At 50.6% G+C, this 69,289-nt stretch overlaps 2 protein-coding genes and 1 long non-coding RNA gene across 3 annotated transcripts; 2 read left to right on the top strand and 1 right to left on the bottom strand.

Annotated features, from left to right (window-relative positions):
• Window positions 1-10,337: 10,337 nt before the first annotated feature.
• Window positions 10,338-38,102, bottom strand: PEDS1 (plasmanylethanolamine desaturase 1). The gene is made up of 6 exons (XM_008141174.3): window positions 37,864-38,102; window positions 30,225-30,344; window positions 18,731-18,822; window positions 17,818-17,962; window positions 16,095-16,307; window positions 10,338-13,821 (listed from the first exon to the last, which is right to left on the bottom strand). Exons 1-6 carry the CDS (start codon window positions 37,985-37,987, stop codon window positions 13,700-13,702), a joined length of 816 nt encoding a protein of 271 aa, XP_008139396.1. The 5' UTR covers window positions 37,988-38,102; the 3' UTR covers window positions 10,338-13,699.
• Window positions 38,103-38,912: 810 nt separating this feature from the next.
• Window positions 38,913-43,458, top strand: LOC114231426 (uncharacterized). Its single transcript, XR_008557820.1, has 4 exons — window positions 38,913-39,066; window positions 39,144-39,207; window positions 43,242-43,323; window positions 43,399-43,458. It is a non-coding gene; the product is annotated as an uncharacterized LOC114231426 (long non-coding RNA).
• Window positions 43,459-66,662: 23,204 nt separating this feature from the next.
• CEBPB (CCAAT enhancer binding protein beta) lies at window positions 66,663-68,743 on the top strand. The gene has a single exon (XM_008141176.3). It carries the CDS (start codon window positions 67,079-67,081, stop codon window positions 68,117-68,119), a length of 1,041 nt encoding a protein of 346 aa, XP_008139398.1. The 5' UTR covers window positions 66,663-67,078; the 3' UTR covers window positions 68,120-68,743.
• The last annotated feature ends 546 nt before the right edge of the window (window positions 68,744-69,289 follow it).

Genomic DNA, 69,289 nt, shown 5'->3' with positions numbered 1-69,289 from the left:
GGAACCCCACCCTGATCCTGGACACCCTTCAGGGCAAACCAGCTGGCCCCCACCCCTGTACCAGGCCTCTATCCTATCTAATAAAAGAGTAATATGCAGATTGATCATTACTGCAACACACAATATCGCTGCCCCCATGTGGTCAAAGATCCTGCCCCCATGTGGACACAAGATGGCCACCACAAGATGGCCAGCAGGAGAGGGCAGTAGGGAGGCACCCAGCCTGCAAGGGAGGGCAGTTGAGAGGGACCAAGCCTGCAAGGGAGGGCAGTTGGAGGTGATCAACCCTGCAGGAGAGAGCAGTTAGGGGTGACCAGGCCGGCAGAGGAGGGAAGTTGGGGGCAAACAGGCTGGCAGCAGAGTGGTTAGGGGTGATCAGGCTGACAGGCCGAAGCGGTTAGGGGCAATCAGGAAGGCAGACAGGCAAGCAGTTGGGAGCCAGCCATCCTGGATTGTGAAAGGGATGTCCGACTGCCCATTTAAATGGGCAGTCGGACATCCCTTGAGGGGTCCCATATTGGAGAGGGTACAGGCTGGGCTGAGGGACAACCCCCCTCCGTGCACGAATTTCGTGCATCGGGCCTCTAGTATATATATATATACTAATTAGAGGCCCGGTGCATGAATTCGTGCATGGGTGGGGGCCGGCCAGCCTGGCAAGGGGGAGGAGACATGGGTGGTTGGCTGGCCTGCCTGCTGGTTGAACTCCTGTCTAGGGAACAACTTGCATATTAGCCTTTTATTATATAGGACTAGAGGCCCGGTGCATGAAATTCGTGCATGGGGGGGGTGGTGTCCCTCAGCCCAGCCTGCACCCTCTTCAATCTGGGACCCCTCAAGGGATGTCCGACTGCCCGTTTAGGCCGATCCTGGTAGGATTGGGCCTAAACGGGCAGTTGGACATCCCTCTCACAATCCAGGATTGCTGGCTCACAACTGCTCGCCTGCCTGCCTTTCTGATTGCCCCTAACCGCTTCTGCCTGCCAGCCTGATCACCCCATAACCACTCCCCTGCCAACCTGATTGATGCCTAACTGCTCCCCTGCCAGCCCGATTGCCCCTAACTGCCCTCCCTTGCAGGCCTGGTCCCCCCAACTGCCCTCCCCTGCCAACCCGGTCACCCCTAACTGATCTCCCCTGCCAGCCTCATTGCCCCTAACTGCTCTCCCCTGCTGGTCTGGTCACCCCCCAACTGCCCTCCCCTGCAGGCCTGGGTTCCCCCCAACTGCCCTTCCCTGCAGGCCCAGTCGCCCCCAACTGCCCTCCCTTGCAGGCCTGGTCCCTCCCAACTGTCCTCCCCTGCTGGCCATCTTGTGGCAGCCATCTTTGACCACATGGGGGCAGCCATCTTGTGTGTTGGAGTGACAGTCAATTTGCATATTACTCTTTTATTAGATAGGATAGAGTCCTGGTGCATGAGTTGGGGCTGGCAGGTTTGCCCAGAAGGATGTCCCGGATCAGGGTGGGGGTTCCCTTGGGCATGGGGTGGCCTGGGCGAGGGGTCTGTGGTGGTTTGCAGGCTGGCCACGCCCCCTGGCCACCCAAGCATAGGCCAGGGCCGGCTGGAAGCAGGTATCTGGGATTTATTTATTTTCTATAATTAAAACTTTGTAGCCTTGAGCGGAGGCCAGGGTGGGCAGGAAGCTTGGCTTCCTCCATCACCAGGGGCAACCCAAGCCTCCTGCTTGCTCCAGCTCCATGGCCACTGCCATCTTTGTTGGGATTTATTTATCTTCTATAATTGAAACTTTGTAGCCTTGAGCAGAGGCTAGGGCAGGCCAGGGCAGGTGGGAAGCTTGGCTTCCTCCATTGCCGAGGGCAACCCAAGCCTCCTGCTTGCTCCAGGTCCGTGGCTGCCGCCATCTTGGTTGGGTTAATTTGTGTACTCCTGATTGGCTGGTGGGCGTGGCTTGTGGGCGTAGCGGAGGTATGGTCAATTTGCATGTTTCTCTTTTATTAGATAGGATATACATTGAGTGGCCAGATTATTATGTGTTCAGAGATCATAATAATCTGGCCACTCAGTGGGTAATTCTATGTATCACATGATTCAGGTTTACCTTGAGGAGAGGAGAAACTATTTGCCCTGGACTTTGGGTCACTATAAAGCAGTGATGGCGAACCTATGACACGCGTGTCAGCACTGACACACGTAGCCATTTCTGATGACACGCGGCCGCATGCCGAAGATGAAACATTTGCTGCTCCTGAGGATGAAACATTAGCGACTAGAGTCTTGGAGTTATAGTTTTTTCCTCAAAGTGACACACTACCCGAGTTATGCTCAGTTTTTTGGCAAAGTTTGACACACCAAGCTCAAAAGGTTGCCCATCACTGCTTAAAGCATCAGGTAGCAAGGGGGAAGCATTTGGGCTCCTAAGGTGGACTCAACTCTTCATTGTCATTTTCTGGGTTGGAGTCCTCCTTCACTACTTTCTTTGCTGTATGACTTCAGGCAAGAGACTTGAACCTCTCCTGGTGTTAGTTTCCCCTTCTGAAAAGGACTAACTTAACCTCATAGGGTAGCTATGGAGATAAAATGCTTTGATAAAACCCTTTGGCATAAGGGGAGGAGGAGATACTAGAAGAACTGACATTTACCAATATATATCCAGCTTTTAATCCTCACAACTGAATGCTGCAACTCCTAGGAATACAGTATCCCCATTTCAGAGATGAGGACACTGAATCTTCAAGCTATCAGATGGAGAAGCGAGGATCCAAACACCTCTTATCCACGATGCTCACAAATGTTTACTTGCATAGGTCTCTTGGTTTTTATAGGGAATTTCTGGCAAGCAAAATTGACACTAAAGCATATTCCTATGCAAAGCACCTTGCCAGGAGAAATAGGTTAAGGAGGACGGCCCTGGGGCATACTCGTTATTGAAGTCCAATGGTGACACAGAGCCTGCTGGGAGTTGTAGTCCCCTTTGCTTACACTCTCTCAGAGAGGCTTTGCCCCCTCACCAGAGGTCACAGCCAGTCCCCAGTGCACAATTCTTCTGGGGTGCCTAAGCCAGGTCTTAGCTCTGAGGCAGTAGCTTCAGCTGATGAGAATAAGATAATCCAAAGTATCAGATTGTTGGAAAGATTTAAATAGTTGATAGAACTAAAAAATTTAGAAAAGGGCTTGGTGCAGAGTGAATGTTATATGAGTACTAGAGGCCTGGTGCACGAAATTCGTGCACGAGTACGGTCCCTAGGCCTGGCCGGCGATCAGGGCCATCTTCCCTGGCTGCTGACAGCTGGCCCTGCTCCCCGCCACCACCCACCCCAGGTTCCCCTTTCGCCATCGGGTGATCAGAGCCTGCCGGCTGGGGGTAGGGACCAAGAGGTTGGCCGTTCCACCCACTCACTGGCCCCACCCCCTGCCACGGGTCACTCTCTGTGTGTGGGGTGACCAGTGGGGTGGGGGCCTTGGCCTGGTGCCACCTGCGTCTGTCGCCACTCACCCTGGTTCCCCATTCCCCATTGGGCGATCAGAGTCTGCCGGCCAGGGTAAGGGACCGAGAGGTTGGCTGGCAGCTCCTGCATTGAGTGTCTGCCCCCTGGTGGTCAGTGCGCATCATAGCTACTGGTTGTTCCACTGTTCGGTCGATTTGCATATTACCCTTTTATTATGTAGGACTAATGGCCCGGTGCACAAAATTCGTGCACATTAAAAGGGAATAATTAGAGGAAATATTTTAATATTGCTATTTGCCCTTTCTCTATAATAGAAGTATCAGAGATGAAAGAAAATTAGTAAAATGTATATGAAAATAATATATAAATTTATAGCCTGCAGGGACACAGCGTCAAGTCCCGCCGGCGCCGTGAGACTCAGAGTCAAGTCCTGAGTGTGGGTATTGGCTGCCTCCTCCCTCCTGTCAGAGTCTGGGCCGGCGCCCACGGGGATGCAGCATCAAGTCCCGCCGGCACTGCCAGACCCAGTCAAGTCCCCGCCCACCTGTATGCACCTTGCCACGCATGCAACCCCGCCCACCCACGCGCGCCTTGAAATCGTTTGAGACTCAGAGCTGCAGGCGCCCGCAGGGACGCAGCATCAAGCCCCCACTGGCGCTGTGCGAGACTCCCTCGAGTCGAGTCCCGGAGTCCCACCCTGTGAGGCCGATGCCGCGGGAGACTCCCCGGAGTCCCCGCACACCAGCATGTGCCTCACTGTGCACACAGCCCCGCCCACCCATGCGCGCCTGCTGCGCACGCAGCCTCCTGGTGATCGTTTGTTACAGCGTGAGGGCGTCATGACCACAGGCTTTTTATAATATAGGACTAGAGGCCCCGTGCACGAAATTCGTGCATGGAGGGGGGGGTGTCCCTCAGCCCAGCCTGTACCCTCTCCAATATGGGACCCCTCTCACAATCCAGGACTGCTGGCTCCCAACTGCTTGCCTGCCTGCCTTCCTGATTGCCCCTAACCACTTCTACCTGCCAGCCTGATCACCCCCTAACCACTCTGCTGCCAGCCTGATTGATGCCTAATTGCTCCCCTGCCAGCCTGTTTGCCCCCAACTTCCCTCCTCTGCCGGCCCGGTCACCCCTAACTGCCCTCCCCTGCAGGGTTGATCGCCTCCAACTTCCCTCCCTTGCAGGCCGAGTGCCTCCCAACTGCCCTCCCCTGCTGGCCATCTTGTGGTGGCCATCTTGTGTCCACATGGGAGCAGGATCTTTGACCACATGGGGGCAGACATATTGTGTGTTGGAGTGATGGTCAATCTGCATATTACTCTTTTATTAGATAGGATAGAGGCCTGGTGCAGGAGTGGGGGCCAGCTGGTTTGCCCTGAAGGGTGTCCCTGATCAGGGTGGGGGTTCCCTTGGGGCATGGGGCAGCCTGAGCGAGGGGCCTGTGGTGGTTTGCAGGCCGGCCATGCCCCCTGGTGACCCAAGCGGAGGCACTGGTATCTGGAATTTATTTTCCTTCTACAATTGAAACTTTGTAGCCTGGAGCGGAGCCAAGCCTCCTGCATGCTCCGTGGTGGCAGCCATTTCTGTTTGAGTTAATTCACCTTCTATAATTGAAACTTTGTAGCCTTAAGCAGAGGCCTGAGCCCAGCCAGGGTGTGTGGAAAGCTTTGTTACTGCCGGCAACCCTGGCCTGGTCTCTCCAGCTCCGTGGCTGCCGCCATTCTGTTTGAATTTGTTTCCCTTCTATAATTGAAACTTTGTAGCTTGAGTGGAGGCTTAGGCCTGTCAAGGGCAGGCAGAAAGCTTGTTTCCCTCTGTTGCCTGGGAAACCTTGCTCTCGGTGGTTGTAGCCATCTTGGTTTGGTTTATTTGCATACTCGCCCTGATTGGCTGGTGGGTGTGGCTTGGGTGTAGCAGAGGTATGGTCAATTTGCATATTTGTCTATTATTAGGTAGGATTAGCTGCCATTTTTATTTAACATGTTAAGCTTCTAGTCAGTCACCAGTGACTGACACTATACTTTCCGTCCGGAAGACAAAACAGGCTGGGCGCTTAATGTGTAAAACCTCGGTGATCCTTGAAAAGTAGCTGTTCTCATCTCCATTTTTCAGATGAGGAAAATGAGGCTCGGAGGAGTCAGATGGCTTTCCCAGAGTCACACAACAAGGAAGGAGTAAAGTCAGATTTGGAATCCAGTTCTCTTAATCCTGGGGCACCTGCCTCTGTGGTGGGAGAGCTGGATGGTACCTGGGAGGCTTTAAGCAAAATGTGCAGCTTGGTTGAGTTGGGTAGCAGCAAGACTGGAGGCGGGGAGTCTGCAGAGGTGTGTTGGACAGCACTGACTGTCAGTCGTCCAGTCACCATGTCCTGCCTGCTCTCAGAAGCTGGGTTTTGTTTAGGAGGCCAGAAGGTCCAGTGTCTAGGTGTGAATCAGAGCCAGTATTGGGCACTGCTATTTCCTTTTGCCATTGATTGATCCAGTGGTGTGCCTGTGACCTAGTTTTTCTGTTCAATGAGTTGGGGAGAGGGCATGTTTGGAAAGTTTTACTCACCTGATACAGCCTTTTTTACCCCCTTTCCTCCTTCCTGTAATATGAGGTTGTGATGTTTGGGGCTGTGATAATTATGATGAAACCATGAGGCACAACCCTGAGGCCAAAAAGCTGACATATCGAAGATGGCAGCACAGAAAGATGACAAGAGTTGGAACTTGGATGCTGTAGTTGAGCTGCTGAACAAACTCTGGGGCTGCCTACCTACAGAGTAGGACTGGAGATCAGCCTTCTTAGGACTGGAGATCAGTGTTTTTATTGCTTACGTTGCTCTTAAAGGTAAGTTTTGTTGTGTGTGGCCAAAGTATGCCTAATAGATACAGGAAGCTGGCACAGTGCTCCAGTCAAGAGATATATAGACATGGACTGTTCCACAGCATCCCTTCCAAAACACTGTTCTCAACAAGGTGGGAAAATGTTTGGGCAGTTTTGGAATCTCTGGGATGTGAAAGGCATGAATAGTTTTTAAAAGTATACTCAAAATGTAAAAAATGCAATATACTCTACAAAACCTACAGTATTATTTTTTAGTTCTCAAACTCTAACGTGCACACAGATCACTAGGAATCTTCTTAAAATGCAGATTCTGGTGCCATGGGGGTGGAGGTAGGGGTGTTGAGATTCTGTAGTTCTAACCAGCTCCCAGGGGATGCAGTGCTGACCCATGGAGCACACTTGGAGTAGCCAAGTTTTAGATAACATTATATGATTTTGTTTATATTTCCAATTTAAATACTTTTACATTGATTTTAGAGAGTGAGGAAAGAAGAAGGAGAGAGAGAGAGAGAGACAGAAACATTGATCCTGCACACCCCCTACCAGGATTTAGACCCGCAACCTGGGCATATACCCTGACTGGGAATCGAACCGGCAACCCTTGGGTGCAAGGAATGATACTCAATCACCTGAGCCACACCAGCCAGGGCTATATTTCCAATTTATAGTTAAGAAAAAAAATCTCAACCTCATGCTATGGCTTTTATAATACAAACTACAGAAAGTAAAGCTGATGAATTGTTGACAGGAATTGTCATGGGCACCCAGAAAGCAGAGAGTAGACTACCTGGGGAGGTGTCTGTGGGTTGATGGGGTGTGTGACACATTTGCTAGTGTCATTTTATGGCACATACATAGAGTTAGGTCCTCTTGGGGTGTGTCTGAAGTATAGCATTAATATCCTTTATTTACTGTTTGATGTAGTTGTTAAAATATACAACCAGAGCCCTAACTGGTTTGGCTCAGTGGATAGAGCGTCGGCCTGCAGACTGAAAGGCCCCAGGTTCGATTCCGGTCAAGGGCATGTACCTTGGTTGCGGGCACATCCCCAGTAGGAGGTGTGCAGGAGGCAGCTGATTGATGTTTCTAACTCTCTATCCCTCTCCCTTCCTCTCTGTAAAAAAATCAATAAAATATATAATAAAATAAAATATACAACCAGAGAGGGACTGGAGTGGATGGGAAGGGGGACATGGTACAGTTCATTCACTCCTCTAATGCTGGGCATCTGGGTTGTTTCCATTGGATTCCTCCTATACAATTTATTTCTGTAATGTCAAAAATTTTGTATCATTATCATCTGTTACTTTTGTGGTCAGGGAAAAATAAATAAAAACCAGGGATCTTGAGTGGGGGAAAAACAAAAAGGATAAAGTTCCTAAATTTATAAGCACCCTTGCAACTCATTAAGAAAAAAAGATAGCCCAAAAGAAAGATGATAATCATACAAACATTTTTGGAGCATTTACTATGTTCCAGGAACATAGTGTTTTAGTTGTATTAATTCATTTAATCTTCACAACTATCCTATGAGATAGGTACCATTATTATCCCATCTTACAGAGTAGGAAACTGAGACACAGAAAGGTTAAGTAACTTGCCCAAAGTTACAAGCTTTGAACCCCAAGCTCTTAACCACCACTACCCTGCCTCCCAAGAAAAATAGGAAAAGGACAAGCACAGAGTAAGGAAATGAGATAAGATACCCAGTCTCATTCAACATACCGTATTTCAATGATTCTAAAATGCAAATATTTACATTCAAACATCTGTGAAATCAGGATGCATCTTACAATCAATGAGATCTTAGATTCAATGAAATACAGTAAGAGAAATGCAAATTAAAACCACCTATCAGATTGGCAAAGAACAAAACACTCGATAACACACTGTGTTGGCAAGGGTGTGGGAAAACTGGCACTCTTCAAAGTTGTGAGAGTTTAAATGGGCATGGCCACAGTGGAAGGCAATGTGGCATGAGCTATCAAAATGTAACACACCAACACCCTTGGCCCAACCATTTCTTAGGATTGACCGCTCAGGTCTACTGATCCTTATGAGCAAACACTTCAGTTCTCCCATGCACATAATAATAATTTGTATTACCAAGACTGAAAACGACCCAACACCCAATGAGAAGTGACTTAGAAAACGCAGGTCCATTCTGAAGTTGGAATGCTACACAGAATAAGGAAGTGTTGATAGAACACTGTCTCCAAAATATATTGAATGGCCCTAGCCAGTTTTGCTCAGTGGATAGAGAGTCAGCCTTCAGACCAAAAGGTTCCCAGGTTCAATTCCAGTCAAGGGCACGTACTTGATTGCAGGCTCTTACCCAGCCTGGGCCCTGATCAGGGCTCTTGCAGGAGGCAACCAATTGATGTGTTTCTCTCACATTGAAGTTTCTCTCTGTCTTTCCCTCTCTCTTCCACTCTCTCTCTAAAAAAGAAAAAAGAAAAAGAAAAAAAAAAAACAATGGGAAAAATATCCTCGGGTGAGGATTAAAATAAAATAAAATAAAATAAAATTAAAATAAATATATATGTATACATACACACATATATACTGAGTGAAAAAAGGTAAGGTGCAGAACTGTGTATATTATAATCTACCTATTTTAAGGGGGCGTCAGACATGCCTCCCTGCCTACATAAAGGACTTGCAAGGGTCTTGTTGAAATGATGGCCTCTGGGGAGGGGGACTGAGGGCTTGGGGGAACGAAAGTAGGAAGCAATTTACTCTTCAGGAGTTGGTTAAGTCTTTCTGTAAAGAGCTAAATTGTAAATATTTTAGGCTTTGCAGGCCATTTGGTCTCTCAACTGCCTCTGAATTGAACAAGCAGCCATAGACAATATGCAAGTGAGTGGGTGTGGCTGTGTGTCAACACAAAGTTACGATCAATAATAAAATTTGAATTTCTTTTTTTTTTTAATTTGAATTTCATGTGTTAGGAAATATTTTCCCCACAACTTGATTTTATTGCCTTTTCCCCCCAACTTTAAAAAAATGCTCATAGGGACAAAACTGGTTTGGCTCAGTGGATAGAGCGTCGGCCTGCGGACTGAAAGGTCCCAGGTTCGATTCCGGTCAAGGGCATGTACCTTGGTTGCGGGCACATCCCCGGTAGGGGGTGTGCAGGAGGCAGCTGGTCGATGTTTCTCTCTCATCGATGTTTCTAGCTTTCTATCCCTCTCTCTTCCTCTCTGTAAAAAATCAATAAAATATATTTTAAAAAAATGCTCATAGGCCCTAGCCGGTTTGGCTTAGTGGATAGAGCGTCAGCCTGTGAACTGAAGGGTCCCAGGTTTGATTCTGGTCAAGGGCACATGCCCAGGTTGTAGGCTCGATCCCCAGTAGGGGCCGTGCAGGAGGCAGCCAATCAATGATTCTCTCTCATCATTGATGTTTCTATCTCTCCCTCTCTGAAATCAATAAAAATGTATTTTAAAAAATAAAATAAAAAAATGCTCTTGGGTTAGAACATTGCCCTGATATGCCAAGATTGTGGGTTCAATCCCTGATTAGGACACATACAAGAATCATCCAATGAATGCATAAATAAATGGAACAACAAAAACATGTTTTTCCCCTCGCCTTTCATCTCCCCCTTCCTTGGTCTCTCTAAAAATCAACAAAAGAAATTTATTTAAATGCTCACAGAGCCATAGAAAAACAGGTGGAGCCAATTTGGCCTACTGGCTGCAATCAGCTGACCTCTGCTCTAGACCCTTTTATATTGCTTGATTCTAATTCTTTACTTTTTGTATGCATTACTATTACAAAATAATGCTTAAGAGGGGAACTTGAAATTTTATGTTTATCAAAAGGAGATGGGTTAAAGTTGGGCGCAGGTACCCTGCCCAGACCCCTCTAAGAAGTGAGCACAGAGAAGGATGCACGACGTTCAGTTGAGCTGGAAATCCCTGTTTTCCTGCACTACCACCTGCCTCACTCCACCACCAGATAGCAGCACAAATCCACCGAACACCCGGCCATCCCCACACCAGCTGGCAAGTCGGGGCCAGAAGTCAACTCACACATATCTGTTTCATTTTGCTCAAGGTTTGTTTAAAAAATGGAACCAGCATTTAAAAAGCCTGGGTTTGCAGCTCCTCTTTATTTAACTTTAAAAATATTTTTACTTGAATTCATTGGGGGTAACATTGGTTAATAAAATTATATAGGTCTCAGGTATACATTTCTACAGTACATCATCTGTATATCGTATTGTGTATTTGTTTACCACCCAAGCCCAGTTCCTTCTGAGTAGCAGCTGCCCTTTGGGGCCGGATGTCTCCAGGCTATGCAGGTCCTCAGTGTCAGCTGCTGTTTCTCATCCTGCCCTGTTGCTGTTTTCTCATAGGGGACACATGTGTCACTGGACACCTACCTCCTCCCCTCCCTCTCTCCACTTGGGCCGAAGGCAGGTGTTAGAGCACAATGGCTCTGGGTCAGATCAGGGCTGATTCGAGCCCTACCATCTACCAGTTTTGGGTATGTTACATGACCTCGTTGCCTCAGTTTCCCCATTTGCAAATGGGGCTGGGTGTATTCCCCTTTCAGAGCTGCAGGGACTGCCTGATGGGACCCAATGCAGAGAGCTCTCCACAGTCTGGCACATGCTAAGTACTCAGTAGGTGCTACCATTTCCCCCTGCCCTGCTCTCTTAGGCACTTGTTTGCAACACCAGGAATCGAACGGTGACCTCCTGCTTCATAGGTCGACGCTCTACCACTGAGCCATGCCTGCCGGGCCTCCTTCTGGTTTTGAACACATTTTTGAATTCAAGAGCATGGAACCGGTCTGAGCGTGAGGCCTGGCTCTGCCTTACTAGCTGTGGGCAAGTCACTTCACCTCTCTGGACTCAGGCTGTTTTTTTGCTGGCTCAGGAGAACTAACACAGGTTGGTAGGGCCTGGAAAATCTCTCCAGCAGGGCTGGGAGTGGGAAACCAACACCTGCAGTCCCAAGACTGCTTTTCTGGTCCCTCCCAAGGGTTTGGCTGTCGGCCCATTCCACTGTGGATTTCTTTGATAACACCTTTTCTTTTGGGAGCCATCCCTCTCCTCACATCCGGTGGCTTGGAAAGTGTTGATCCTGACTCTGCAATTCCAGGGGAACATGTTTCAGCCCTGGCCAATCAGAACACCTCTCCACCAGTCCATGCCCTCCCTCCCCCAAGGTGATTGGTTCAGAAATAGACACATGACCCAATCCAGGCCAATGAGAACCTGCCCTGGGGCTTTTGCTGCAACTACTGGGAAAGGAGACTTCCCGCTGAGATTGCTGAGCTGGTCCAATGTCAACTCAGAGAAAAACAAGAACTAGTCAGAGACCAAGTTCTGAGGAGTCATGTGAGCCCGAGTCCTGCCAAACTGTAAGTCAAAACCACTTGTGAACTTTCCAGTTATATGAACTTATAAAATTATTTTTGCTTACATTTTCTGTAACTTATGAGTTGATGAATTTTCAAACCCTTTCCTTTTATGGTCCTTTCAGACAGTCACAAATCAAAAATCGAGTGAGAGACAAACTTCAAGGAAATTAAAGTTATGGGTCACAATTTTTAAAAAGTGCTTTATCTGTGACTGCTCTAAAAGTCTTTTGTCATTTCTCTGTCCTCAACAGGCTTTTTCTTCTAATATTGTAGAAATTATCTAGCCCAGACTAGATATTGATTGTAATGCGTGTAGTATTCACTACTGAACCCCAGTGCCTAGCACATAGGAAATGTCTTATAATTATTCGTTCAATGAATGAACAAGATACTCATTTGTCTGAAATGTCCAGTGTCTCCCCACTTGTCTCAGCCTAAGAGGTTCTGTGTAATGTCTTTTCTAACCTCATCTTCCATCTTCCCCTTGCTCACTTCAGTCCAATCACACTGTCTCTTAAAAACTCCAAGTTGTTCCTGCCTCAGGACCTTTGCACTTGCTGTCCAGTCAAGAGGCCTCTTTCCCCAATTCTTTCCTCAGCTGGCTCCATATCCTCCTCTAGATCTCAGCTCAAATGTCACCTCCTCAGACAGGCCCTCCCAGACCACACTGCCAAACAGCCCCACTCTGCTTTCTCTATGCTGTTTGATTTTCTTTACAAATCAACATCTGAATGCCCATGTGCATTTATTTATGTTTATTGTCCCTCTGCCCAGGAGGTCACCTCCACTAGGGGAAGTCCTTTTCTGTTTATGTTCACTGCTGTGCCCCAGGGTCCAGGTCAGAGCCTGGCACACGCTAGATGCCAATAAACATTTGCTGAAGGAATTCACTAATGGGGATCAGCCTTAATACTCTATCATCATGATCTCCTGCAAGAGGAACATTCCTTACCAAATCATGGGTCCCCTCCAAGTGTTTGAAGTGGATATCCACATTAATTCACTGTCTCAGGTGACAAAGCCCCCACCCTGAGCCCGGAGTTGGGGGGGAGGAGTTGGGGGAGTGGAGGGGAGGAGAGCTAGGAATAGGCTAGGGGTGGGGCCTTACCCTCCGACTTCGTGGACTTCTTGCATCCCTCCCCCAGTCAACCAGGAAACAGGAGGCAGCCCAGGTTAAGTAGACTCTTGCTGCTTTGTTATAAATATATTATGTACATCCAAAACATGACATTAAAATATCACTCCGTGTTACAGAAAAGATATTAAGGCTTTCTATTTACATTAAACAAGCAAGCACCTTTAAAAAAAAAAAAAAGCCCACTCTTCCTTCTCTGACATACCCCTGGCCAGAGGGGATCCTGTGTCCCCTTCCAAATGACCAAGACCCAGTGTAGGGGCTGTGCCCTGGGAAGTCATCCTTCTTTCGTGTGGAAACATCAGCTCTGGCTGGAATCACGTGGGCAGATGGAGGAGGGGAAGGGAGGACGGTCCAGACTTGGGCAGGGGATTCTGGCTGCTTCTGGCCACTGCCCTCAGACCCTTGCTGTACTTTGCTATCCTCAAACAGACAGGCTGGGCTGGGGCTGTCCACCAAGGCCTTTAGGGTCAGTCTGCAGGGCTATGGCAGGGCAATGCTCCAGGGACACGTAGGTGTGCCTAGGGGCTCCTAGACTGCTGGGAGAAGACAAGGAGGGACAGATAAGAGGATTAGTGGCCCTAACGCCAGCCACACGGAAGTGCTGCCCAGTGGGGCTGAGGGAGGTCAGAGTATGGAGAGTGAGTGAACTTCCCCTCTCCCCAAGGGGCTCCTTTTTCCGCAGTCAGGCTTGGCAGACAGAGCAGCTCAGGTAGTTAAGGAGGGGGGCCAAGGAAAGGAAACGGGGAAAAAAAAAAAGGAAATGAAAAATCAGTGGCTCAAGTATTCTGTGTCACCAAGGGTGGGCTGGGGGTGCCCAGGCCCAGCTCAGGAGCCTGGCGTCCTCTCCACACGGAGGGGCCAGCACGAGGAAGGCTGAAATTTGGCAGATGGCTTCGGCTTGGGGAGGCCAAGGAAGGTTGGCAATGAGATGGCAGGCTGGAGGAGTTACTTGATCTTCTGGGCCCATTTCATGTCATCTGCCCGAGGCTTCTCGCCTGTCAGGCCCTGGATAAGGTCCTCCAGGCGTCTCCAGAAGCCCATCTTCTCCAGAGGGTAGTTGAGCCAACCTGCAGTGGAACAGGGCACCAAGGGGTTGAATGGGGGAGGAGCGGTTGAGGGAATATAGAGGGAGCTGGTCCTACCTGAGGCAGGAGCAATAGAGAGTGGGATGGCAGAAGGGAGGGGACAAGGCCTGATCAAGGAATCTAGGAACAGGGGCCTCCCACCAATGGGCTCAGGGGTGCTCAGACATGCCCTCATACCCTCATTCATTCACTTTCTTAGTGAGCACTTACTATATGCTACGCACAGTGGCAGCATTCCTTATCACTTGGCTCAAATGCCACCTCTCCCAGGAAGCTTTCCCTGACCACCACTTAAACCACACTCCAGCCGAAACCGGTTTGGCTCAGTGGATAGAGCGTCGCCCTGCAGACTCAAGGGTCCCAGGTTCAATTCCGGTCAAGGGCATGTACCTTGGTTGCGGGCACATCCCCAGTGGTGGGTGTGCAAGAGGCAGCTGATCGATGTTTCTCTCTCATCGATGTTTCTAACTCTCTATCCCTCTCTCTTCCTCTCTGTAAAAAATCAATAAAATATATTTAAATAAATAAATAAATAAATAAAATAAAAAACCACACTCCAGGCCTGTGGTGCCCCTCTTTTATTTCTTTACAGCCTTTCTGATAATGTAACTAATCTCATTAATTCAGCACTTCCATGTGTGTTTTTTTTTGTTGGGTTTTCTCCCCAACCCTCAACTAGAATGTTAGCTCTGAACAGCAGAACCTCATGTTTTCTTCATCTTCACACCCAGTGCCAAGAATGGTATCTACCACATAATAGGTGCTCAATTCAGATTTCTCACAATTTTATTTCATATCTGCATTACAATCTCCCAACCAAACAAGGGAGACACTATTATCAGTCCCTTTTCCCACATGAGAAAATGGGAGACTTCGAGGGGAGTTTTCCAATCAGTAGCAGGCCAAACCAAGATTGATCCCAGGCCTGGCTAAGCGGTTAACTGAACTCCTGAACAGCCTAAATTCTGTCCCCTCCACCTTCTCTCAAAGAGTATGACGTGCAAAAAAATATTTTTTTGTGGCTCTCAGTTCTGCCTCCAGAAAAACAAAACAGTCCCTCTCCCAAGACCCAGTAGCTTATCGAGTACCTACTAAGTGCCAAGCACTTTGCATCTGCCATTTTGCCATGCCTTGAAAAGGTGGTACGTGAAGGAAGTGCCCGCAGACCCACTTTGTGGATGAAAAACACAACATCCGGGGAGGCTTGAGTCGTCTAAAGGCACACATGGAGGAGATGAGAGGTGAACCTAACCTGGTCTGACTGGATAGCACCTTATGGACTTAACCTTGGAAGAAATCCAACTAGCCCTAGGAAACATGCTCACCTGACCCACCTCCCCTCTCTGGTGGCACTGGCCCATTACTAATGGCATATGTGCCTCCTTACTGTTCCTCAGACACTCTAGGCATCTTCCTGCCTCAGGACATTTGCACATGCTATTCCCTTTGCTTGAATTGATCCTTCCTTATTTATCTGCAAGTATTTGCACTCCTACCATATTCCAGCTTTCTGACCTCCTTATATGAACAGCCACTCCCATCCGCCCCCACACCCCATGACTCTCTGCCCTTCACCCTGCTATGTTTTCCTCTGTAACATTTCTCAGACCTGAACTTTGTCATCTCTCCTGTCACTCTACCCCTCAAGCCCTCCACTCCAGCCACAATAGCCTCCTTGCAGCTCCTCAAACAAAAGTGCATGCTCCTGCCTCAGGGCCTTTGCACCCACTGTTCCTTCTTTCAGATCTGGATGACTTTCTCCCTCAGTTTCAAGGTCACTTTCTCAGTGAGGGCTTCCCTGACCACCCCACTGAAAGGGCGAATTTCCCCATTTCCTTCCACCTCTGCTTTATTGTCCTCCATAGCAGTTAGCACTGTCAGATGCAGGGCTTGTTTATTGTCTGGAATGTCCCCTATTAGAATGTAATTGCCTTGAAGACAGGATTTTTGCCAGTTTTGTTCAGTGCTGTGTCCTAAGCCCAGAGCAGTGCCTGGCATATAGTAGGTGCTTAATAAATATTTGTTCCATGAGGTGGGGTTGGGGAAGTTCTGTCTTGTTTATGGCTCTGTCCTTAGCACCTAGAAGAGTGCCTGGCATATAGTAGGTGCTCAATAAATGTGTTCTGAGAGAACATTCCCACAGGGCAAGGACTGCATGACCTTCCACTGTGACCTGTGCCCTCCTGACCCTGAGGATGGAGTTGTAGCTGGAGGGGGAAGGGGATGTCCTGTTCTATGCCGCCTTATAGCCGCACCTGTGGTGATGCAGAAGTAGGTCTCGTGGGGTGAGACGTGGTGGATTCGATGGTGTTTACGTGGCAGGATGACATGCCAGTCCTGCAGGAGGATGACCCAGCGTGGTAGCCCAAAGTACGTGTGCGACCACTTGTGAATCTGGTTGGTGAAGGTGCCAAAGATGATCAGGCAGAAGACGAAGCATTCCCAGGGGTACAGCTGCTCCAGGGCTTCTGCAGGGTGGGGAGAGGGTGGTTACCCATAAGGCCACATAACTGTCACATGGGGTTGGGGGCTCACTCCGGGCAGCTCCCATCACAGGGTAGCACCCAGACTGCAAGCCAGACTCGCCTTCTGCTCAGTGGGCAGATAACGAATAAGCATAAATAACAATAACGTGAGCTCTGGATTTGCAGCGCTGGGTTCAGATCGCTGCTATGACATTTCTTGCCTGTATGAACCTGGGCCAGTGACCCTGCCTCTTGAGTCTTAACTTCCTCATCAATAAAATGGGAATAAGTTGCCCAGCCGGCATGGTTCAGTGGTTGAGTGTTGACCTATGAACCAGGAGGTCATGGTTGGATTCCCGGTCAGGGCACATGCCCGGGTTTCGGTCTCAATCCCCAGTAGGGGGTGTGCAGGAGGCAGCCAATCAATGATTCTCTCTCGTCATTGATGTTTCTATCTCTCTCTCCCTCTCCCTAATCAATAAAAATATATTTTAAAAAATGGAAATAAGTCTTTGTCCAGGTTCCCTAGAAGCACAGCCTGAGAAGGATTTGGGGGCATTGCGATTTATTGGGGGATGGGGAACTGAGGGGAATCCTCTCTTCTGGAAAAACATGAGGGAATGAGGGAAGTGGGGAAGGGGAAGAGCTAAGCAAAGGGGAGTCTTGCTTCAGCCTATACGGAGGGGGAACTCTGGAGTGTTAATGGCTCCGTAGAGTCGGTCCCATTCAGAAATGAGGGGGCTGGTCTTTTGTAGGTGTTTCCTGTCACTGGCTTTAGGCTTATCCCCAGGGGAGAGGCGGGACCTGCCCTAGCAGTTCTCAGAAGGGGCAGCCCCCTCACAGCAGCAGTGAGGGACGGTTCCACCCCTTGGGAAGAGGGTGTGGGAGGGGCACTGCAGTACCTACTACCACAGACACTCATCACATCTACCCACAGGGAGGTTGCTCTGAGGGTCAGTGAGGTGTCAAATGGTTAAAACAAGACCTGGAAAAGGAAGGACTCATTTCCCCACCTGACAGATAAGGCTCAGAGAGATGAAGTGACTTATTTTGGGACAATTTTCTCCCTAAAATAGGTAGGGCAGAGATCTGAATGCAGGAGTATCTGAGTTCACAGCGGATACTCTTTCCACTAAGCCAGGGCACCAAAACCAGCTCGTAGGCAGGTAATACAAATAAGCCAGGGGGTGGGGGGTGTAGGACAGCAGGGAGTAGTGGGGACTGTGGCAAACTGGAGAGAGTGCATTCCTGTCTAACGGTGGCAGCGGCACTTAGCTCCAGCCCAGTGAGAAGCCGAGTGGGAACAAGGGCCCAGGGTGGCCAGATTGGATTGTTTAAGAGAAGCTGGAAACACAGGCCTTCATGTCCAATATCCCAATTGTACATGAAGGTAACGAATTTTTTATAACACTGTGAGGGCCCAAGCACACACACAAGCCACAGGAGGCTCAGGGGCACGTGAGTGCTTGTCTCCGCGGCCCCCCGGAGGCCCACCACCAGCTGGCACGCTCACCAGGGCTCTGGGTGTGGAACTGGTAGGCCATGTTCAGCAATGGCAGCAGTGTCACCAGGCAGTTGTCCCCATTGGTCTCGATGAAGTCATGACGTGTGATGGCTGTTGGGTCGATGTGATGCTCCCGGAACGGCCGGATGAAAGCCTGGGGTGGGACAGGGAGGCGGGAGTGGGGACAGATCCAGCCAGTCTGTCTAGGCCAGTGGTTCTCAACCTTTCCAATGCCGCGACCCTTTAATACAGTTCCTCATGTTGTGGTGACCCCCAACCATAACATTATTTTCGTTGCTACTTCGTAACTGTAATTTTGCTACTGTTAATGAATCGTAATGTAAATATCTGCTGTGGTCTTAGGCTCTACAGCAGCGGTTCTCAACCTGTGGGTCGCCTAAGACCATCGGAAAACACAGATATTTACATTACGATTCATTAACAGTAGCAAAATTACAGTGATGAAGTAGCAACGAAAATCATTTTATGGTTGGGGGTCACCACAACGTGAGGAACTGTATTAAAGGGTCGCGGCATTGGAAAGGTTGAGAACCACTGATCTATGCTGGCCAGCCCCTCCCACGGTCTCCAGCACACACATAACTCGAGCTCACCTCCTTGGCTTTGGGATGCCAGAACATCCCACCATGCCACTGAGGCCACGGACCCCACCCAGTCTTCACGGTCTAGTTCTCGCGGAAGATAGGTCGAAAAGACCTGGCAGGGACCTCGGGCTGGTACTGCTCCCCTCTGGGCCTGCCTCCCCACCGGGGCGATGAGGGGCGTTGGAGACAGGCTCCACCCTCTTTCCCACCCTAAGACAGGGAAACAGAGGCTCAGACAGGAAAGGGAACTCACCCAACGTCAGAGAGCCCGACCTCCTTCCAGAGGAGACGGGCTGGGGCTGGGCCAACATACGCACCTTCCCCACAATGGGCAGCTCCACGGAACCCCAAGTGTCGGCTCCCCAGTGCACCAGGCCCGACAAGAAGTCAGCAATGAGAGCCCCTGCAACTGTGGGCAAGAACAGAGTGAGCATGGCGAGGGGGACGGGGACACACAGGGACATCGCACCGCCTGCCCACTCCAAACCAGGGGGTCGAGCATTCACTCACTGGCTTGCTCGCTCCTTCACTCATTTGTTAGGGGAAAGGCTGTCCCTTCTCTACTTGGGAGCTCTCTTCCCTGTGAATGGAGCCTCAGTCTGGTTCTGGCCCTTGACTTGTTCTGCCTCAGGGGAGATGTGGGGACTGGAGAGGATAAACTGGGCATGCTCAGATCAGCCTACCCTTTCCCGATGAGGAGCTGACCCGCCGTTGCCCCACCCAGGGAAGCCCGCTCTGTTACAGTGTTGCTGGTGACTAGATGGAAATGTCTTTCTGGGGTTTGGTGTCAAGAAGTACTTTACTGGCTTATTTTGCTTAGCACAATGGTCTCCAGGGGGATATCTGTAATATTCTCAACAATGAAACAAAAAGAGAAGTACGTTAGGTGCCGATAGACAACCCAGTCCCCGATCCTACCTAGCTTTTATCAACAATAAACACGGTGATTTGGCACCCAGCAGCCTTTTCTTTATCTTTGTTCTCAACTGGTTCAGAACTGGAGTGGGGTCCCCTAAGAGACCCCAATACCACTCACTCACTTGAGGGTTTAGTATGTTACAGAGGTTTAGAGCTGTTAGATCTGTGCTCAAATTCCAGCTGTCGCTCACTAGCTGTGTGATACTGGGCATGTTACTTAACCTCTCTGTGCCCCAGTTTCTTGAAGATAGATGGGAATGATGATGATTTAAAAAAAAAAAGAGGAACTGCCACGTAGAGCACTTTCTTAGTGTCAGACACAAGTGCTTTACATGCTTGATTTCAAAAAATTCTCATAATCTGTTAGAAGTTGGTACCATTTTTATTTTTAGTTTATAGAAATGGGAACTGAGGTTTGGAGAACAGAAGTTACTAGAAAGAGGTAGCATAGACGGCAAGTGGCAGAGCTGGGTTCTTAACCAGCCTTGAGGATCAACTCTAACACAGCAGGATGAACCATCACCATAGTACACCTGGGGAAACTGAGGCAGAGAGGCAACCACCTGTCCAGGTAACACCCCAGTGCCACTCCCATCACACTCCCCTCGCACCGCGTCTCAGCCCTCTCGGTGTGTCCCTTTCCCTTGCACACCCTTACATGTCTTGGTCTTCACATTTGCTTTCTCCGCTGCCTGGAACATTCTTTCCCAAGATGTAACACAGTTCACTCTTCACTTCCTTCTGTCTTCACTCAACTCCTCCATGGACACCTGATCTAAAATTGTACCTGCTCTTGCCCGGCCAACATGGTTGAAGGTTGACCCATGAACCAGGAAGTCACGATTCGATTCCTGGATTCCTGGTCAGGGCACATGCCTGGGTTGTGGGCTCGATCCCCAGTGTGGGGTGTGCTGGAGGCAGTCGATCAATGATTCTCTCTCATCATTGATGTTTCTCTCTCTCTCTCTCTCTCTCTCTCTCTCTCTCCCTTCCTCTCTGAAATCAATAAACATGTTAAAAAAAATAACAAAATAATAAAATAAAATTGTATCCCCTCTCACCTTCCAGCATTTCCTATCTCCTGTCTCCTTTTGTCCAAGCGCCTGTCACCTTGGACTTCTTTTTTTCTGATTACTGTGTCCCTCACAAGGATGTCAGCCCACAAGGTCAGGGATTTTATTCTTTTGTTTATGGCTGCATCCTGGTTCCTGGCACTTATCAGGGGTTCTGTACATACTCACTGAATTAATCAATGCAAATGTGAAGTACAGTACTTGGCACACAGTAACCCCTCCATACCGGTTATTATTGATGCTGTTGTTATTCGGTCATTTAGCCTGTAAGCAACATTCTGAGAGACCCTGTACTGTGCACCAAGCTCCGGAACCAGACATGCACCAGATATTGAGCTCACTGTCTCTGGGGCAGAGACACAGGCAGGAAAAGCTATAAAACATGGCAGGGAACGAATGCAGTTCTCAGTGATTGTAAGTGTAGTCCACTGGGTCATGTGACTTCAGGCACATCCTTTCCCTCCCCCTCCCCACACTGTTTCTCTGGTGAACTTGTTCAAGGCCCAGCAAGGCCGTATAAGGGTTCTTTGAGTTCTGCTAGAGCCCTCGGCCCCTTGGTGACAAGAGACCAGGTCACTGGGCCACTGTGGAGGCTGCAGAAAAGTCCCCGGAATGGGGGTCATGAATGAGGGGCAAGAGTAGGCATGCAAGTCACTGTGGGCATGCAAGTATCTGGACCCAAGTTAAAGGGTAGCCGTGAATGAAGACTTTCCAGAGGCCTGGAGCCTCCATCCCATGGATATCAAACAGACAGTGGGGGAAGGGAGACACAGCTCTATGTAGGCACCTGCAAGTTCCTGGTGACAAGGCCAGACGGGCAGGTAGGGACAAGCACTACCTCCTGGCATGCGGAAGCTGAAAGATAAGCCACAGGATGACACAGGTGGCTGGGTTGGGGAGGGTCAGGGCTCAGCAGGGCCCTCGGGGCCTGTATACCCAGGGCCCCACCCAGGGCTGGGCAGTCCGGCTCCTCAATGACAATGCCGGGAGGGTGGACCCGGGCGAGAGTCAGGGAGGCCAGGGAGACAGGAGACAAGGGCTTTGCACTTGCTGTTTCCTTGGCCGGCACCCCACCCCTCCCTAAAGATCCCGGAGTGGCTGGCTCCTCCTCAGCCTTCCAGTTCAGGGCAAACATCACCCAACCCCCCGGTGAAAGCCAGCCTCTCGGCAGGTGCTGTTGGTCACGTCTCTGTGCTTTATTTCCATCACGGCACTTGTCACGACATGAGACGGTGTCATTTATGATCCCTCTTCTTGGATAAGGAAAGGGGCTCTGAGAAGTTGTCCCCCCTCCCTGGAATGGTAGCCCTGGGATGGGAAGAGGCGGGTCTACCTGCCTCTAAAACCAGCACCCTTTTCATGCCCGTAAGCTGCACCTCAGTAAGTCCAGGGGCATTAATAGAGCTCCTATTGCATACCACAGGATGCTCTATACACACTACCTTGTGTCCACCAGGAGCGACAATAGGGTATGTGGACAAGAGCTAAGGTGAATCTAGATCAAGAATCAGGGGCCTCATCTCTTGCTACTATATTGCTGTGTCACCCTGGGCAAGTCCCTTGCTCCCTCTGGGCCTCAGTGTTTTTACTTGCATAGTGAAGTGACTCCTGAGGCTCTATCCTGACAACTCTGGCTAACGATGCCTTTATCTATCTATCTATCTATCTATCTATCTATCTATCTATCTATCTATCTTTTAAAAATATATTTTTATTGATTTCAGAGAGGAAGGGAGAAGGAGAGAGAGATAGAAGCATTAATGATGAGAGAGAATCATTGATCGGCTGCCTCCTGCACACCCTGCACTGGGCATTGAGCCTGCAACCCAGGCATATGCCCTGACTGGGAATTGAACCATGACCTCCTGGTTCATAGGTCGACGTTCAACCACAAAGCCAAGCCGGCTGAGCTATTTATTTATTTATTTATTATTTAGCTTCATCTGGGGATATTTTTTCCATTGCCTTTCAGAGACAGTGGGCCCGGCCTGTGTGGCTCAGTGGTTGAGCGCTCCTGACTTGGGGGCAGGGAGCAAATTGCAACCCAGCTATGTGCCCTTCACCTGGAATTGAACGTGCAACCTTTCAGTGAGGGACCAATGCTCTAACCACTGAGAACACCGGCCAGGGCTACTGATGCCTCTAAATGCTGCCTCCCAGTGAGTGTGACCTTGTGCCCCCTAATTTTCCTCTGGCCCCTGTTCCACGCAACCACTGATCTACTTCTTTTTTTTTTTTTTAATATATTTTATTGATTTTTTACAGAGAGGAAGAGAGAGGGATAGAGAGCTAGAAATATCGATGAGAGAGAGACATCGATCAGCTGCCTCCTGCACACCCCCTACCGGGGATGTGCCCGCAACCAATGTACATGCCCTTGACCGGAATTGAACCTGGGACCCTTCAGTCCGCAGACCGACGCTCTATCCACTGAGCCAAACCGGTTTCGGCCACTGATCTACTTTTTATCACAGATAGGTTTTGCATATTCTAGAACTTCACATAAATGGATTCACAAATAGTATGTGCTTTTTTGAGTCTAGCTTCTTTCATTAGCGTAATGCTTCTAGAATCACCCATGTAGTTGATGCATCAGCAATTCGTCCTTTTCATTGCCGAGTCATATTCCATTGTTTGGAATGTGTTTATCACAGTGTGTTTATACATTTCACTATTGGATGTCTGGGTTGTTTTCAGGTATGATTTATTTATTTGTTTTTATTTATTTTTAAAAATATATATTTTATTGATTTTTTTTACAGAGAAGAAGGGAGAGGCATAGTTAGAAACATCGATAGGAGAGAAACATCGATCAGCTGCCTCCTGCACACTCCCTACTGGGTTTATGCCCACAACCAAGGTACATGCCCTTGACCGGAATCGAACCTGGGACCCTTGAGTCTGCAGGCTGACGCTCTATCCACTGAGCCAAACCATCCAGGGCTTCAGGTATGATTTAAATGTCTTATCTGAACGTCTGTGAAAATGTCCATATATAAACCTCTGTGTAGACATAAGCCCCATTTCTTTTGGGTGAAGATTTCAGCTGTTTATTTTTACTTGACATTTGTTGGGTACTTTAGGTACCAGGCCCTATGCCAGCACCTTAAATGTTTTAACTCTTTTAATCCCTACACTGTACCAAGGCCAGTCCTAAGCTAGTTACACATCTTATCTCTGTAATCATCCTAAGCATTTAATCCTCCCAGAGCACAGAAATAACAATAAAAACAATACAGATGTCCCTGACTTAGGATGGTTCAACTTGGGACTTTTCAACTTTACAATGGTGCAAAAGGGATACACATAATAAATAATGATATTTAACAATTCATTATAAAATAAGCTTTGTGTGATGATTTTGCCCAACTGTAGGTTAATGTTAAGTGTTCCAAACACATTTAAGGTGGGCTAGGCTAAACTATGGTGTTCAGTAGGTTAGGTGTATTAAATACATTTTTGAGCCCTAGCCAGTTTGGCTCAGTGGATAGAGCGTCGGCCTGCGGACTCAAGGGTCCCGGGTTCGATTCCGGTCAAGGGCATGTACCTTGGTTGCGGGCACATCCCCAGTAGTGGGTGTGCAGGAGGCAGCTGATTGATGTTTCTCTCTCATGATGCTTCTCTCTCATCAGTGTTTCTAACTCTCTATCCCTCCCCCTTCCTCTCTGTAAAAAAATCAATAAAATATATTTAAAAAATAAATAAATACATTTTTGACTTATGATATTTTACTGGGATGTAACCCCATCCTAAATTGAGAAGCATCTGCATTAGAAAAACAATGTCTGTTTGTGATAATAGTTAACACTGGAGCACTTTCGTGTGCCTGGTGCTATGTAGGTGTTAAAAAGTGCATTATTGGGGACCATAGCTCCCCACACCGTAAATATGGGCCGTGCACAGTGACTTCCTTCCGAAGAGAATGCAGTATGGAAGGGGGAGGAGAGTAACTTTGCAGTGGAGAAAGTTGGCAAACACTACCTAGGCCAGGGGCATGGTCAACATCACAATGCTAAGTCATGTTGATGATATACATCTTGCTATGATGTGATAAAAATGACAATTTAGCCCATCTGGCGTGGCTCAGTGGTTGAGCGTTGACCTATAAACCAGGAGATCAGGGTTCGATTCCTGGTCAGGGCATATGCCTGGGTTGCGGGCTCAGCCCCCTGTGTGGGGCGTGCAGGAGGCAGCAGATCAATGATTCTCTCATCATTGATGTTTTCTCTCTCTCTCTCTCTCTATTCCTCTCTGAAATCAATAAAAAAATATTTTTTAAAAATGACAATTTACCTCTGAGCTCTTCCTCTCAAAACATCTTACCCAGTCTAAGAAAAACACTAGACAAATTCCAGTGGAGGGGCATCCAATGAAATTCCGGTCCTCAAAACTGTGAAGGTCACTGAAAACTAGGAAAATCTGAGAAACTGTCACCATTAAGAGGAACCTGAAGGGACATGACAACCACATGTGATGTGGAATCCTGAATAGGATCCTGGAACAGAAGGAGGACATTAGGTACAAAGGCCACCTGAACAAACTTCACTTTAGTTCCTAATAATGTACCCATATTGGAACAGTAATTATAACCAATGTATGGTACTAATGTAAGATATAAGATGCTAATCATAGGGGAAATTGGGAACAGGGGTTTTGGGAACTCTCTTTACTATCTGCTCATTTTCTGTAAATCTAAAACTGTCCTAGCCCAGCCAGTGTGGGTCAGTGGTTGAGTGGTGACACATGAACCAAGAGGTCAATGGTTTGATTCCTGGTCAGGGCACATGCCTGGGTTGCGGCTCGATCCCCAGTAGGAAGATTGCAGGATATTTCTTTCCTTCCTCTATCTCTAAAAATTAATAAAAACATACTTAAAAAAATAGATGTAAAACTGTTCTAAAAGTAAAGTCTATTAAAAAAGTGTATTATCTCACTTCATGTGTACTGTGATGGGCCCTATCATATCTTGACTTTCAGAGGAGAAAATGAGATGGGGGTATGGACTGCCCAGGCCACACAAGGCAGTCAGGGCTCCTAGCAAGTGGCCAGAGACCATAGAGAGTAGCCAGAGACCATTGCAAGGTGTTAAGGACGACACTGAACCTTCCTGTTCAAGTCTGGGAAATAGGAATTTTAATAGTACTCACTTCACCGAACTAAAATCAAGTTAGTAAGATGGGCTAATGCAAGTCAAGTGCTTAGCATGGTCCCTGGGGCACAGTAAGAGCTCCCCAAATGTAGCTACGGTTAGTGGTTTAAACATTCTCTCCTCTCAGAGCCTTGGTCTTGTCGTCTGTCACATGACCAGCACCGGCCTTTGTGGGCTGCGGAGCCAGGAGGGATGCATGCTAGGACTGAGGTCAGGAATCATTTTAGGGGAGAAATTCTCCCCTCTGGGAGGACATGGCTGTGATGCCCAGGCCTCTGCGGATGCTGTTTTTAGGCTCCAGGCCTGCTGCCTGAGGCTGCTTTAATGGGGGCAGGGGTGGCAGAGGCGGCACACAGAAGCTTCTTTGTCCCAGCCGGTGGCGGTGGCTGGCAGCCGGCTCACCCTGGGGATGGCTTCGGTTCGGTTTCCTCCCTGTCTGCAGGACACTGGGGTGGGGGTAGGAATAGGGGATGACTCACTCCAGGCTATCTTGACTCACTGGGTGACCCTGAGACGAACCCTGGGCCCCTTGGGTGGGGGCCCACTTCCCCACAAGTCACCCAGCAGGGCCTTCTTCGCCTCTGCCCAACTCGGGGCCTGGTATGGAGACAGAGTGACGAGACAGAGTGGACACTGCTGAGGGCTGGTCCATATGGTCCTGAGCCAAACCCCAGCGTTGAGCTCAGAATCACATGGAGATACTCCACCTGACCTAGCAGGCCAGCCATGACCTGAGGCCATGTGACCTGTGTCCTCACTGCTGACCTGCACTCACTGTGCCCCCTACCTGGAACACCCTCTCCTGTTTGTCTGGCAGAAACTCCTATTCTCTCTTCCAGAGACCGACTCACAAGTCCACGTACTCTTCCTCTACTTTCCCCAACGCAGCACAGCTCAGGGCTCCCAGGGCTGTCCATTTGTTCACTCATTCATTCACAACCATAGTCCTGGTCAGGTCCCTAATGCCTGACCACTGTCCCCCAAGTCTTCTGGAAACATATTCTCCTCTTGCTGTGCCTCCCACCTCTTGGCTGTCTCTTTCTCCTCTCCCCAACCTGGAAGTACCAGTGGCTGTGGGCTCTGCTCCCACTCAGCTCCTGGGGGCGCTTCAAACACCATCTCTACCCTCTAGACCTCCCAGATTTAAAAAAAAAAAAATTATATATTTTTATTGATTTCAGAGAGGAAGGGAGAGAGAGAGATAGAAATATCAATGAAAAGAGAGAATCATTGATCAGCTGCTTCCTGCATGCCCCACACCAGGGATCGAACCCGCAACCCGGTCATGTGCCTTGACCGGGAATCGAACCGTGACTTTCAGGTTTAGAGATTGACGCTCAACCACTGAGCCACGCTGGCTAGGCCAGGCCTCCCAGATTGTGATCTCTCGCTGCCTTCCCTGATTCTACACTGGGATTTCCAATTCCCTTCTAGACAGACAACCTCCCTTTGGCTCTCAGGCAGGCATTTCAAGCATCTACCCTCAAGCCAGCTCCTTCAGCCTCATCCACTCAGGCCAAAAGCCTGGAGTAGCCGCTGACCCCACCCCTCTCACCTCCACAGCCAATCTGGCAGCATATGAGTGGCTCACCTTTCACGGCTCACCCCTACTCTGACAACTTCTCACCACCTCCTCTGCCCTACCCAGGTCTGGGCCACCATCTTTGCCTCCTCCCTGCCCTCTCCGTTTTCCCTGCAGGATCAGCTCCCTGTGGGAAACTCACAAATGACTGCTCACAGCTTTTAGAATAAAACCCCTGGCCTCCTCTTTATTCCCCGAAGCACTGGACATACAACAGCCTCAGGGCCTTTGCACTTGCAGTTCCCTTTGCCTAGAATACCCATCACAGAGATCTGCCGGGCCCGTGCCTCACCTTCCAGGTCTCTACACAGATGTCGCTGACCTCACTCTTCCCCGCCTACTCCCTTATCTTGACTGTGTTAGCAGCATTGCACCATCTGTGTGCGCTTTTTAACTGGGCACCTTTTCATGCTTCTGCTTTTTCTCGTTTCAAAGGCCTTGCAGGGGCACCGGAACCTCTGGGGAGATAATGTTGGATGGGGGGGCGGGCTCCGTAGGAGGCACAGTGCCCTCAAAGTCCTGCGCAGTTAACATACAAATCAGCGCAGCTACTTAAACTGATTAGGGACTGTGTAAACACTGCTATCGGGATTGTCTGTTCTTATCAGCCCACAGGCAAAGGTATGAGATTGGGAAGCCGCAAACAGATGCACTGACTGGACAGTCAGAGATCTCCTGGGCCCCGGGCTGGCAGCTGCCTGGTCCTAACCCTGGAAGGGACTGACGACCTGCCTTGGATGCCCACTCTCCTGGCCCAGATAACACACACGTCGGCTTTGAGGCTGCTGATCCGTTGCCCAAGCGGGGCCCAGTGTCTAGAACACCCTCTCCTCTCAGTGTTAACCAGTGGCTGCACAGTCCCTGGTTCAGGAGCCACGCAGTTCTGAATACGTGATCCCAGACTCTGCTGCTGCCTGGGTGAGGACCAACGGGGAAGTCACCTGGCTACTCAGAGGATGGTGATCAGAACCTTCTCACTAGGCTGCCACCAAGAGTTAAAAGTGCCCAGCCTGGGGCCTGGCATCGTAGGCACTCAGGAAATATCCACTGTTAAACTGACCATTGAGGCAGAAGGCCCCAGCCCTGGTGAGTGGGCCTTCCACCCCTCTGTTCAGTCACTGGCCCTCTCAGCAGTTATGCACACCTGCATTTTGCCCTCACACCAGCTCTAGGAGGCAAGGACTGTGGGCAGTTTCACTTAAAAGATGTGGAAAATGAGGCTCAGAGATGCAATGACACCTGCCCAAGGCCTCACAGCCAAGAGGTGGTGGAGCCGGGACTTGAACCCAGGTCTGCAGGGGCCTGCTTGTAACCACCTCAGATGGGGCTTTAGGGCTCACACTGTCTGCATTACTGCCTTTGAATGAGAGGCTGGAGGTGCAGGTCCCTCTCACTCCTGGGCAGAGGGGGCACGCCTGGCACACCTGGCTCCTATGGGTGGGGCCCAGGCTCCCCAGCACTGGATGGATGGGTTGGTCTCCCCTCCAGCTGGCCTGGCCCCCTAGCACATGCTCACTCCTACCCTCGACCCAGATGGCTTATTTAGCCTGAGCACTACTGGCTTAGGTGGCCAGAATGCTTTTAATGAGATTGTGGGAGCTGAACGATACAAGTGGAAACAGTGACTTAAGAACTATGTTGTGCTTCCGGCTTGAGGTGTGTGTGACTCCGGGCCAGTCCCTTCTCGGAGCCTCAGTTTCCTCACCTGAAAAATGATAACTGTAGCATCTACCTCCGAGGCTGTGGATGGGTGCGGACTGACTGGGAGAAAACACTCAGTAGGTACTAATAAGTTGCAGTTTGCTCATTCATTAATTCATTCATTCAACAAATATTTATCAAGCACCTACTGTGTGTGGCCTTGTGCTTGGGGCTGGGGACATAGTGGAGAACAGACAAAAATCTCTACTCCCAAGAAGTGGACATTTGAGTAGGGAAAAACACATAATAAACAAATAAAGAAATATCTACACTAATAAAAGAGAAAGATGCAAATTGACTGTGCCTCCGTGACACCCACCAACCAATCAGGAGTATGGATATCAACCCAACAAAATAGCGGGGTAATTTGCATACGCAGGCACAGAGCAAAGACTGAAGGCTCCACTGTGGCCCGGGTCCCGGGTGCCGGAGGAAAACCAGTGCCGGCAACCAGGGGAAGGAAGGCTTATTGCACGAATCTTCGTGCAACAGGCCTCTAGTATTGTATAAAAGAGTAGGGTGAGGGGCTAGTGTATGACAGGACTGCTATTTTTGAGGAGTGATTGGGGGCTCCCTGAAGAGGTACCTCTGTCTGAGCAGAGAATTGGATGAGGTATGAACTATGTAGGTATCTATAGGAAGTGTTCCAGGCACAGGGGAAAGCATATGCAAAGGCCCTGAGGTAGGAGTATGTCCAGTACATGGCAGAGGCACAGTGAAGAGGCCAGTGTGGTGGGAGCAAGGTGAGCCAGAGAAGAGTGGAGGGAGATGAGGTCTGAGGAGGAGCTGGGGCCAGGCCATGCTGAAAAGTTGGCGCTTCATTCTTTTTTTTTTTTTTTTTTGGTATAGCAAAGGTGGAGATTTATTGAAGAACAAGTACAGACTCCCACGTGGGGAGGGGGAAAGAGTCCTGCGTTTCATTCTTAGTATACAGGGGAGAGCAGGGGAGTGGCATGACATGACTGAGGTTCTAACTGGGGCCCTCTAGCTGTGTGTGGGGAATGGAGGCAAAGGTGCAAGTGGGGAGACCAGGGCGGAGGCTCCTACAAATAGTCCAGGGGGGAGAGGATGGTGGCTGGACCAGGGTGGGGACAGTGCAGGTAAAGGGTAATGGTTGGATTCTGAATGCATTTTGAAAGTGGAGCCAAGAATATCTGCTGATGCTTTGGATGTGGAATGTGAAAGAGAAGCTAAGGATGACGCCCAGGATTTTGGCTCAAGTGACAGATGCCACTGATTGAGATGAGAGGCGGAGTTCCCACAGCACGTACTGACTTTGTGTGCACACACATGAGCACGCAGTATACACATGTACAAGTTGCCATCAGAAGGGCACAGACACTAGGTATGTGGAAATGGAGGCAGGCAACAGAGCCATGGGCACTTACCGACACCCAGCATTATGAAGGGCGTGTGCTCCCAGCGGGCCAGCAGCAGGAGGTGGACCAGGTTGTGGGCCATGAGGCTGAAACACAGGACCACACAGCACCACTCCTGGAAGCGCTTGCCTGTGGGGAGGAAGGGGACAGGTGAGCATGGAGGGCGGCTTCTAATTCTCAAGAGAAGCCAGAAATCAGGATGTGGGTGGGAAATCTTCTCTTTAAATGTGACCCTAGCCCATTTGGCTCAGTGAGTACAGCTTCAGGCCCGGGGACTGAAGCATCGTGGGTTCGATTCCGGTCAAGGGCATGCACTTTGGTTGCAGGTTCGATCCCCTGCTTCCGTAGTGGCGTGTGCAGGAGGCAACCAATCAATGTGTCTCTCTCATATTGATGTTTCTCTCTCTGTGTCTCTCCCTTCCCTTCCACTCTCTCTAAAAAATCAATGGAAAAGAATCCATGGGTGAGAATTAAAAAAAAAAATGTTACCACATATTTTTAATAGGCACATGAGCTTGGACAAGCTGATTTAGTTACTGCAGCTTTGTTTGAGGTGTCAAACCATTGGAAATAACCTAAGTGTCCATGGCCTGGGGGACCAGCCAAGTTAATCTGGTCCACAGCATCTCTGCAGCCAGGAAAAAGCCAGGGTGTGCACACATTAGATATACTGGGAAGCACAAACAGCAGTCATTTATATCAAAAACAAAAACTATAGTTAAGACTAGCTTTTCACTTACTCCTTTTTGAATTTAAAATTTGTGCATGTACTATCAAAAGTCTTTTCTTATCATTTTAAATCAGAAATTTAAAAAGTAACAGGAAATAAAAATAGCATGTGGGTGACACAGAATTTGTGACAGGGCTTCCGAGAATACTGTTTTCCCAGGCAGTGGGTCTCAAGGGCATGGAAGACTCTTAATGATAATAATTTCCTTATCATTAGTGTTTAACATCTACTAAGTAGTTACTATGTGCCAGGTCCCAGCTGAGGTGATGCTACTTTGCAGATGAGAAATCTGAGGGTCAGAGTGGTCCCAAGGAAGTAACTCAAAACTACCCAGCCAGGCAGCTACAGACCAGGATCCTGTGGCCAGAGGATCTGGCTCCTGAGACTTTGCTCTTACGTGTCCTGTTGCTCCCGCCATGACCCTGACCACATTCTGGGCTAGAATCACCTTAAACAACAGACCAGGCAGTGAGTGATTAGCCATCAAAGGGGCCAAGGCACAAAGTTTTCTCCTGTATCTGTCCTCTCCTCTCTTCTTGGTCAGGGGCTGTTTTCTTTGGGTCATGTGACCCTGCCACCGCAGCAGCCCCAGCTGAGGCCACCATGATCTGGCCCAGCAGGGCCTTTCCCATCTGGTTCCTCTTTGTGGCCACGGCCTGGGGCTCAGAAGCAGGAAGCACGTGCCAAACAGCTTCGAATGTGCTGTTTCCTTCACCCCTCTACACCAGGCTGACTTTGGCACGGTCCTTAAAAATCTCAACCTGGAACCTCTGTCCCTAGGAAGCCATTTGTGATTCCTCCTCTGACCCGAGGGCTTCCCCAACATAGGGTGCATCACGTGGGGCTGTCACTGTGTGTCCAAATGTGAACTCAGGAGGCCTGTCTGCTTTGTTCACCAGGACCCTGGCACACAGTTGGTGCTCAATAAATGCTTGTGGAATAAAATCCCACAATGATAATCCTAAAGGAAAAACTGTCAGGCTTTGTCTTTGGGCTCCCCTCCCCAAAGCAGCTTGGGAAGGAAACATCCTTTGTTCCTGGTAGGTTCAGAGAGAGAGAAAGGGCCTTGTCCAGGTCATACAACAGCAAGCTGCTCCCTGAGTCAGATGAGAGTAGCTGCCCTCTCCATGCCCTGTGAAGAGACCAAGATTCAGAGTGGGGAAGGACCGTGCCCCTTCTCATACAGATGAGGACACTGAGGTCCAGAAATTGCAACAGGGGTCATGCAGCAGCAGAAGAGAGCCTAGGACCGTGGTCGGCAAAACTGCGGCTCGCGAGCCACATGCGGCTCTTTGGCCCCTTGAGTGTGGCTCTTCCACAAAATACCACTGGCCTGGGCGAGTCTATTTTGAAGAAGTGGCATTAGAAGAAGTTTAAGTGTAAAAAACTTGGCTCTCAAAAGAAATTTCAATCGTTGTACTGTTGATATTTGGCTCTGTTGACTAATGAGTTTGCCGACCACGGCCCTAGAACCCCTTGCTTCCTGCTTCTTGGTCAGGGGCTGTTTTCTTTGGGTCATGTGACCCTGCCACCGCAGCAGCCCCAGCTGAGGCCACCATGATCTGGCCCAGCAGGGCCTTCCCCATCTGGTTCCTCTTTGTGGCCACGGCCTGGGGCTCAGAAGCAGGAAGCATGGGGAAGGGGGGCGGTCAGCTGGGGGCAAGGACAGGTGACTCCTCAATGCCAACTTGTCTGCTCCCTGCTCAGCCTGGCAACAGTATTGGCCAGGCCCCTGTAGTCATCTGAGTTTTTGAGCCTGAGATAAAATGACAATAACAATAACAATGGATGACACCCACTGAGGCCTAGCACAGCTGGGGTGCCAGCTTTAGCCCACATCAGAGATGCCACAGACCCACTCCCTCTAGCATATTTTGCTCTCAGTTAAAAAAAAAAAAATTAGCTACACATACACAAAAATCACATGAAATTCCTATTTCCTGCTTCCCTTGAGAACATAGGACTCTGGCCACCCTGGGGCCTGAGCAGCAGTGGTTGCCCCATCAGAAGGGGGCAAGAGCTCCCAGTTCACCCTGGTCCCTCCCCTAGTGGTGGCCTCATACGGGGTGGCTTTCCTTGGTGGCAGTCCTGGCCAGGCCCCTGCAGTCATCTGAGTTTTTGAGCCTGAGGTGTAGTCTCTCATTCAAGTCTCAGTCCCTCCAGGGAGGAACTGTTGATCCCATTCCTCAGATGAGGAAACTAAACTGAGGCTCAGGGGTAAAAATGGGCTTGGATCCTGGACTCATAAATGGGACATGATAGCCTGAATGTTTGGGCCTGTCCCGATTCCAACGGTTGCCCAGCTCTCTCCCCCTGCCATGGAGAATGTCTCGGAATCGGAATATTTTCCTGTCTAAACTCTCCTTGGCCTCTGGAATCTGGATCCTTCTGTAGATCAAGGCCTCAACCTTGATCCATAAAAAACACATCTACAATAATAAATGGCCTTCATTAAGTATGTCCTACATGACAGGTACAATGCCAGCAGTAACCTCAGCCAGCCCTCACCATACTCCGTAGACCATTGCCCCATCCTTCAGAGGGAGAAATGGAGAGATGAAGTGACTTACTCAGAGTCACCTGAGAGTCACCTTAGTCACAGCCTGGACAGTCAGTCTGGCAGGGCCTGCATGGTCAAGTGGTCCACATGCTGTCACTTTACAGACTGGTGGACTGGAGCCCGAGGAGGGGAAGGGCTCTGCTCCAGACACAAGAGCTCGGGCTGCCTCTGGCAGAGCGCTGGGCCTTGTTTTCTTGAGCCACCGCTGGCCTGGCCAGGGCCCATGATCTGGGCCGTTACAGCAGTGCCTGCTGGTTGGCCTGGGGAGGGGGCTGGGTGTGTGTGGTGGCTGTGGAGGGCTGGGCGGTGCAGGGGAGGTCAGGAGCCAGGCCTCGGCCATCTCTGCTTTCCTGCGGGCAGGCTACAGCCAGAGCCCTGGCATCAGGCCCAAATCTTCTAATTCAGTCAGACAAGCTCTGAACAACTTGCACTTCTGATGGCCTTTGGCCACTAGGAGACCCTGGACCTCAGGAAAGTGTGGACTGGAGGGAGGGAGAGAGGCAGAGAGAGAGAGAGAGAGAGAATATGATGTGAGAGAGAACAGGAATCAAGGGACAGAGATGAGAAACAGATAGAAAAAAGAGAAAAACAGACACAGGGGCAGATTATCGGGACACAGAGAATAAAAGAGAAACAGCATGGCCAGAGGGAAGGAGAGACAAAGAAATGTGAAAAGAACAAGACTGAGGGAGGCAGAGAGAGAGCTTGGCCCAGAGTGTGGCAAGGACCAGGCCTGGCCAGGGAAGGGGCCCCATGCCTCTGTCCCCTGGCTTTGGTCAGGCCCATGTGGGGGATTGAACCCAGGCTCAGCTCTGGGACTACAGGCCAGGACCTCCGCTCAGTGCTCCCGACACCCTCTACCTTTCCTGTAACCCCGTACTAAGAGCCCCTGTGTCTCCCAGGGCAGGGGGCATCTGTAGTTAGCCAGTGGGGAGGTAAACAGCCGACTCTAGAGAGCCCTCAGAATCCACCCCTGGGGCACCTGAGAAGGGCCGTACACAGAGGCAGGCATCAGCTGGCACCTGCCTCACCTACTGGCTTGCCCAAGAGGTCAGGGGAAGCCCGCCAAGCCCGCCAGGCCTTTCACAAATCCTGGCACCTGGCACAGGACAGCTGCTGCTGCGAAGCTGAAATCCAGAGTGGAGCAGGCTATGGGACGCTCTGGCTCCCGGCCTGCAGGACCAGGCCCCAACTCCTTGGCTGGACACTCGGGGCCCACGGGATTGGGCGGAGCTGCCTCACCCCTTACCGTTTCCTCCACCCCACACCACGCGAATCAGATGACTCACAGCTCTCTGCCCATACAGTGCCCACTCTCTCCGCTCTGCTGACCTGCACTGGCTCCGCTCCTGCACGCCCACCTTGGGCTGGCTCACTTCCACAGTAGAGACTAAGAACACGGAACCTAGAACATCCTCTGCCGTGTTCTGGTTCTGGCCCTGATGCTAAATGGCGGTGTGACCACGGGCAGGGTGCTATTCCTTGCTAAGCCTCAGGAAATGTTGTCAAGGTGGATAGGGCACTCGTGAAGTACCAGACACTTTAGGAAAACCAAACAGATGCAATCCCTGGCCTAGCCAACTTCCCGTCTGGTACGGGCAGGGTCAAGCCCAGTCCAGGCAAGACAAGTGTAGGAAGAACATGCTCTTCTCGATGAGGAGGCCACGGGGGTCTCAGTTTCCTCTCCTGTAAATGGAGTTCATGCCAAGGTGCTCCTCAGACAACTGTAGTGAGGATGATACACGAGCATGTGAGGAAAATACCCAGGACATGACAGGGCTCAATAAATAGTCTTTGCCTTGTTATTGTTGCCAACTGTTACAGTGTCAACCCACTTCTGGCCCCCGGAACTTCAAGAATCTAGTTCTGGAACCCAGAAACGTCTCCTACTCTCCTTTTGCTCCAACCCACAAGCCTCCTCGCTGTTCCAAAGACATTCCAGGCACACTCCCACCTCAGGGCCTTTGCACTTGCTGTGTCCCTAGTCTGGACTAATCCTTCCTCAAAATATCTTCATGCCCTTCAGGTCTCTGTTCAAATGTCACCTGTGAGGCCTTAACTGCCCCTCTCTAAAATGTCACTGCTCCCAACATTTCACTCCCCCCCTTTTCTGCTTATATATTTGTTCTATAGGATTTGTCACCACTGGGTAAGTGACGTATTTCCCTCCTATACTGGGCTTACTAAAATGCCAGCCCCATTTTTCCTGTCTTGTTCACTGCTTTGTCCCCAAGGTTCTAGAACAGGGACTGGGACAAAGCTGCTTATTGTGTAGTGAGCCTGGTGGCTCATTGTATAGGTTAGGCCCAGAGAGATCAAGCCACACAAGGAAGCGACAGAAGGAAGCCTACACATTTGGAGAAACGAGTCTGGCCAGTTTCCCTCCTTCCACTCCTCATACTCCAGCCCCCAAACTCTATGTCAGGAGGAGTTAGGCCTTGGCTGCAGGTCTGTGGTACCAGGAGGTTGTCTGCAGCCTCAGATCCCTGCATGGCTATTCTTCAGAGAGTGAGAGGCCCTGGGCGACAGCAGAACCAGACAAAGATGCAATCATGGCGGAATGGGGAGACGGTGGTCCCTAGGGGAGGCTCAGAATGCCCAGGTATGATTTGGTTGAAAGCGGGTAGGGTTTACTCGAGTGGGCAGGGATGGACCAAAGGAGAAGGCCTTTGAATCCTTACCCTCGATTCCCAGGGGATGAATGTGAGGACCAGAGAAGTGAGGCAGCTTACTTCGATTCACAGGACAAGTCAGACTATGGGGTTAACAACAGGGAGCGCCTACTCTATGCCAGGCACTGTGCCAAAGTGGATGATCTTATTCCCTCTTCCTAGTGACACTAAGGAACGAATAAACTTTACCTTGTACCCATTTTAGAGGTGAGGACACGGAGGCTTAAGAGAGGGAAAGTGGCTTGGCCCTAGGAAGTGCAGGAGTTAGTCCATAGGCCGGGTATTTTGGGAAAAGGCTGAAGAAACCATGACAGCACGGGCCAGGTGCCAACATCAGATCAGAAAAAAATCCCACGCAGAGCATGGAATTGCAAGTGCAGAAAGGCCTCTGCTGGTCCTCAATAAGAAAGCAAATGGTCCACTGTCATGAGGCCCCAGTTAGGACAGAGATCGTACGCAACCCAGGCCCGTCAAGCCGAAGGAGGGAGCAGACCCGTGCCCACCCCAGGCCAGGGCTGTGCATTGGGGCAGGTGTGAAAATGCCAGCAGGTTTGACAAACGAAGCTTGGAGTGAGGATTCTGTTCAGCAGAGGAGCCAGCTCCCAGTCACCTGACTCTGGAGTTCTCAAAGGCATTTCCTTAACCCCTGGGGACACTTGGCCTTCTTGGGGCTAGGCAATGAGATTCCTGGGGCTCAGGAAGGAAGGCAGGGAAGGGAGTGGGGACTGATGCTGCTGGAGCATAACTGGTTGGCACAGGGGTAAGAAGACAGGGGCCTTGGCCTGAGGGCAGAATTTGAGCAAGGGTCTCTAAACTGTGGTCTAGGGATTATGGGGGCTCCACACACAAGTCCTCAGGGAGGGGGCTAATATATCCATCCACACATGGGGGAGGGGCAAGGGATGGAGTTGTGGCTTGTGTATGGGAGGAGCTTAAACTGGAGGCTTTGCAATGCCCTTCCCACCAGGAATTCTGGAATACCCGGTGAGGGGCTGATTGTCCTTACTGCAGGGAGTGGTTGGGGGGCAGTGATGGAGGAGGGGAGGGAATGGTGGTCTGTAGTTTCAGCCTCTGAATCTATAACTAGGATGGGCTTTGGGGTAAGGGCGTTCGGGGCATTCGGTAGCTAGGGGCCCTTGCATTGAGGTTCCTAGAGCAGGGGGGCTGATGTGCCCAGATTTGGGGGGTGAGGTCACCGTTTCCATCCCAGCACCCCGGCTGAGGCGCAGAAGGGGACATAGGGTGTGAATGCCGGATCTGGGAAACCTGGGATGGGGTGTAACTTTTAGGGGCTCGGGGCAGAGTTTGTAGCTGAGGAGCAACCTCCGGCTTGTAATGGGTTATGGGGTGTGGTGTCCCTAAGTCCAGCGGCGGTCTTTGCAGCCGCGGGCGCCGCGGGGCTAGGACTGGGATCTGGGGGTGCGATGGGAGCTCTGTTTGTAGTCCCGGGAGCTGATATTGCAGTTCCTTGATATGGGGAATCTAAGCATCCAGAAAGCCTCGGGGCTGGGTTCTGGCTTGGACTTGGAAGTGGTGCTGGGATGGGGTACCCAAACTTGCAACAAAAGCCGAGGCTGGAGTTCTGCATCAGGGCCTGAGGCTGGGGTTCCGACCTGGGGACCCGGGATCGCTGTCCGCAGCCCGATCTGGGGACTGCAGGCCCGGAGGGGAGCCCGAAGGTCCTACCTGGTGAGTAGAGCGCGGCCAGCTCGCGGGCCCCGGCGTGCTGCGCGCCCCAGCGCCGGCAATACGCTGCTTCGTCCTCGTCGAGCTCCGGCTGCTGGCCCGGCCCGTCCTCGGCGCCCTCCATGGTCACTGGGCCGGCCCGCCTGATGCGCTCTGATAGCAGAGGCGGCGGCGGCAGCTGGGCCGCGGAACCGCGGCGAGATCACGCCGCCAATGACCGCCCAACGCCGGGGGTGGTGGCGGCGCCGACCGGGGCCTCGCCCGGCCGCGCGTCACAGCCAATCATAGCCCGCGCCGGGGACGCGCCGGCGAATCAGCGGCCCCCGAGCCACAACCAACCGGGGCGCGCCTGAGGTCGGACCGCAGCTGGATGCAGCTGGGCGCGGAAGCGAGGGGCGGTGGCGCGTCCCTGCCCGCCTCGCTCCGCCCCGGCCTGTGCCTGGGTGCCCGCCTCACGGAAACGCGGGCCTTGGCGCCTCCCAAGTCAGTCTTGGCTCACGGTCCGGTCCGGTGTAACCTGCCGAGGTCGTGCGCCGCCGCACCTGGAAACGGGCATTTCTTCAGCGCGCACCGCCAGGCGCCTACTGTGTGCAAGAAACGCGAGGGCGCCGGGCCCGGGCCAGGGGGCCAGCGCGTGGTGGACACTTGGAACAGAGCTCCCTAGCGGGAGCCTGTGTACGCTGGGCCAGCTTATGGAGCCCGCCCGCGTGCTGGGGTTCGAGGGCCGTGCGTACACCTGCTGTGGCCGCCCATGCCGTGCTCCTCGGAGGAGAAACGCCAGGGAGAGGACCCTAAACTGACGAGAATGACACTAGGATGCACTATGAGATTTGGTGAGCGCTTAATCTCTGTTAGGCGCCGGGCCCGGAGCTAGAGGGCAGGTTTCACTTATTCTTAATAACCGATGGTGTTGGTCTCCTCAGAGGCCCCTCTGACCACCCTGCTCAAAGTGCCCCTCCTCCAGTCACTGTGACATCACCCTGTTTTGTCTCACAGGGCCTGTCCTGGGCAATGAGCTTTGCAGTTCACACCCCACCCCCCCACCCCCAGCAGACAAAAAGCTCCCGAGGGCGAAGCAGGGCAAGGACTTGCTTTGTTCACAGCTGAACACCACATCTTAATCCGAGTAGGGCACATGATCGGCTCAGTAGATGCTTGCTGAATGAACTAAGGCACAGTCACATGCTTTTACTCCCTCAGCAGGTAGATGACATGGGCAGGGTTTCACCTGGGTCCAGCCGACTGCAAAGTACACAGTTATTCACATGAGTTCCACACAGTGTCACCAAACGGAAGCCGCCTCAGAGGCCATGGAAAGACCCAAGAGGGGAGCAAGAAAGGGAGGTAAGACCCAGCTTGTGGAAGCTCCATTCTGCCCTGGTTCCTGAAGGTTTAAACCCTGGATTCCTCAGCTGCTGGTCGCCCCAGACACCTTAGGTCTGTTTCCTCAGGGTTCCTGCTGTGGGCAGCCTCTGTCCCTCGCCAGGCCCATGCTCCCTCCCTGCTTTCTTCACCTCCTTCAAGGAAACAGAAGTTCATTTCGATGGCGGGGACAGATTGCAGCCCAGCTCGTGGTGAATTCTGGAGAAACTGGGAGGGCTTGCTGTCCTTTATTGACACATTTGGATTCTCAACCCAGGGGCTTAAGGGCAGCTTGCCTTCGTGGGGGCTGGATCTCAGATTTCAGAGAAATACCCTCCAAAGTTTAAAAAAAATTATTGATTTTTTTTTTACAGAGAGGAAGGGAGAGGGTAGAGAGTTAGAAACATCGATGAGAGAGAAACATCGATCAGCTGCCTCCTGCACCCCTCCTAATGCGGATGTGCCCGCAACCAAGCTACATGCCCTTGACTGGAATCGAACCTGGGACCCTTGAGTCCGCAGGCCGACGCTCTATCCACTGAGCCAAACCGGTCAGGGCCCAAAGTTTTCTGTATGTGTCCCAGACTTCCAAACTATCTGAGGTGGCTGGCTACTGCTGGTGTCTGGTGTCTGGAGCCCTCCTAGTGGCCAGCACCATGAATGACAGACGAACAGACAGCCTGAGATCATCCATCCATCTATCCATCCATCCATTCCACACACGTTTATTAAGCATCAACCTGACCCAGACACTGTTCTAGGGAAATAGTAGGAGACATGACAGAGTCTCCAGGGAGGTAGGGATGTGGGGTTCAGGGAAGGCCTGCTCAGGAAAGTGACATTTGAATCAAGACCTAAAGGACGTGAGGGAGCAAACCTTGTGCAAATATCTTGAGATAAATGGTTCAAAGCAAAGGGAACAGCAAGGACAAAGTTCCTGCGGCAGGAACTTGCTTGTGATTTCCAGAACAGCAAGGAGGCCCGTGAGACAGGAGTTAGGTAAGAGGCAGGGAGGTGGAGGAGGTGAGGTCAGAGAGGAAGGGAGAGGGGCAGATGGGGTAGGGCCTTGAGAGGGACTAAAGAGTCCTTGGTTTTTACTTATAAAATGATCTGGGAAGTTTCTTCCCTCTAGGGTTTTGAATACAGGAATTACATGACCTGATTTATATTTGAAAAAATAGTTTTTGTTTTTAATATGTAGAACATTCATATGCTTTGAAAATCAAAATTATATATATACTAGAGGCCCAGTGCACGAAATTCGTGTACGGAGGGGGTGTGTCCCTCAGCCCAGCCTGCACCCTCTCCAATCTGGGACCCCTCGAGGGATGTCCGACTGCCCATTTAGGCCCGATCCCACCGGACATCCCTCTCACAATCCAGGATTGCTGGCTCCCAACTGCTTGCCTGTGTGCCTTCCTGATTGCCCCTAACTGCTTCTGCCTGCCAGCCTGATCACCCCCTAACCACTCTCTTGCCAGCCTGATTGATGCCTAATTGCTCCCCTGCCAGCCTGTTTGCCCCTAACTGCCGTCCCCTGCAGGCCTGGTCACCCCTAACTGCCCTCCCCTGCAGGCCTGGTCCCCCCCCAACTGCTCTCCACTGCAGGCCTGGGTCCCCCCCAACTGCCCTCCCTTGCAGGCCTGGTGACCTCCCAACTGCCCTCCCCTGCTGGCCATCTTGTGGTGGCCATCTTTTGTCCACATGGAGGCAGGATCTTTGACCACATGGGGGCACCCATCTTGTGTGTTGGTCAATCTGCATATTACTCTTTTATTAGATAGGATTGAAGCCTGGTGCATGGGTGGGGGCCAGCTGGTTTGCCCTGAAGGGTGTCCTGGATCAGGGTGGGGTTCCCTTGGGGTGTGGGGCAGCCTGGGCGAGGGGCCTGTGGTGGTTTGCAGGCCGGCCATGCCCCCTGGCGAGCCAAGCGGAGGACCTGGTATCTGGAATTTATTTATCTTCTACAATTGAAACTTTGTAGCCTGGAGTGGAGCCAAGCCTCCTGCTTGCTCCGTGGTGGCAGCCTTTTCTATTGGGATTTATGTATCTTCTATAATTGAAACTTTGTAGCCTGGAGCGGAGGCCAAGGCAGGCCAGGGCTTCAGAAGCTTGGCTTCCTCTATCGCCAGGGGCAACCCTAGCCTCCTGATCTTTCCAGCTCCGTGGCTGCCACCATTTCTGTTTGGATTTATTTATCTTCTATCATTGAAACTTTGTAGCCTTGAGTGGAGGCCTAAGCTGGCAAGGGCAGGCGGAAAGCTTGGCTTCCTCCATTGCCAGGGAAACCCAAGCATCCCTCCTGCTCTCTGTGGCCGCAGCCATCTTGGTTGGGTTTATTTGCATATTCACTCCTGATTGGCTTATGGGCGTGGCTCTTGGGCATGGCGGAGGTATGGTCAATTTGCATTTTACTCTTTTATTAGATAGGATGTATATATATTATTTCATATAATAGTATAGAATCATTATTATTCTTTGTCTAGCTTCTTTCAGTTAACATAATGTGTTCAAGGTTCATCCATGTTGTAGTACTTCATTTCTTTTATGGCTGAATAACATTTCATTGTATGGATAGACCACATTTTGCTTCTGCATTCAGTTGATAGACATTTGAGTTGTTCCCACTTTTTGGCTGTTATAAAGACTGCTGTTGTGAGCATTCATGTACACATTTTTGGGTGGACATCCATTTTCATTTCTCTTGGGTATATATATACCTAGGAGTGGAATTGCTGGATCCTATGGTAACTATGTTTAGTTTTTTGAAGAGCTGCCAAACTATTTTCCATGGCAGCTGCGCCATTTTACATCCCTACCAGCAATACATGAGGGTTCCAATTGCTCCACATCCTCACCAACATTTGTTATTTTCCATGTCTTTGGTTATACCACCCTAATGACTGTGAACTGATGATCTCATGGTGGTTTTCATTTACATTTTCCTAATAATTAATGATGGTGAGCATCTTTTCATGTGCTAATTGGCCATTTGTACATTTTTTTTTGAGAAATCTTTTGACCATTTAAAAATTGAGTTATTTGTCTTTGTTGTTAAATTGTAAGGATTCTTTATATATTCTGGACCCTAGACCCTTATCAGATATATGATGTACAAATATTTTCTCTCATTCTGTTGGTGGTCTTGTCATTTTCTTGATAATGTCCTTTGGTAACTCAAAAAGCTTTCACTTTTGATGAAGTCCAATTTATCTATTTTTTACTTTGTGCTTTAGGTCTCATATTTCCTCATTCTTTTTTTTACAACTTCATTGTATGCTACTGTGTGGCTGGACCATAATTCATTTAATTCGTTGCCTATCAATGGACAGATACTTGGATTGTTTCCTGTCTTTATGTTATAAACCTTTTACATAATGTCATTTGGCAAGTGAAGGTAGATCAATGGGACACACTCTTGAAATGGGGTTGCTGTGACAAATGTTAAATGCCTTTGTTATTTTGGTAGATATAGACAAATCTATCAATAGGTAGGTAAGTAGATATCGCCATTGGAATCATATGCAAATTTATACTCCCACAAAACTGTTCAGGAGTGCCTGTTCCCCACAGCCTTGCCTGCAGAATGTGGCTACTAAAGTGAGATTAAAAATTCAGTCCTTCAGTCCTGGATGGTGTTGCTAAGTGGTTAGAGCATCAGTCTTGGGTTCAATTCCAGGTCAAGGGCACTAACTAGGTTGCAGGTTTGATCTCTGACTCTACTGGGGGCACATGCAGGAGGCAACCAGTCTGTTTCTCTCTTTCACATGGATGTTCCTCCCCCTACCCCCTCCTTTCCACTCTCTGAAAACCAATGGAAAAAACCCAATTAAAAATAAATAAATAATAAATAAAAATTCAGTCCTTCAGTAGGTTTCAAGTGCTCAGTCGTGACACGTGGCTGGTGGGTAATGAGTCGGACAGTGCAGCGGGGGAACATTTCCGCCATCGCAGAACGTTCTATTGGACAGTCTGGTAAAGCATCGTACAGTGACCCTGACTTTACATTTTAATAGGATTCCTCTGGCTGTGTGTGTGGAACGAACTCGGGACCGTGCTGGGGCCGGATCCAGGGAGGAGGTGACGGCAGTCGCCCAGGTAGGAGGGGATGGCGGATCAGACCACGGTGACTGTGGAGGTGGAGAAGTGGTTGACTCTGGATGTGTTTTGAAGGTGGAACAGCCAGGATCTGCTGGTCGATGAGATGGGGGAGGAAGGGAAAGTGAGGTGAAGGGCAGTTGGAAGGAGCCCAGGCTTTGGAGCGTGGAGTTTCGCAGCTGTGTTTCTGAGCCTTACAAGGCTTACTGCAAGGTTCACAGTGCCTGGCAGGCAGGGGCCCCTGCAGAGGTGATTGTTACCTCCCGCTGCTGTTACACTTGACTAGGAAGGTGGTGGGATGAGATCCACACCTCACCTGGCCTTCAAGGCCCTGCTGAGTGGGTGCTGCCGACTCTCCCGTTTCCACTCCTGACATCTACTCTCAGGAGAGTGCAGGGGCTCCACTGTACCTGCTTCCTAGTTCATGCTGTCCCCCCAGTCATGTGGCTGGCTCCTGCTCCTCCTTCAGGGTTCTGTCCTCTAGCTCCTCCTAGCTCTGAGGCTCAGGCTGCAAAGCTGCCTGAGATGGACACCCACAAGGTGTCATAGTATTGGGGGATGGGGCCTTCCATGTCTTCTGTCACGGTGATTGGATCGCCCCATTCATTTACTCGCCAAATCCTTACTGAGACCTGCTGTGGGCCAGAAGCTGTGTAAAATGCTGGCAGTGCAACAGTGAGTAAGACAGATGCAATAGGACATACAGTAACTAGGTAAAAAGGTAATCTGATGTCGGGTGAGGGACAAGTGATGTGGAACAATGAAGCAGGGTGCAGAGATGGGTAGAGAATGATAGGGAGCACTTCATTAGATGGGGAAGACGGAGGGAGTGATTGGCACAGGGGAGGAGGGCAGACATGCATGGTCAACAATAAGGACCATTTATTGAGCACTTTCTGCATGCAGGTCATGTTACAACCTCAGTGAGTCTTCCCATCCCTCCCCAAAACAGTTGCTTAAAACAACACCGACTTATTACTTCTCACAACTCTGTGTACTGGCTGGTGGTTTCTCTTCTGGTTTTACCTGGGCTCATTCATGCAGCTTCATTCAGCGCCCACCTATGTTTGAAGGTCCAAGATGGCCTTATCCATATGCCCAGCAGCGGTGAGGGTGGTTGGCTGGGGCATCTCAATTCTGTTTGCAGCCTCTCATCTTCCAGAGGACTGGCTTCTTTTTTAAATTTTTAATTTATTTTTATTGATTTCAGAGAGGAAGGGGAGAGAGAGAGAGATAGAAACATCAACGACGAGAGAAAATCATTGATCGGCTGCCACCTGCACGCTCCCCACTGGGGATCAAGCCCGCAACCCGGGCATGTGCCCTTGACTGGAATCGAACCCGGGACCCTACAGTCCACAGGCCAACGCTCTACCCACTGAGCCAACCTGGCTAGGGCAGGACTGGCTTCTTCTTCTTTTTTTTTTAAAAAAAATATATTTTATTGATTCTTTTTACAGAGAGGAAGGGAGAGGGATAGAGAGTTAGAAACATCGATGAGAGAGGAACATCAATCAGCTGCCTCCTGCACACCCCCTACTAGGAATGTGCCCACAACCAAGGTACATGCCCTTGACTGGAATCGAACCCGGGACCCTTCAGTCCACAGGCCAACGCTCTACCCACTGAGCCAAACCAGCCAGGGCAGGACTGGCTTCTTAACATGGAGTTCTCAGGGCAGAATCCTTGGCTCAAAAGTCTCATAAAGTCACTTCCTCACATTTTATTGATCAAAGCAAGTCAAACACCAGCCTGGAGCTCATTTGTTCCCTATTGGCTCTCTTGCATCATATGCCCATTCCTGGACCAATCACTAGCAAGGGGATAAAGATTACCCTTAGACCCATCAGGGTTTCTCAAGGATCTAGGGTTGAGGTCACTTCTTGAGGCATCCGGGTGTGTGGCAGTGTGGGTGGACACTTGAGAACAAAACTGCAGGCAAGGGAGGAGTCATTGCTAACCACTGTTAAAATTGGGCGAAAGTTCTTTCTAGGTATTTTACAGATGCAAATAAATGCAAAAGGTCTTCCTGCCTGCCACGCTTGTACTGAGAACGCTTTGCTGGGAGACTTTTGGGACCATAGCCTGAATGGGGCCCGGTTTCCTGGGCACAATCATGACATGCCTTTTCTTTTTTATTTAAAAAATATATTTTATTGATTTTTTACAGAGAGGAAGAGAGAGGGATAGAGAGTTAGAAACATCGATGAGAGAGAAACATCGATCAGCTGCCTCTTGCACACCCCCTACTGGGATGTGCCTACAACCAAGGTACATGCCCTTGACCGGAATTGAACCCGGGACCCTTCAGTCCGCAGGCCGACACTCCATCCACTGAGCCAAACCGGTTTCGGCATGACTTTTCTTTTTAATGGGAGCAAGTGGAAATAACAGATTAAAACCATGTTTCAAAAACTAGACTAAAACATAGATAATATTTAAAAATCTCTTAAAATAATTTCAAATTTACAGGGAAGTTGCAAGAGTAGTATAGAAAACTTCTGTATCTCCTCCACTCACATCCCGTAATTGTCAGCATTTGGCTACACTTGAGTTGTTATTCTTTGTGTAATTTTTATGAGTCATTTAAGAGTTACATTATAGATACAATGTCCTTTTACCCCTAAACTACAATGTGCACCTCCTAAGAGTCAGGACATTCTCTTACTTGACCACCATATAGTTTTCAAATCTGGAAATTTAATGTGGATACAAAGTTATAATATAATTGCTATTGTCCATATTTAAATCCCACTAGTTGTTTCAATAATGTCATGAAATCCTTATTCTTAAACTAGCGACTACCAAGGTCATTGTACCATCTTCCAAAGAGACAGATGTGCACCTTCCCAAAGAGAAGAAAATCAGTTATATTCACAAACCTGCTGAAAGAATCTGTGCCTAGAAATCCTACTCACAGGCTCTGTGAGCGTCAGCGTTTCTCAAGGGGAAATGATTTGGGCTCCCAGGGGACATTTGGCAGTGCCTGGAGACTTGTGGTTGTCACACTGCGGGTAGAGATAGGCTACTGGCATCTTGTGGGTACAGGCCAAGAGTGCTGCTACACATCCTACCCAGCACACGACAGCCTCCACCACAGAGAATTCTCCGGCCCAGAATGTCAGTATCTGCTGAGGTTCAGAGCCTCTGATCTATAAATCAATCGGGGAGAGGCACCTCCCTCTGTTACAATTGGAATGTCCTGTGGATTTAAAACTCTCCCCTGCAATTCTATTTCTCCCCAACTACCCTGGAAAATCCTGGTCTGATCGGCATAGGGAGGCCCAGCTAAGTCTGTTGTATGATAATTTCACACTGGAACTGACCCTCATGCCCCATCAGGAGGAGACTGATTAATAAAACAGTGCAGGCATGCTGAACTCGTGGCTCTTCCCCGGGCTCTTTGCTCTTCTGTACAATGGGGCTGGGGAGGTGGGATTGGAAGGATGCCAGGTATCTTGGGCCCAGCTGCTACTCGATGACTTATGGTCATAACTACTTCTGACTCATGCATGATTGACATGTTGAGGACACATGCTGATGTGACGCCAGGCTTTTATAGGCAGGAGGCTGCCCTAGAATGTCTCCCCGCTGGAATCCAGGGCAGGGCCTCTGCTGAGTCACCTCTGGCTCAGGGTCTGGCTTCTTTGAAAAGCAGCTGCCATTTCTTCAGTGCCAACCGTGCAGTAGGCTCAGTGCTGAGTCTACTAGTACATTGTCAGGCTCACCACTCCCACGTGGGACGAGCACCCGTACTCACCTGTCTTCCTTTTATAAACGAGGAAATGGAGGCTCAGAGAGGTCATGACCCACAGCTGGGGAAGACAGAGTCAGGATTCAACCCTCACATGGGTCAGGTCTGCTGCACCTTCTCTCACACATGGTAGGTGCTCAGAAACGTATGAGTGGCAGAGACTGGACAATATATTCACTGGTAACAGAACCCCGAGTTTTAGCAGAAAACATGTTAGCTATGTTAGTTAATGACTATTGTTCCAGCCTTCCTTGCAGCAGTATAGGACATGTGACGAATTCCAGCCAATAGAAAGAGAATGGAAGTGGCAGAAAAGATTCTGGTTTGTGCCCTTAAGGAGGCTGAATTCTATTTCCTTTCCTCAACTTCCCAACAGCAGGAATGTAGATGTGATGGCAGTGCTAGAGCAGCCATGTTGGGCCATGAGATGGAAACTGCTGGTTGAAGATGGAAGAGTTATAAGATAGAAAGAGTCTGGGTCCCTGACACCATAAAGCCACCATCCAAACTCTGGCTGCTTCCATTCAGATGATGTGAGAGAGGAAAATGAACTATTTTCTTGTCCAGGTGACACTTGTTACTTGAGCCTTTCTTACAGCATTGGACCTGTATCTCACCAATGCATTTATTAAATGACTGAGTGGATGATTGAATGTCAGAGAGAGCAGTCAGATCCAGGCCCACACACATATAAAAATGCACAAAGACCGAACTCGAGCTGAGGGTGGGAGCATCGTCCACGCACAGTAGAAAGATTCATGGCCCGGGGGTAGCCAGTTCTAAACCTGGCCCTTCAGCAAGCTTGCTGTGCTTCCCTGGATGACATATGTGCTCTCTCTCGGCCCCACACTCCTCGGTTGTAAACCAGGCTTAGTGAGTTCATGGCATCTATGCAGTGTCAAGATGTTCACTGCTCTTTCAAATTTCACTTCCAGGAACCCATTCCCAGAGAAGTTGTCACCTCATAGCTTATGAACACAGGTGCAAGGATATAGCTTAGTTTGTGGAGCAAAAACTTGGAAATACCCTTAGAAGTGATTTAAATAAACTACGGCGCATTCATGTTTTAGAGCACTAAACTGCTGCGGACACGGGAATTCTCTGGTGACACTTGCTGGCACGAAATGACACTGCAGCCCAGCAGCCGGGCAAAGAGAACTTCCAGAACAAGGGAGGTTCCGGTGGCAGTGAGGATAGTTTGGGAAGCCACAGAGCAGGAAAGACTTGGAAGGAAGGCCACGGCCAGGAGGTTGGCCTGGGTGTGGAGGCTGAGAGCATGGGCCTGGGCCTGAATTCCAGCTTCACTGCTTCCTGGCTGGGCGAGTTCAGGCAGAGTTGGGCCTTTCTCTGAGCCTCAGTTTCTTTTTCTATAAAATAAGGACCCGAGGGCCCATCGTACAGAGTTCAGTGAGGATTCAACGAGTGAGTGGACTTATTTGATTATTTATTGAACCAACCTTGGGTACTTGTGATGATGGTGATTGGGAATCTCATCTAGGACCTAAGGATATACCAGGACCTAGAGTCTGACCTCATGGAGCTTATAGTCTGGGTGTCGGGGGGTGAAGGGGGGGAAGGGGACCAGTAAAGAAGTAAGCATGCATATAAGGTATTGATGATACTCTAAAGCAAGCATGTCAAACTCAAAGGCTAACATGGGCCAGAAAAACAAGGTTTAAGTTTATGGGGGCCGCAAAAAAACAAAAGCTTCAATTTTCATAGAAACATAGGCTTATTTTGATAGAGACATGCTGAATACAAAGGGCTGAAATAAATGAGTAATCGTTAACATAAAATAATAGAACATTGTAATAAAAATTAGTATTTTTTTCTTGAACATTAACTTACCAGACACTGAATAACTGCACAGATTAATAAGAGTAACGCAAATAAACCTATTTTTCTTGTTCTCTGAATGCAAAATATTTCCTGTTGCGCACACCAAACAAGTCAGCCCAAGACTAATGAGGTGGCAATCGGCTGCTAAAATATTCGCTGCTAGTATTAGTGGAGAGAAATGGTGCGCCTGTGTGTCAGGCACGTTAGGGAAATGAATGCAACACGATTATAGTAATCAGTCATTGGCGAAAGTTATAGTTCGTTATTAATAATTATGTATAACAGGATATTGTAAAAATTAAGTTACAAAATTTTTATTAAAACATTTCTTACGTACTGTTATGTTGGCTGGGCCGCAAAAATATTCGTTGTGGGCCCCATGGGGCTTGTGGGCCTCAAGTTTGACATGCTTGCTCTAAGGAAAATAAAGCGGGAGCTGGATCTGTGTGGGTAGAGGCGTTGTTACAAATAGACAGTGTTACAGATGCTCGGGAGGGTGCTTCTGAGGTCTGAGCAGGTGCCTGAAGGAGCTGTGGCTTGTGTTTGTAGTTGCACGTGGGACGCCAGGGGGAGACTCTGGCTCATCGGAAGTGCACAGCCAATGGTGGAGCATCGTCTTAGCCCACAAAGGAAGGGGCTTAGAGGGGGATTGGCATCCCAGGGTCTGATGCAGTTGCAGAGTAAGAGAAGATTCCTTGGGGCTTGGTGGGTGGCGAAGCAGCTGCCGAGCCTGAGTAGACCCAGCTCCGGGAGGTCTTGCGAAAATCTCCGTCATTTGGGAAACAGGGGGATAATGCCCACCTTGTAAGGGGGATGTTATGGGCCGAATATGTCCTCCCCCCACAATTTTTATGTTGAAGTCCTGACTCCCAGTATCTCTGTATTTGGAAAAAAGGTCTTTAAAGAGGTGACTAAGTTAGCCCTGGCTGGTTTGGCTCAGTGGACACAGCGTCGGCCTGCAGACCTAAGGGTCCCGGGTTTGATTCTGGTCAAGGGCTCGTACCTCAGTTGGATTGCAGGCTCTTCCCCAGCCCGGGCCCTGGTCAGGGTGGTGCGTGCAGGAGGCAACCAATCAATGTGTTTCTCTCACATTGATATTTCTCTCTGTCTTTCCCTCTCTCTCCCACTCTCTCTAAAAATATCCTTGGGTGGGGAATAATAATAAAATAAAAAAAAAAAGGAAAGAGGCGATTAAGTTAGAATGAGGTCATTAGCATAAGCTAATATGATGGTATCCTTATAAGAAGAGGAGATTATATACAGACAGGAGACGCTGTGAAGACAGGGAGAAGACAGCCATCCGAAAGCCAGGGAGAGAGGCCTCAGAAGAAACCCTGATCTCAGACTCCCAGCCTCTACAACGGTGAGGAACTATATTTCTGTGGTTTAAGCCCCCTAGCCTGATGGCAGCCCTAGCAAACTAATACAGGGTGGTGCATGCATACAGGGTGATGAATACACACAGGCACGCAGGAGGCCCTTGCTAGAGCCTGGTTTCCTCGGCCCGGCCACATGGAGCTTCTTACCTGAGCCTGGGGCCTGACTGGTCAAACCTCAGCGTCTCTGTAGACGCCGCGTCAGTCGGGAGGTCACTGAGGTGACTCTGCAGCGTGGCCCACACTGTGCCTCGGGACTGACTGTGCCTTGGGGACCCAGCTCACTTAATTTCTGCCCTCCCTCTGGCTCATTTCTCAGCCCATCCACAAACCTCACGTGGTTCCACAGTGGCCATTCTGTAAGTTGGGGCATGAGTGGTGCATCAGTGAGGGTCCGGGCTGGAGAATGGAGGCCGCTCTAGGAATTTCAAACAGAAGGAACGGAACACAGGGAATCGTGTATACAGGCGCTAGGAGAGCGGAGATGCCGAAGGGCAGGAAGAGGCGCCCGGCATGAGCTCCAGCTCCAGGCCACAGGCACAGGAGGAGGATGTTGTATGAAGAGCTCCTGGAAGCTAGACCCCTCGTGAGGGCTGCCTGGAGGAACCTGGGACCAGGAAGGGAGGGCCTGTTGGGCAGGGACTGGTTCTTTGCTCTCAGATCCACTTCCTGCCCCTGCTTTGCTCTGACTGACAGAGGGGCTGACCTCTGCAGGCTGCATTGCCCATGCTCCAGGTCAGCTGACTTCCCAGTGGCCAATGGGAGGTCCTCGTGGGAGATTGGAGGCCAGAAGGAGGGGAGAAGCCAGAGTATTTCTCCCTTTCTCCTTCCACCTTGGGCTGCATCCCCGCCAATAACTGAGCGTCCTCCATGGCTCCAGCTCTCGCAGGACAGTCCACTGTGCTTCTAGCGTTGCTGGGGGACCACAGGCCCCAGGCTACTGCAACATTACCTCCTCCCGCAGTCCCTCCAGCTCCGAGGTGGCAATGGCTTTCCGTTACTGCAAGTCTCTGAGCTTCTGGTCAGTCTCTTGCTTGGCTTCTGGGTGCCTCCATCATGTCTGTGACCACTTCACTGTTGGAAAATCTCTTTGTTTAAATGTCCAGTGGCTTCCAGGTTAAATGGTGATTGATACAAGGGGAGGACATGAGAGAAAAGGGGCAAGTGGCAGCCCAGCAGGCCTTTCCACCCCTCCCCTTTCTTATAGATAAAAACCCAGCAGCCTGCAGATGGGGAGAGGCAGCTGGGTGCTGGGGATCAAGAGGTGGCCCTAGCCGAAACCGGTTTGGCTCAGTGGATAGAGCGTCGGCCTGCGGACTGAGGGGTCCCGGGTTCGATTCCAGTCAAGGGCATGTGCCTTGGTTGCGGGCACATCCCCAGTGGGGGGTGTGCAGGAGGCAGCTGATTGATGTTTCTCTCTCATTGATGTTTCTGGCTCTCTGTCCCTCTCCCTTCCTCTCTGTGGAAAATCAATAAAATATATTTAAAAAAGAAAAGAAAAAAAGAGGTGGCCCTACAGCAGCGGTTCTCAACCTGCGAGTCGCAAACCGCTAGCAGAGTCGCCTAAGACCATCGGAAAACACAGATATTTACATTACAATTCATGACAGTAGCAAAATTACAGTTACGAAGTAGCAACGAAAATAATTTTATGGTTGGGGGTCACCACAACATGAGGAACTGTATTAAAGGGTCGCGGCATTAGAAAGGTTGAGAACCACTGCCCTAGAGTCAGACAGGCCTCACTCTGTTCTCTCTCTGCCACTTGTCAGCTCTGTAAACTTTGTCAAGTTACTTCCCCTCCGTGGCCTCAATTTCCTTACCTGTCAGGTGGGGATAAGGATCATGCCCATCGATTCAGTGCTGTTCTGAGGATTTGATGAGATGTGGCATGGGAAAAACTTAGCCACAACCTTAAAAAAGAATAGGAAGGAGGAGACTCCTCTATCGGCAGCAAAATAGCACGTGCCATTATAATAAAAAGTGGGGTGCTGGTGCAGGGAGGCAGAGCAGGGGTGCAGGAACCGCCCATGCACACGAGAGAAGTAAGTACACAATAGAGGCTGCCCCACAACCCACTTGGGGAAGGAGAGATTGTTCAGAAGATGGTCCTGGGAAACCAGCCCCAAATAAAACTGACCTCACACTGCAAACAACGGTGGGCTCTAGATGGATGAAGACTTGACATGGAGTGCAAACTTTTAAATCAGTAGGAGCTCTAGACACACAATGGAATACTGTTCATCCACGAAAAAGAAAACATAAATTCGGACACATGCTACATCATGGGTGGACCTTAAAAACTGTGATGAATGAAATAAGCCAGTCACAGGATGACAAATAGTGTATGGTTGACTTATATGAGGTGCCTAGAGTAGTCAAATTCATAGAGACAGAAAGTAGATTAGAGGTTTCCAGGAACTGGAGGGAGGCAGAGACAGGGGTTTAACAGGTACAGCAGAGCTTCTGTTTGGAATAATGAAAAGTTCTGGAGATGGATGGTAATGATGGTTGCACAACACTTAATGCCACTTTTACCTTTAAAAAGGGCTAAAATGATAAATTTTATGTTACCTATATTTTAGCATAATAACAAAGCACCAAAATATAAAAAGTAAGGACATCTAAAAATTATGTTAATTACATCAAAATGAAGGAATTCTGGCCAAAGGATCCCATGGACAAAATTAATAGACATCAGGGTGTGAAGACATTGCAGTGTCTAAAATTGCAGTACTTAGAATACAAAAGAAACTTGCAAATAAACAACAGAAAAGACAGCAGCCCCCGTGGAAAAAGAACAGTGGATGGGAAGAGCCCTTTACAGAAGGGGAAACCACACGCTCATGAAGAAGGCTCAGTCATTAGTAACAGGAAAAGCAAATGGAAAAAACAGACAGGAGAGAGTGCTTTACCTGAAGGAAATTGGTAAAAATTAAGAAGTTGGACAGCTCCCAGAGTTTCGTTTCAAAATCACCATTCTCCACTAAAACGAACCTGGGCTGACTGGTTTGGCTCCGTGGATAGAGAGTCAGCCTGCGGACTGAAGGGTCCCAGGTTCGATTCCGGTCAAGGGCATGTACCTTGGTTGCGGGCATATCCCCAGTAGGGGGTGTGCAGGAGGCAGCTGATCGATGTTTCTCTCTCATCGATGTTTCTAGCTCTCTGTCCCTCTCCTTCCTCTCTGTAAAAAATCAATAAAATATATTTTTTAAAAATTAAAATGAACCTGGGCAGGGCTAAGAAAAGTAGCAATTGATCCTGGAACATCTTGTTGTGCCCCCAAATAAAGAGATGTTCAACGAATAATGGAGCGATGGTAAAGGGACACAGGGATCAGCTGAAAGGGCCAAATCTGGGTCAATTGGAGCATCAAACTAAATAATGGTAATGATGGATTTAGAACCCAGGGAATAAAATAAAATGCATACTGACATAAATGAATAAACAGATAAGAGGCTGTGTGATTTTAAGATATGCCCACAAATTTGTTGACAGTCTTCTCAAGAGGTGGACCCTACTCCACTTCCTCTTGAGTGGGGCTGGACTCGGTGATTCGATTCTAATGACTAGATTATGGCAGAAGGGATGCTGTGCCGGGAAAGTAGGTCGTAAGAGGCACGTGCTTCCTTCTCGCTCTCTCTGATCCGTGTCTGGGGGACGACAGCTGGTATGTCATGCGGACATTCAAGCAGCCCTAGCTGTCTGATACAATAGCCCCTAGCCACATGCTGCACGGCTGTTAGGCACTGACAGTGGGCTAGTCCGCAGTGAATGTCAAAGACAGCATGAAAAAAGATGCCAAATATCTCATTAATTATATCTTACACGGAGGACATGGTGAAATGAGGTTCTAGGTATATTGGGTTAAGTAAAATATATTACTAAAATGAATTTCACCTGTGGCCTTTAAAACAATCTTTAAATATATTTTTATTGATGTCAGAGAGGAAGGAGATAGAAACATCACTGATGAGAGAGAATCATTGATCGGCTGCTTCTTCCACGCCCCACACTGGGATTGAGCCTGCAACTCGGGCATGTGCCCTGACCGGGAATCGAACTGTGACATCATGGTTCATAGGTCAACGCTCATCCACTGAGCAACACCATCCAGGCTCACCTGTGGCCTTTTAAACTGTTGCTATCAGAAAATTTAGAATGAAACATGAACACATGGCTCACATTCTATTCCTACTGGATGGGGATGCTCTAGCCCAGGTGAGCTTTCAGGTAACCAGCCCCAGCCGACCCCTTGACTGCGCCTTCTCAGAGACTTGGAGCCGGAACCTCCCAGCCAGACCACTCCTGAATTCCTGACCCACAAAACACAGTGAGAAAATGATGATTATTTTAAGCTGCTAAGTTTGGAGGTCATTTATTACACAGCAATAGATTGACTGAGGCAAGCATATAAGTGGATGTTAAAATCAGTGGGTGAGCCCGGCCGGTGTGGCTCAGTGGCTGAGCGTTGACTAATACACCAACAGATCGCTGGTTCTAGTCCTGGTCAGATCACATGCCCGGTTGCAGACTCAATCTCCAGTGTGGGGCATGCAGGAGGCAGCCGATCGATGATGTTTCGCTTTCATCAATTTTTCTGCCCCTCCCTCCCTTCTTCTCTGTCTAAAAATAAATAAAAACATATTTAAAAAACCAGTGGGTGAAGTTGGAGGAATAACACTATGTTTAAATAGTTTAAAAATATCTCCCCACAAGGGAGTGCAGGAGGCAGCTGATCAATGATTCTTTCTCATCACTGAAGTTTCTATCTCTCCCTCCCTCTCCCTTCCTCTCTGAAGTCAATCAGTAGATTGACAGTGGTGAAACCTGGCAGGCGTCACCTTAACCGTGAGATCAGCATTAGCATCCGCAGACAGGGACAAACAGCTCTCAGGTGCCTCCTGATGGGAATCATGGAGGAGGACACAACACAAGGAGTGGAGGAGATGTCAGACAGACCCCCTGGAGGGACGTTCTACGAAGTAATACGAAGTAACTGGCCTAAACTCTTCAAAAGCTTCAGGGTCGTGAATGAGAAAGAAAGGCTGGGCACTGCTCCCACCTGAAGGAGACGAGGGCCACTGCGTGCAGACTTGGTTGCAGACACCAGGACCCCTCACCCCTAACCACTTCAGCATTAGCTATGGGTCAGTATTTGTTCCTCTGTCTGTAAAGGCACACATCTTAGGTGTACTTTAGATTATTTTCGACAAATGCATCTACCTGTGTTATACAAACTCTCTCCAAGATATTGAACACGAAGGGGGTTGAATTGTGTTCCTCAGAAAGATATATTCAAGCCCTAGCCCTTGGTACTTGTGAATAGAACCTTATTTGGAAATAGGGTCTTGCAGATATAACTGAGTTCAGATGAGGTCACGCTGGAGTAGGGTGGGCCCTACATCCAACGACTTTATAAGAGAAAGGAGAAGATCTGAACGCAGACACACGCAGGGGGAAGAGGGCCATGTGAAGACAGAGGCAGAGATTGGAATGACGTACCTACTGCAGCCACCAGTATCCGGAAGAGGCAAGGAAGGATTCTTCCTGAGAGCCTTCAGAGGGAGCATGGCCCTGGTTTCAGACTCCTGGCCTGCAGAACTGTTGGAGAATAAATGTATGTTGTGTTAAGCCACCTAGTGTGTGACTTTGTTATGGAAGCCCTGAGAAAGTAACACAGAACATTTACCACAACTCCGAAAAGTACCTTGGGCCCTGCCCAGTCAGTCCTGCCCACCCCCAGCTATATCTTCCAGCGTAGATTACTTTCACTCACTCTGGAGCTGAATGTCAGTGGAATCAGGCAGCACATATTCTATTGTGTCTGGTATCTTGCACGTGGCACAAGATTTGGAGTCATCCAGTGGCTGGCATGCCTATAACCAAAGTCAATTTGCTGGAGGAGGAAGCAGATTTTGTAAGGAGAGGAGTGGGCAAGGAAGGTGGGAAATTTCTCATAAAAGTTGGGCTTGGAGCCTCCTGCCCTGGGGTCTCTGGCCCAGACCTACCCGTCTTTCTCAGCTCAGGTAGCAACTGGGGAGGTTGGAGGCTGGGCCTCATCGCCACCTGGTGGCCTTTCTTGACAATGCAACCACAAGTGCCAGCACTGGGCCAGCTGGGTTGGAGATTGTGGGATCAGGCAAGAGTTTATCTTTTTGGGTTGGGTCCCCAAATCACCGAGCATCTACTCAGCACCTGCATGATTCCTGTGCATGTGTGCGTGTGTGTACAGAGATGACTTAGGTTGAGCTGACCTCCAGGGGCTCCCAGGAGAGCGAGATTACACAAAACTAACCCTGGTAGGGGCGGAATAAGATCCTAGAGGCCCGAATTGTAGAGAGTGCAGAGGAAGCAGGGAGAAATTTGCCTTAGACATTCAGGGAAAGTTTCTCGGGTATTTCTCAGCTGGAGGTGAAAGGGAAGGGTGTTGGAGGCAGAGGGAACAGCACAAGCAAAGGTGTGGAGGAAGGACCATGCAATGTATGGCCTTCTAAACTCAAACAAATAATAAGGTAATACCTACCCCTGGCGAACATTTTAAAGTGAGAAGAGGAAGTAGGTCTTGTTCCCACCTCCCACCTCCCACCTCAGGCTCCCAGCCCTTCTCCTGTGGTAGACTTACTGTAGGGGCGCCCCGTGAACCAGCCGCCGGGTATGCGCCCCTGGTATCCTCTCCTGCCCTTCTTCCGGGCTGACCGATGGCTGTGATGGAAATGGTGGTAGGCCAGTGTGGGGCTTAAGCTTAAAGAAGGCCGAGTAGCTTTGCAAGCTCCCACCTCTGTGCTCTGGGATAAGCTAACCGCTGTGTAAAAAGTGTGGCTACTGTGCTGGGGAGACCACGTGGAAAGGCCACGTGGAGTCACAGCGTGGACCGTGTGCAGGGACCACATAGAAAGCCACGTGAAGGTACCTCGTGAAGAGGCCACCGGAGCAGGAGTCTCTTGGAGAGACCACATGGGGAGGGAGAGACTGGGTAATGGAGAACCGAGGAACCGAGAAACTGAGGACTAAGCTGGGGCCAGCCATGCGGAGCTGCCACACGTGGGAACGCAGTGGCCGTGGGCGTTCCCGCCAGCAGCCAGCAGGGACAAACTGTCCCCTGGTGCCTTGTCCAGATTCCTGACCCACAGGGTGGTGGTGGTTTTAAACCACTGAGTTTTGGGGTATGTTATTACACAACAATATTCAGAGCGTCCTGGGCCCTAGCCTGCCACTGTTGCCAGTTTGTGACGGCCCTCCCAGCGGGAGACTACATCCTCAAACAAACACGAGTGAATTCCCGAATCTCCCCTCCTTTATGTGGGGGTTGGCACACCACACATCCTGGCCGGCACTTGGCCTTTTTTTCACTTGACAGTGAACCTTAGAGAGGGCTCTAGATGTGTGCTGTTCAGGACAACAGTCACTGCCCACAGGCTATTTAAATGTGATTAAAATGGAACAAAATAAAAAAGCCAGTTCCCCAGTCACACTAGCCACATCTCAGGCGCTCGGTGGCCACAAGTGGCTGGCAGCTCCTGTATGGCACAGGACAGCTGTAGAATGTTCCATCGTCCCCGACACTTGTATGGGGTAGCGCCGGCCTGGGTCCTCTCCCGCAGAGATGTCTCAGTCGCTTTAGCAGCTGCACAGTATTTCCTGGTAACAACAGCTTCTGCTATTACAGCATCCATTTGTCTTTGGGCAGGTGTGAGTGTCTGTGTAGTATAAATGCCCAGCATTCCTGGGCCCAGTGATATTTCCCATTTTTTAAAATATATATTTTTATTGATTTCAGAGGAGAGAGAGAGAGAGAGAGAGAGAGAGAGAGAGAGAGAGAGAGAGATTAACATTGATTGGCTACCTCCTGCACTAGGGATCGAGCTTTCAACCCCGGGCACATACCCCGACTGGGAATCGAACCGGCGACCTCCTGGTTCATGGATTGAAGCTCAACCACTGAGCCACACCAGCCGGGCTGTATTTTCTATTTTAATAGCCATGGCCAGATTACCTAAAGCCAGAGGTTGTACCCTCTGCACCACCACTGACAGTGTGTACGAGAACCTGCTTTCACCCACCTTCATCGACACCGTGTTGTTCACATTAAACAAATGGAGCTGCCGGTGAAGGTTTTAAAGGGAAACGACTCGACCAGGACCGTTCTGCTCGCCTCCTTCCACGTCACAGTGCCACCGGGGATCTTTCCGTGGTGACATATGAAGATCTACCTTGTTTTTTTGAATGTGTGGTAAAATTCACATAACATACAATTTCCCATCTTCACCACTTCTAAGGGGACAGTTCGGTGGCCTGAGGCACGCCCACGTTGTTGTGCCGCCATCACCGCCATCCATCTCCAGAACTTTTCCATCTTCGCAACCTGAAACTCTGTACCATTACACACTGGCTCCCATTCCTCCCCCAGCCCCTGGCAACCACCATGCTGCTCTCTGTCGCTATGGATCTGACTGCTCTGGCACCTTATGTAAGTGGAATCAAGCAGCATTTGTGCTCCTTTTGTGACTGGCTTACTTCACTCAGAGTAATGACTTCAAGGTCTGCCTATGCTATAGCATGCTCATTCCTTTTTCAAAAAGACTGAATAACATCTCATTTATGTACAGACCACATTTATTTTATTTACTAGAGGCCTGGTGCACGAAATTCATGCACGGGGGGGGGGTGTCCCTCAGCTCAGCCTGCACCCTCTCCAGTCTGGGACCCCTAGAGGGATGTCCGACTGCTGGCTCTCAACTGCTGGCTCTCAACTGCTTGCCTGCCTGCCTTCCTGATTGCCCCTAACCACTTCTGCCTGCCAGCCTGATCACCCTCTAACCACTCCCCTGCTAGCCTGATGGATGCCTAACTGCTCCCCTGCCAGCCTGTTTGCCCCTAACTGCCCTCCCCTGCAGGCCTGGTCACCCCTAACTGCCCTCCCCTGCAGGCTTGATCGCCCCCAACTGCCCTCCCTTGCAGGCCTGGTCCCTCCCAATGGCCCTCCCCTGCTGGCCATCTTGTGTCCACATGGGGGCAGCCATCTTGTGTGTTGGAGTGATGGTCAATCTGCATATTACTCTGTTATTAGATAGGATAGAGGCCTGGTGCATGGGTGCCTCCCAACTGCCCTCTCCTGCTGGCCAGCTTGTGGTGGCCATCTTGTGTCCACATGGGGGCAGGATCTTTGACCACATGGGGGCAGCTATATTGTGTGTTGCAGTGATGATCAATCTGTATATTACTCTTTTATTAGATAAGATAGAGGCCTGGTGCACGGGTGGGGGCCAGCTGGTTTGCCCTGAAGGGTGTCCCGGATCAGGGTGGGGTTCCCTTGGGGCGTGGGGCGGCCTGAGCGAGGGGCCTGTGGCGGTTTGCAGGCCAGCCATGCCCCCTGGCAACCCAAGCAGAGGCCCTGGTATCTGGGATTTATTTTCCTTCTACAATTGAAACTTTGTAGCCTGGAGCGGAGCCAAGCCTGCTACTCCCTCTGGGGCGGCAGCCATTTCTGTGGCAGTTAATTCACCTTCTACAATTGAAACTTTGTAGCCTTAAGTGGGTGGGCCCGGCCAGGGTGTGCGGAAAGCTTTGCTTCCCCTGTTGCCGGCGGCAACCCTGGCCTTCTCTCTCAAGCTCCATTCTGCTGCCATTTGTTTGAATTTGTTTACCTTCTGTAATTGAAACTTTGTAGCTTGAGTGGAGGCTTAGGCCTGCAACGGCTATGGAAAGCTTGGCTTGCTCTGTTACCTGGGAAACCTTGCTCTCTGTGGCTGTAGCCATCTTTGTTTGGGTTAATTTGCATACTCGCCCTGATTGGCTGGTGGGCGTGGCTTGGCTGGTGGGCGTGGCCTGTGTAGCGGAGTGATGGTTAATTTGCACATTACCATTTTATTAGAGAGGATAATTGAAACTTTGTAGCCTTAAGTGGAGGGCTGGGCTGGCCAGGGTGTGCGGAAAGCTTGGCTTCCTCCATCGCCGGGGAAACCCAAGCCTCCCTCCTGCTCTCTCCATGGCCACAGCCATCTTGGTTGGGTTAATTTGCATACTCACTCCTGATTGGCTGATGGGCATGGCTTGTGGGTGTAGCAGAGTGATGGTTAATTTGCATATTACTCTTTTATTAGATAGGATTGTTTACACTATTACAAATGTCCCCCATATCCCCCTCCCCCTTTACCCACCTCTACTCAGCACTCCCCCTCCCCCCACTCTGGCCATCACTACACTGTTGTCTGTGTCCATGGGCTATGCATGTATGTTCTTTTTTGTTGTTGGACAGAGAGAAACATTGAAATGCATCAATTGGCTGCCTCCTGCATGCGGTGTGGATCGACCCTTCAGTGCGAAGGCTGACACCCTAACCACTGAACAACACTGGCTAGGGCACATATATGTTTTTTAACTAATCTCTAGACCACATTTTGTTTATCCATTCACACATCAATGGATACTGGGGTCGCTTTCCCCTTTTGGCTATTGTGAATAATGCTGCTATGAACATGGGCATGCAAATATCTGTTTGAGATCCTGCTTTCAGTTCTTTTGTGTCTATGCCCAGAAGTGGGATTGTTGGCTCATATGGTAATTCGACGTTCCCCTTTTTGAAGAACCACCACACTGTTTCCCATAGTGATGGCACCATTTACATTCCCACCAACAGCGATAAGACTTCCAATTTCTCCGTAGCTTCACCAATACTTCTTTTCTGTTTTTCTTGATAGCAGTCAACCTCATGGGTGTGAGGTGGTCTCGTATTATGGTTTTGATTTGCATTTCCTTAAGGATAAATTATGTTGAACATCTTTTCATGTGCTTTTTGGCCATTCATGCATCTTCTTTGGAGAAATGTCTATTTTAAGTCATTTGCCATTTTAAGTTGGGTTTTCCATTGCCAACTGGTAGGAGTTCTTTATATATTCTGGATATTAACCTCTGATCAGATAGATGATTTACAAATATTTTCTCCCATTCTGCAGGCTATCTTTCTTTCCACTCTGTTGATGTTGTCCTTTGCTGTACAGAGTTGTAAATTTTGATGTAGTCCAATTTATGTACTTTTTTCTTTTGGTTGCCAGTGCTTTCAATGTCAGATACCCTGTCCCTTTAAATGGTTATGGAGTGGTCCATTGTGTGGCTGTTTTGTAATCGGACCTACCAGCAAATCCTGAATGTTCTATTTTTAAAATAGATTCAGTATTTGATCACTTCTCCCCACCTCCATGGCTATCACCTGGTGGAGTCCACCATCCTGTCATGTGCCTGCACAACTCAGTTACCTCCTCACTGGCTCCCTGATTCTGCCCTGACCTCCATCCCCCATATGCAGCCAGAGGGATACTGTTAAAACCTGTAAGAGCCTGTCCCTCCTCTGCTAAGAACTCCTCGTGGCTCCTGTTAACCCAGAGTAAGAGCCAATGTCTTTACGATGGCCCCCATTATTTCTATGAGATAATTTCCTGCTACTCTTCCTGTACTCCACCCACAGCAACTACATGGGTGAGGCATGCTCCTACCCCAGGGCCTTTGCACTTGCTGGTGTACTTTCCCCACAGCTACCTGCATAGCCCACTCTCACCACATTCATGTTTTTGCTCAAATGTGACTTCAATGAGGCCTCTCCTGAACTAAAGTTAAAATCAACCTCCCTTCCCCCCTGCAGTCCCCATTCCCCTCCTCTGCTGTATTTTTCTCCATGGTGTTTACCAGAATGTAACACAATGTATACTTCTCTCATTTATCTTATTTATTGTTTGTCTTCCCCAAGGGAAGTGTCAACTCCATCAGAACAGGAATCTTTCTGTCTTGTTCATGAATATATATCTCTAGGGCACGAGCCACAGTAGGTGCCAAAAAGTATTTGCTGAATCACTAAATGAAAGCACCTTTTGACTGTTTGTTGGACATTTTTATTTCTTTCAATGGCTGCTCATGTACTGTGAGCATCTATCGTATTCACAGTGCTAACCTCTGTATCCCAAAGCAAAGTCCCCAGTAGATCCTTGTTCAAAAGGATTCATTTAAATCACTCCTGCATTACCAGAGCCTGCCACCTGGGGGCAGCATATGCTCAGGTAAGTTTTGCTAGCCAGCCACAAGCGTTTCCCAGGAAATTCAGTTTCCCAAATTCCAAAACCCAGGACACTGGGCCTAGCAGCCTTCAGGGATTTACTCAGTCCCATTAGGCAGAAGGGGAAAGTGAGGCCTCAAACAAGAGGCATGATGGGGAAAATCTCAGACACTAGAATCGGGAGTCTGGTTTTTAAGTCCCCCTTTTCTACCAGTTCACTGTGCTCTTATGGGAAGCCTAACACTCCCAGGCCTGTTTTCCACCTGCCTGCTTTGTGAGGTTTGTGTGACTTGCCTTTTGTGGGGCTAGGGGCAGGTCTGATTCACTCCCATGTGCCAGTTGGCTCAGAACTCCCGAGAGAGAGGGGATATTATTCCTTTACTAGAGGCCCGGTGCATGAAATTCATGCACTGGGGGGATGTCCCTCAGCCAGGCCTGTGCCCTCTCGCAGTCTGGGAGCCCTCAGGGGATGTCTGACTGACGGCTTTAGTCGGACATCCTTAGTGCTGCCGTGAGCCAGGCTTCTGGCTGAGCGGCGCTCCCCCTGTGGGAGCACACAGACCACCAGGGGGCAGCTCCTGCATTGAGTGTCTGCCCCTAGTGGTCAGTGCGTATCGTAGCAACCAGTTGTTCCGCTGTTTGGTCAATTTGCATATTAGCCTTTTATTATATAGGAGGATAGATCAGGGACTGAGGTCTAGAGGGGACACCAGAGTGCCACAACCAGGAGGCTACAGAGCAAAAACGAAGGTCTGACCCCTGCATCCCTCCACTGCAAATCCATTAGAGACCATCTCCATGGACCATCTCTGATGGGTCCGCTTTCTGCCTTATATTTCTACCCGCTGGCTGATTTCTAAGCCCTCTGCAAACACCTTTATCACTCTGTGTCAAAGCAGTAACGATGGGACTTCCTTTGGGCAAGTCACTTCAGTTTCCTCCTTCTGAAAACAGGGCTAAGGAAAAGCTGCAGAGATGAGGAGAAGGAATTCTGAAAGCAGCTTTTGGGCAGAGGAGAGAGTATCTGGGTAGCAAAGTGCCTGCTCCCTTCACAGCCCCCACCTGGCTCCTGCCCACCACTCGTAGCCACGTGGGCCCAGCCCACAGCTATTGATTTTAAAAGAGAAGCTGGCGGGGGTGGGGTGGTGGTGGTGGGGGGGGGGCATGGAGAGGAGCTGGAAATTTGAATTTTGATGTGAAGTTTCCTGATTTTTAAATGTTGGCAATAAACTCAAAGAAAGAAACAACAAAACAAAGCAAAACACCAGGGGGCCAAACTGAACAGGTCTGCGGGTTGGATCTGGCCGCTGGCTGCCAGTTTGAGACCCTTCCCCGTCCAGGTTGCTGCAAACACCTACGCAGGAGAGATCATTGTGGGTGGTGTCAGCTGGATCCGGTTTCTGTGCTCTCGCTGCCTACAGGGCCGGTGGGGTGTGCCCAGGATCTCTGGGCCATAGTAGTTCAGCTCCCGTCAGCCCCTCCTCAGGAAAGGCTGAGTCCTAATGGTGAGGCAGCAGGCAGGGCCTGTTGAGCAACGAGCCTTGTGACAAGGGCTTACGTCACCTGAGGAGGCACACAGCCTCCCTGCGGGGCACCTGGGGTGGCACTGAGGTGCACCTGGCATGGATTTTACTTTCAGGCCAGAATGGGGAATCCAGGGCAGGGCAGGGCGGAAAGCAAAAGGCTCGGTCTTTGGTGAGCACAGGTCCATCCTAGAGGCCAGAAGGGCAAGACCTGATGGGGCCAGTCCCTAGGGTCTGGGTTGCCTTTTGACCAACTATGTGGCCCCATGTCAGCCTTCTCTGGGCCTCAGTTTTTCTACTCAGAAAATGGGGTTCACATCGCCAGACATGTTATTATTTATTATAGTCCAAAGGGGAAGCTCAGGCTGGAAAGACTTTAATTCTTCCCTTCTCCTTAATGTGGCCTTGAGCAGATAGCTTAGCTCTGTTGGGCCTCAGTTTCTTCATGTGTAGAGTGGATGTAATAATAGGACCTGATCCCTATAAGTAATCAGGAGGATTAAATGAGTTAATACATGCAAAGGGCTTAAAATGTGGTTCAGAGAAGGTAGAAGATTGACTTGAGGATACACAGGAAATCCTCCAGTTAGCTTTAGATGACCCCCAACCCCCAGGTCTCATCAAATCTCCCCAGAACCCCGAGAGTTAGGAGGGGAGTGCTGTGGCTCAGAGAGGGGAGCCATCTTACCTAAGGTCACACAGCCCAGCTAATGAGGGACCTCACCTTCATCCTTTGAGCAACTTCTGTGTGCCAGAAGGCACTGGGGGAACAACAAGTGAACAAAACAAAAATTCCTATCCTGGCGGGGAAGACATGAGGAGGAGACGGCAAGGGCAGAAAACAAGATGAGTAGGTGCAAAATCATTTTGATAGTAATGAGAAAGGTAAAGGAAATAAAGCAGGAGGATGTGAAAGGAGTGACTGAGAACCTGGAACTTTCAAAGGAGAGGTCAGGGAGGGCTTCTGGGAGGTGGTAACCTTTGAGCTGAGCCTTGGGCAGAGCTGGGGAAAAAGTGTTCTTGGTCCAGAGGGTGACAGGAAATGTCACTGATACATTTTGGGCTTGGAGTCCCAATATTCAGGGGACAGCCCTCACAGAGTGGGCAGTCTGGGTGGAGACTGAGGTAGACAAGACATCCAGGATAGTGGTAGCAGGAGATAAGGGCTAGGAAGGAAGTTCACCAGCAGGTGGAGCAGGGAGGGCCTCTTGGAGGCGGTGGGCTACAAGCTCAGTCCTGAGTGTCCTCCAGGCATCTCAGAAGGCCTGGCTGCGTGGCCCTGGGGCCTTGGATCCTGCCTTCGCAGTGGGAAGGCCCCCAAAGCCAGCAGGCTGGGTCCGTGTTTCATCCCGTCCCTCCCTGCCCTCCACCCCCCAAGGGTGCTTGGAGATGTCATTTCTCCAGCTCTCCGGGGCAGAGGTCACCCCAGCTCAGCAGATAACGCTGAAAGTTGAGCAATGCCTGCTTGCCCGCCAGGGCCGGGGCTGGGGTCAGTGGGCCGGGGGTCAGCCCCAGGCAGGCTGGGAGCTCTTGCCTGGGCCTGAGTATCAGAGGGGTGGGCCCAAGGAGCTGCTCAAATGGCCTAGGAATGGGGCTGGAGAGGGCAAGGGGCTGCTTGAGCCCACTCAGCAGGGAGGGCCTCATACACATTTAAATCCGGGATGGGCTGTGCGTTTTGCCCAGCTGTGAACCGGGGCAGTAGAAGCCTCCTCCTGGCAGGGTGAAAAAGTGAGCCCTGGGTCCAGGCCCACCCGCAGTGCACCCTAGGGACTGGTAAATATGGGGGAAGTCCCTTCTCTCTCCTGCCTGGTCCCCAGGGGGCCTGGCTTGACCCCCCTCCCCACCAGCCTCAGAAACAGGTTTTGTGGCCTTGGGTGGGCAAATAGGTCTTAGTGTCCCTCAGATAAGGGCTTTCCTTTTGAGACTAATGGGGGACAGGAGGCCGTGTGACCTTGGGTGTGCGAGGCCCCTCTGGACCTCTTTGTACTCCCTGGGAGAGGCCCTTCTTTCTGATATGCACCCCCAAATGGACATAAACCAAGCCTCTTGGGCATCTGTGGTGGCGACAGTCATACAACTAATAACAGTAAGGACACCTTCATGGAGCCTCAGAGAAGTGAAGTGATTTGCCCAAGGTCACACAGTGTGGCAGAACCAAGTACTCTGTCCCTTTCCACCTTCCTGGGGGCCCAGGTCAGGTTGGGGTGGGGCTGGAGAAGACCCAGGTGTGGCAGGTGAGGCTACGGGAGGGGAGCGGCCTAACACCCCTCCCTCTCCCCCCTCCCCGCCTCCCCGTCCCCCCCCCCCCCCCGCAGAGGTCCAGTGGAGCGCCCCCCTCACCTCCTTCCCCTCCAACGACCCCCCTCCCCCCACTCGTATTGGAGGTGGCTTTGAGAGGGGAGTCACCACAGGAGTGGAATCTCTTCCTCCCAAGAACTGGGGATGGGGGCAACTTTAGGGGCAGAGGCGCGTCCGAGGAAGAGGAGAGGAGATGCTCACCTCTCCAGGAGACAGAGCTCGGGGTTGAGGTCTCCAGGCTCCGGCCTGGGGAGTACCTTCTCGGCGGGGCGTCGGGTCTGGGCGCCGCTGACCCTGAAGCCATCGCCTTCTCCAGCAGGGGGCGGGCCGCCGCCGCGTTTCGGGTGGGGTAAGTCGATAGCGTTGCCCACTCCCCGGATTCCCTCCCCCTTTCAGTACATCCTCCAAGCCCAGAGGGGGCGGTCCGGGGGCGGGGTCGCGCCTCCCCTTCTTGCTCCCAATCCCAGGTCAGCCGGGTGGGAGTGGGCTGGGGGCGTTAGGCCGCCCTCCGGGGCTAGGGGACCCCCCGAGCGCGCGCTCCTGGTTTTCCGTCAGGCCGCCGACCTCTCGGGGGTCTCAGGCGGCCCTGGTGTGGCTCTGTCCCGGCGGCCGCGGGAGGGGCCGGGGCGGCCGCCAGTGACGCACCGTTGCCATGCGCCGCCTTATAAATAACCGGGCTCAGGAGAAACTTTAGCGAGTCAGAGCCGCGCACGGGACCGGGAAGGGGACCTACCACAGGGTCCAGCAGCCAGCCCCCGCGCTAGTAGCAGCCACCCCAGCAGCAGCAGCAGCAGCAGCGGCAGCGGCAGCAGAAGCGAAGCAGCAACACAGCGGCAACAGTTTGCAGCGAGGAGGCCGCGCCACCTGCGGGCCGGCCGGAGCGGGCAGCCCCAAGCCCCCTCCCCGGGCACCCGCGTTCATGCAACGCCTGGTGGCCTGGGACCCAGCATGTCTCCCCCTGCCGCCGCCACCTGCCTTTAAATCCATGGAAGTGGCCAACTTCTACTACGAGGCGGACTGCTTGGCTGCTGCGTACGGTGGCAAGGCGGCCCCCGCGGCGCCCCCCGCGGCCAGACCCGGGCCGCGCCCCCCCGCCGGCGAGCTGGGTAGCATCGGAGACCACGAGCGCGCCATCGACTTCAGCCCGTACCTGGAGCCGCTGGGCGCGCCGCAGGCCCCGGCGCCGGCCACGGCCACGGACACCTTCGAGGCGGCTCCTCCCGCGCCCGCCCCCGCGCCCGCCTCCTCCGGGCAGCACCACGACTTCCTCTCCGACCTCTTCTCCGACGACTACGGGGGCAAGAACTGCAAGAAGGCGGCCGAGTACGGCTACGTGAGCCTGGGGCGCCTGGGGGCCGCCAAAGGCGCGCTGCATCCCGGCTGCTTCGCGCCCCTGCACCCGCCGCCCCCGCCGCCGCCGCCGCAGCCCTCCGAGCTCAAGGCGGAGCCGGGCTTCGAGCCCGCGGACTGCAAGCGGAAGGAGGAGGCCGGAGCGCCGGGCGGCGGCGGCGCAGGCATGGCGGCTGGCTTCCCGTACGCGCTGCGCGCCTACCTCGGCTACCAGGCGGTGCCGAGCGGCAGCAGCGGGAGCCTGTCCACGTCCTCGTCGTCCAGCCCGCCCGGCACGCCAAGCCCCGCCGACGCCAAGGCGCCCCCGGCGGCCTGCTACGGGGGGGCGGCGCCGGCGCCCTCGCAGGTCAAGAGCAAGGCCAAGAAGACCGTGGACAAGCACAGCGACGAATACAAGATCCGGCGTGAGCGCAACAACATCGCGGTGCGCAAGAGCCGCGACAAGGCCAAGATGCGCAACCTGGAGACGCAGCACAAGGTCCTGGAGCTCACGGCCGAGAACGAGCGGCTTCAGAAGAAGGTGGAGCAGCTGTCCCGAGAGCTCAGCACCCTTCGGAACTTGTTCAAGCAGCTGCCCGAGCCCTTGCTCGCCTCCTCCGGTCACTGCTAGCGCGGCCCCCGCGCGCGCCCCCCTGTCGGCCGGCCTCCGCGCTGCCGGGGCGCGCGGCGGCCGCGAGACTCCGGGAAGCGCCCGCGCTCCCGCTCCCGCCCCCGCCCGTGGTGGCGCCGGCAAAACTTTGGCACTGGGGCACTTGGCAGCGCGGGGAGCTCGTTGGTAATTTTAATATTTTATTATATATATATATATCTATATTTTTGTCCAAACCAACCGCACATGCAGATGGGCGCCCGCCCGTGATATTTAAAGAAGAAATGTCTATGTGTACAGATGAATGATAAACTCTGGCTCTCCCTCTGCCCCGTGTCCAGGCGCCGGCGGGCGGGCCGGTATCGAAGTTGATGCAATCGGCTTAAACATGGCTGAACGCGTGTGTACACGGGACTGACGCAACCCACGTGTAACTGTCAGCCGGGCCCTGAGTAATCGCTTAAAGATGTTCCACCGGGTTGTTGCTGTTGATGTTGTTTTTGTTTTTTTTTTTTTTTGGTCTTTTTTTTTGTATTATAAAAAATAATCTATTTCTATGAGAAAAGAGCCGTCTGTATATTTGGGAATCTTTTCCGTTTCAAGCATTAAGAACACTTTTAATAAACTTTTTTTTTTTTTTGAGAATAGTTAAAAAGCCTTTTGGGGGCAGTAGTTGGCTTTTGCTTTTTTCCTTCATTTTGGATTTCTATGATTTTATTTTTGCTTTACTGGTGTGTGTGGGGGGGTGGTGCGTGGGGGGCTGCTAATATTTTTGGCTTTTTTTGCGGTTGGGTGGGGGTGTTGCAGCTGGTTTTTCTTCTCTGCTACTCCCCGCATGCTCTCTGCTTGGAGATGGGGGTACCAGAACTGGGGTGGGGGGTGGAAGGGGGAGGGAAGAGCAGAAGAGTGCTGGGTCGGGCTTTCAGGGTGACTCGGGGCCCCTGGGTGCTGGGGAGGAATGACTGGGAACCCCATTTGGGGAGGGGGGTCCAGGGCCTCTGGCAGGTCCTGAGTTCTAGGTTTGGGTTTGGAGGGGCCTGGAGGTCTGTGACCCCTGCTCAGTGTTTAGGGCCTGTGATTGCGGGAGGAGAGGCCACAGGTGTGGGTCCTGCTGAGCCCAAGTCGGGGCCGATGCTTTTGGTAAGTGTGGTGGGCTGGCTGTTTAAAAAGTACTTCGTGTGTGTATATATT

This window comes from Eptesicus fuscus, chromosome 12, assembly GCF_027574615.1.
Source record: "Eptesicus fuscus isolate TK198812 chromosome 12, DD_ASM_mEF_20220401, whole genome shotgun sequence".
Lineage (NCBI taxonomy): Eukaryota > Metazoa > Chordata > Mammalia > Chiroptera > Vespertilionidae > Eptesicus > Eptesicus fuscus.
This window is presented reverse-complemented; position numbering and strand designations above follow the sequence as displayed.

Bases quoted from the DNA above. Each gene is read 5' to 3' on its own strand.
- CEBPB (XM_008141176.3), top strand. From the start codon at position 67,079: ATGCAACGCCTGGTGGCCTGGGACCCAGCATGTCTCCCCCTGCCGCCG.
- PEDS1 (XM_008141174.3), bottom strand. From the start codon at position 37,987: ATGGAGGGCGCCGAGGACGGGCCGGGCCAGCAGCCGGAGCTCGACGAG. The intron at 16,308-17,817 runs GTGAGCGTGCCA...CCCACCCTGCAG, and splicing joins GTTCCACACCCAGAGCCCTG to AAGCCCTGGAGCAGCTGTAC. The intron at 13,822-16,094 runs GTGCGGCTATAA...GTTCCACTGCAG, and splicing joins CTACTTCTGCATCACCACAG to GTTGGCTCAACTACCCTCTG.